The 72,089-nt window shown below is 41.6% G+C and overlaps 3 pseudogenes; 1 reads left to right on the top strand and 2 right to left on the bottom strand.

The window, feature by feature from the left end:
- Positions 1–53,937: 53,937 nt before the first annotated feature.
- Positions 53,938–54,057, bottom strand: LOC134967196 (5S ribosomal RNA; annotated as a pseudogene).
- Positions 54,058–58,967: 4,910 nt separating this feature from the next.
- On the bottom strand, positions 58,968–59,087 carry LOC134967195 (5S ribosomal RNA; annotated as a pseudogene).
- A 3,230-nt stretch (positions 59,088–62,317) lies between these two features.
- Positions 62,318–62,437, top strand: LOC134967194 (5S ribosomal RNA; annotated as a pseudogene).
- The last annotated feature ends 9,652 nt before the right edge of the window (positions 62,438–72,089 follow it).

Genomic DNA, 72,089 nt, shown 5'->3' with positions numbered 1-72,089 from the left:
TACCTCCTATTGCTGAGACCTCTGATCCACACCACTAGCTCCGCTGGATTCCACGCTGGGCCACAGTGGTCAGATGGTAGCGTGAGCTCCCTGAGTCCTCCTGGAGGCAAGGCCACCACTCCCTATCTGCACGATATGGAGTGCAGCGCTGGGAGCCATCTCAGTAAAAAAAAAGCCAGTATATATATTTTTTTAAAGGGGGGTTATTTTATAAAAATTCTCACTTGTTCAATAGACTATAGTTACATCTATCAAACTAGAGTGCCCCTTTCTGTCAGTTGTCTGATGATCATTCATGCTTAGAAATACAACCACCAATAAAGGCAACAAATGTATCTACCTCCTAAGTGTCAAAATACCTTGGGGGATATACAGTATTTGTTAACTGTTTTAATGAAGGGAGACCCTTGTATTTATTGTCACTCAATTAAATTAGAAAAACACGCATGGAGGGGTGGGGTTAAATTGTGTGATTTGCATAATTTAGCCCCACCCCTTCCAATCCATACTGCACCACAATTCCTGTGTTTCTCTCCCCATCCTTCCTACATCACTAGTAAGCTGGTAAGATGTGGGATATCTGCCTACTCTTCCAGGGGAGCAGGGCAGTACCCCAAAAAATCAGGAGTCTCTTGCAATTTCTTAGATAGTGGTCAAGCAAGAAGATACTGTAGATAGTCATTTTTATTTTTTATATACTGTATTTATAGTTACCAAGGTGAATGTAATGCTACGGTCACAGAATGTAGAGAATCATGTGAGAAAAAAGTTAAGATGTTGCATACGGTTAGTCTCCCAAGTACTGTAAAAAGTTTAGTCCGGATATTATAAGAATTAAACAATGTTATTTACACACTACAGTAGAAACATAAATATGTTGGCAGGAGAAGCAGAGCAGGTTTGACTGGTCTTTATAGCTGGCTGGAGAAAATATAGACATTTAAGCATGAAAACTCTGGTTGCAGCAATAAAAACAGGAAATGACTAGAGGCAAAACAGGTATTCCATTAATGTTTTGCAATATAGAGTTCTGTTGCCAATGGTTAGAATGGGAACTCATTTAAGGGTCTATTCATGAAGCAGTGAAGAGTGTGCAAAAGTGAGCTAGTGGAGAAGTTGCCCATACTAACCAATCAGCTGCAATGTATAATTTTATAGAATGCATTTTATAAATGTTACCTCAACACCGATTGGTTGCCATGGGCAAATTCTCCACTAGCTCACTTATCCACACTTTTCATTGCTTCTTGAATAGACCCCATAATTACTACTGGGGCATAGGTAGTACTTGACATCTACTCCTCACTGCTACAAGAGGTATGATTTAGGTCCTCCAGCACCTGCCACTACTGCGGTAAAGTAAATGTTGTTTACACAGCTTACCCAGCTAAAGTATTATCCTGTTAATGATTTAAAAAAATAATTTTTGTAAGAAAAAGTTTTCATAGATAATCATTTAAGCATACACTCAGATACTAAGTGCTATAGTACTATTACCCAGACTCACTTAATTTATGCACACTTACTGTATCAAGTGTTTACTGAAGTGTTCTTCTAATGAAATTATAGTCAAAATAGTAGATTGCAGATTTATACATGCACTTAGTGAATAAAACTAACAGCCGGCACACTCTCAGCAAATTAATTTATACAATGGACTACTTTTGTTTGTTTTCTTTTTTACTTTTTATTTATTTTATACTTTATGTCTTAATTAAAGTTAAATTAATTTATTAAATATGTGAAAGCATATTTAATAAACAGTAAAAAAAATTATTTTTTATATCTATGTAACATTTGCAAAATTCTTACTATACATATCTATACATGTATTGATATGTTTGTAGATTTAAAGCGAACATGAAGATTCCAGTGTCAAATCTCACCTTAGTTGATGAAGATTTTTACTTTCAGTAAGTTTTTTTTATATATATATATATATATATATTTAATTATTTTTATTCCTAGAAATATACATAGATATGATTTATCAAAAGTGTTTAAATAAAAGAGAGCACTAGATAAGACAAGAAAGTAAGGTACCAACCTAATATTCTAAATAATAAGGATGGCAGATAATAATGATATTGATTAAAGTGCATGATACAAACATGTATTAAAAAGTAACTTAATCCATCTATTCCAGATGACTTCCAAAAATTGTGTTTAAGGTTTTAATTAATTGTTTTACACTAAAGAATTCTGTTGATTTTCTATGCATTAAATAAAAACTAAACATGTTAAAATTATAATTAAAATTAATAAAGGCAGCTTATCCTGTGAGATTCTTGCTAGCAATGGATCTATAAAAGGAATATGAAAAAACAGGAAAGGAAGGTGTTCAGTGTATAATAAATTGGCACTCATTGGTTTAAATAATGCCAATTTTAAGTAATTTTATACACAAGAAAATAGGCTTATCTGGCAATCATATAATTTAAACTTGGTATCTCCAACTAGTCTGCAACTATAGCCCAACAATGAGTACACCAAAAAGACCATAGTATAACATTCTAAGACTTAATGGATGGTATTCAAATGATATGTCATGCCCAATCTTCTTTCTAGAGTGATCCCCGTTATCACACATATCATGCCCATAGTAATCAGGTTTAACTGCATAAAGGGTTGGGAGCCCTTGCTATCCCGGGGGTAGCGAACTGAAATTATTATACCACGCCCATCAGCAGAAACCCGAACGGGTGTGGGAGGGAGTGAAAAGAATTAAATACCACCCAATGAATATAACATAGGTTTATACATTCATACATGTAAGTGGAGAGATCCCAATTCTGCAGTGCAGTTGGACTAGTTTGAAAGATCTCATTTTCTCAGGATAGAGATCTATATGTCTTATGTTTATTGTCTATTTTATAAAAATATTTATTTTGTAATAAAGGTATGTAGTTGCTCTGTTTGCAATCATGTGCATGCTATCACTTCTTTAAAAAAATTCTGTTGGGTCTCAATAGTCAGTGATGCTGAGTGGTCCAGTGCTAATCATAATCAGCATTGGACTGGCATTCTCTAGTCAAGAGGTCCCAAATGGGTTTTTTTAGAACCCCCCTCCCAATACACACACACACACACACACACACACACACACACATATACACACACACACACATACTTATGACAGGCAGGACTGATTAGTTAATGTAAGATGGTGACAGACTTTGTACATCGTTGCACTGCCCTACTTGTCAGGATCTCCACAAGGGCACAACACAAAGTCAAACCATATGATAAATCATGGCGCTTGGATCTGACCACCACATCCACAATTTGGCAACCTGCAGGCTGCACAATAAACTGCAGTTTACTGTGCCCCATCTTTTGAAGACTTAATGGAGTAAATTTATTGTGGCTTTGAGAACCAACAGATTTACTTGTCACTCATAAAATAATGAATTTTTTTAAATTGCTGGTGTTTAAATCTGCACTTCAAACCACTACAAAATTGGCACGTTTTTGTAGCTCATGGTCATATAATCACATGATGCGTGAGTTATCTTATCTGAAATAATGTGACATAAATAACATTTAGAATATTATGAAAACCTTCCTTCTGTTCAACTGGATTTTTTTCAAAATACAGTACAGTAACTGTAGTGTTCATCCCTGACCTTTGCAAGCTATGAAACACTAAAGGTCATTTACAGTACACATCAAAAAATTGAAAACTACAGGACAGTAGTTTTGCAAAGGAGCACATTTTTTTTAAAATATTGATTTTTCTGTAATCAAATCTGTTACAGTAGTGCTATGAGCTCAACCTGAAAAAAATATATAATAATGTATAGAACACATTATTTAATACACTTACAAAAAAATTGTTAGTGTGAAAGATCAAATGCCCGTCTGTCAAGTCTAATCCAACATATTGACAAATTAGTGACCTTTTATGAATATAGTAGTTCTTTGAAAGGAAAAAGTCCCCATATACGAATTTTTAATTATTGTACATACAGAAACAAACTTACAGTACAATCTATTTCCTAATGTAATATATATATATATATATATATATATATATATATATTAAACACCTGAATGCAAATAATGTTTTCAAATATTTATGGCTTTAAGAAATTAAATCTTTGTAAAGAAAGCTGTAGCATTACTTAAACTTCACATCACTGGTTGTTTTCACTATCAATCTCTGGTATTTACTATCCCTTATTAGTTTAGTAACCCCAAAATTTCCACAAATAAACTACAACATCTTAGGCAAAGTCACAAAGAAAAAAACTATTTGGCCAATCTGGACATACCGTAGGAAGTCTGACCAATACACATTACTTATGGGGAAATAACTTATTGATTAAGGGGTCAAAATCCATTATCTAATACTGTAGGTGTTATGGGGTAAATTATTTGATAAATATATTATGGAAATAAATTGTAGTATGACTATATTAAAAATAAAATATTATTTTAAGGGGAAAAATTATTTAATAATTATATCATGTGGAGATAATAATTATTTCATGTTGTGGACACCATTTGGTAACACTATATTTAACTTAACTGTTTTCTATATTTAGAAATTTCATGTCACTGGTCCTCGATTTTTTTTTTCCAAATAATACAGACAGAAGAAAATGTTATTAAATGTAGTTACCACCACTTCATCCTCATAAAATATAAAATAAAAGGAACACCCATGTTGGCTACCATCTGCTCCATGTACAATATTATGGTGATAAGAAGAGATTCTAGCCCATAGTTCATGGTGTGCAAGTACTGAATTATGTGTCAGTATGTGTCAGATATGATAGAGGGCCATCACAAGAAACCCGAGCTCAGCTTTAATTAAATTAGTAAATGTGTGTGTTTGTGTTTATTGAATAGCATAATTTATGGTGTACTATTGTGTTGCATGATTCTGGATTATACCTCTGGAGATATCCAACATATTTATTAACATTTACTTATATAGCTTATTTCAGTGCTCTTAATTATTTCAGTTAGTTTATTATATATATATATATATATATATATATATATATCTACAGTGCATCTGGAAAGTATTCACAGCTCTTCACTTTTTCCACATTTTGTTATGTTACAGCCTTATTCCACAATGGAAAACATTTTTCCCTCAAAATTCTACACACAATACCCCATAACAACAACGTAAACATTTTTTTTTTTAAGATTTTGCTAATTTATTAAGAATAAAAAACGAAGAAATCACATGTACATAAGTATTTACAGCCTTTGCCAAGAAGCTCAAAATTGAGCTCAGGTACATCCTGTTTCCACAGATCATCCTTGAGATGTTCCTACAGCTTAATTGGAGTCCACCTGTGGTAAATTCAGTTGATTGGACATGATTTGGAAAAGCACACACCTGTCAATATAATGTCCCACACTTGACAGTGCATGTCTGAGCACAAACCAAGCATGAAGTCAAAGGAATTGTCTTAAGACCTCCGAGACAGCATTGTCTTGAGGCACAAGTGTGGGGAAGGGTACAGTAAAATATCTGCTGCTTTGAAGGTACCAATGAGCACAGTGGCATCCATCATCCATAAATGGAAGAAGTTTGGAACCACCAGGACTCTTCCTAAACCTGGCCGGCCATCTAAACTGAGCACTCGGGGCAGAAGGGCCCTAGTCAGGGAGGTGACCAAGAACCGATGGTCACTCTCTCAGAGCTACAGCATTCCTCTGTGGAGAGAGGAGAACCTTCCAGAAGGACAACCATCTCTGCAGCAATCCACCAATCAGGCCTGTATGGTAGAGTGGCCAGATGGAGTTTGCCAAAATGCACCTGAAGGACTCTCAGACCATGAGAAACAAAATTCTCTCATCTGATGAGACAAGGATTGAACTATTTGGCGTGAATGCCAGGAGTCATGGTCGGAGGAAACCAGGCACCGCTCATCACCAGGCCAATACCATCCCTACAGTGAAGCATGGTGGTGGCAGCATCATGCTGTGGGGATGTTTTTCAGCGGCATGAACTGGGAAACTAGTCAGGATAGAGGGAAATATAAATGCAGCAATGTACAGAGACATCCTGGATGAAAACTAACTGGGGCGATGTTTTATCTTTCAGCAGGACAACGACCCTAAGCACACATCCAAGATATCAAAGGAGTTGCTTCAGAACAATTCTGTGAATGTCTTTGAGTGGCCCAGCCAGAGCCCAGACTTGAATCCGATTGAACATCTCTGGAGAGATCTGAAAATGGCTGTGCACTGATGCTTCCCATCCAACTTGATGGAGCTTGAGGGTGCTGCAAAGAGGAATGGGTGAAACTGGCCAAAGGTAGGTGTGCCAAGCTTGTGGCATCTTATTCAAAAAGACTTTAGGCTGTAATTGCTGCCAAAGTTGCATCAACAAAGTATTGATCAAAGGCTGTGAATACTTATGTACAAGTGATTTCTTAGTTTTTTATTTTTAATAAATTAGCAAAAATTGTAAAAAAAAAATTCACTTTGTCATTATGGGGTATTGTGTGTAGAATTTTGAGGAAAAAATTAATTTATTCCAGTTTGGAATACGGGTGTAACATAACAAAATGTGGAAAAAGTGAAGCGCTGTGAATACTTTCTGGATGCACGTATATATGGGTTGGGTATGGTACGCCGGCTGTGCTGGGATCCCGGCGGTCAGCATACAGACACTGGGATCCTTGCAGCAGAATGCCATCGGAGAAGCGATCGCAACAACGCCCCTTGCGGGCTTGCTGCGCTCGCCATGCAGCGGGCTTGGTTGCTTGCTGCACTCACCACAGGTTCTATTCCCACGCTATGGGTGTCGAGGATACCAAAAATGGTAATAGTCCCTGTGGGTCGGCATTCTGACTGATGGCATTTTGAGCATTTGGGATTCCGGCACTGGCATGCTGACTGCCGGGATCACGAGCGCTGGCATATGAACTACATCCCATATATTTATATATATGTATGAATATATATATATATATACTCACACACATAGGTGGTTCAATAATTAAGGTAACAAGATCTCTCATTGTGTACATTTATTCAACTTGGTGTTTATTCAACTTCAGTGTCCAGAGCTTGAAGCCAGGATATGGCGATTTGCTGAACTTCACCATTTTCACCATGGGTTCGTTCCAAATCGCCTTTCACAGAGGTGCTTCAATGGCCAAAAGAGATGGAAATCACTCGGTGCCAGGTCAGAACTGTAGGGAGGATGGTCCAGTACCACCCAATGGAGGATTGCTGGTCATCTTAAACATCTGTCACGCCAGTATCAAAAGCAATGCACCAAACCCAACCTGTTTCGTGACATGACATTATCACTGTACACCTCGAAAAGTTGGCAATTAATTGCAACAGAAATTTGATCACACTATGCACCTCAATGTGTGACCATGTTTCCTGCCAGCCCAGCCATCTTACACCTGATGTTAGGACAGTATGACTGATATGAGGTACAGTCTAATGGCTGTGAGAGGAACCAGTGGTCTACCTGCTCTGGCCTGGCAGGAAATAAGAATGAAATGGAGAACATTACATAAATGAGGGGTCTTGTTACTGTACTTATTGAACTATATATATATACATATACATATACATATGTATATATATATATATATATATATATATATAAAACAAAGTCCTGGCACTCCTAGGGACAATGAGTGAAATGCTGGGGTGCCCTCCTGATGACAATGTGTCACAATGTAGCAAGCGGATGACAGTGGCACTTACCAGACTTGTTCAAATCAGACTTTTTAAACTGCCACAAAAGAGTTGTAAACATTACTACAGGGCACATTGCACTTTACTGGAAGTTCTATGTTCTTAACCTGTATTTTCTTTTTCAGCATTGGCTATATACTGTATACACTTACATATAACAAGCGCTCTATATGTATATATATATATATATATATATATATATTTAATGTTAGTTTAAATTTATGGAGCTTCTGAAATTATAGAGCAGTACTTTTTTCCTTTATTAAATTTCCCTAAAACTGTGTCAGTTTATTGAATCATTGGGCTGACATGTTTCGGGGGTACACCCCATCCTCAGGGCCAAACAACAATACCCCCGAAACATGTCGGCCTAATGGTTCAATAAACTGACACAATTTTAAGGAAATTTTAACAAGTCTGGTGAGTGCTGCCATCATACGCTGGCTATATATATATATATATATATATATATATATATATATACACTGTATATATAAATATATATATCTCTCTCCCAGATGCAGCAAAAAAACCACTGAAAGTGTACAAGAGACAACAGGTGCAACCCAGGAAGTAGTTTTAAACAGGTACAAAGTCACAGATTTAGCACAATGGATCTTGGCATAAGAAAAAGCTGCAGCCGCTGCATCATAGCACTTCCTGCACAGAAACAGACTCAGTCACATACAGATGTACACTAGGCTTGAAACCTGTCTCATGGGACTGTTATAGAAGTGTTGTGGAAGTATCAGGGAAAGAGCAACTGTGGGGTAGATGTATTGAGCTCGGTGAAGTGATAAAGTGATAAAGTGGATAACGCAGCAGCCAGTCAGCTCATAACTGTCATTTTTCAAACCCAGCCTGTAACATGGCAGTAAGGATGTGATTGGCTGGTCCTTTATCACCTTCCACTTTATCACTTCACCGAGCTTAATAAATCTGCCCCTGTGTTTTCAGAAGCACAGACGCAGCCATAGGAGACCAGTCAGATGGTGTAACTGCACCTGCCATAGGGCTAGTGGAGGTGTCATTGGAGCAAGAGATGCTGCACCAGTGGTGGCCTGTAAAGAATCACTGCCATTATTACAGCCTACAGAGATGGAAAAAGTGGGTGTCTCAGCCCTTTCACATTCAGGCGCAGGCTACTACAACAGGGGAAGAGCTAATACTATCATCTGCATATGATTACAGCTAGAAATCCAGTAAACTAATTTCCCTGTCTGCGAAGGAAAAATAGATCTGCAATATATCTTTTTTTGGCCGTAGAAATGTGCATGAATAAAGCTGTACTATGATGGGCAAAATAATATAAATAATAAAATGCAAATAATGGAAAATAAACATTTATGAGCTATTTTGCCTTCATAATACTTTTAATTTTAAACACAGAAGATAAGTAATAATATCCCTGTTTGTACTCTAATCTGCTTTCAGGAAGACATCCGCTGTGCACTATAATCTCTCGGACAATCAGACTATATCGCATAATGACTACAGTTATATCCAAATGCATCCAATACTGAAAATCCTTTTCTACATTATAATTTTCCTCTTCGGAATTGTTGGGAACGGTTTGGTTATCTGGATCGCTGGATTTAAGATAAAGACAGTCAGTGCTGTGTGGTTCCTTAATCTGGCCATAGCTGACTTCATATGTTGTGTCTCTATCCCATTTACATTTTTACTGTCTCACTCTATTGTTCTATGGTTTATGACCATGTGCACTAGTGTCTATTTTTTAACCGCCATGAGTATTGACCGCTGTGTCTCCATAATGTGGCCATTTTGGTCCAAAACCTATAGAACACCCAAATGTGTCTGCAACATTTCAGCAATAGTTTGGGTGGTGAGTATCATCTTAAGTTCTACTCATATAATTATTGGCTATGGAATATTTTATTATCATGAGGAAATGAACATCACCAGATTTGTCACCTTGTTTGTTGTCCCTTTTTCTGTCATTGTAATGTGTTATTGTGTCATTTGTTTTAAACTTAGAAAAGTGAAAATACCAAAGAGGAAACAGCGACCCTATAAGATTATTACTGCCGTCATTGTGTGTTTCCTCATCTGTACATTTCCATTTCACCTTTTACCATTACTGATAATAGACAATAATTTTATGTATTACTTAATATTTTACATTTCTTTGTGGCTGATTTACTTCAACAGTTGCATCAATCCCATCCTCTATGTCCTTATAGGGCAAAACATTAAAGACATTTTCATACATTCAATACCATCCAGACTGGAAAGAGCTTTAAATGAATGATTTAACCAGAATTGCGGGGAGAACATAACACTGCATTTCTTTAATTAAAGATACATCATTATGCTGTACAAGTTTTGATTTATATATGCGCTGCCGAGCTTTATAAATGTAAGTTGTTACGTGTTATTAATTGTAGAAATATCTGCATTTATTTAAAGAACACACATAAGATTGCTCCTGCTTCTGAAATTGGAGATACTATACAAGAATTTGGCCTACTTGCAATTATATTAGCATAGTAGTCAGAAGTATAAGTAATTGGGTACATAATCCAAATTATGCAAAACATCAGTGTCTAGTAATGTTTAAAAAAATCAATAACAATCACTCTCTTCCAGAACATATTTTGAGTCTTCTTATTAGTACCAAATAGTATTCATTCTCCAAATTCAACAATGATAAGAACAGTGTAAATATGCACATATGGAGAAAAAACAATGCATAGGGCTATTATTTACTAAGGTACAGGTATTTTAGAAGTAGAGGTGTTGCCCAGATTCTACTTAGAATTTATATAGCTGCTTCTAGAGATAATAGATAGAATCTGATTAGTTGCTATGGGCAACATCTCAACTTAAAAAAAACCACGCTTTAGTAAATACAGTATAACCCATAGGGTAATGTGTGCTTAAAAACTTGCACCCCAAAAAGTGCCCAAAGGGAATGGGGTGATAAAGAAACTGAGGTATAAAAACATAAAAAAACAATAATGGGGATACCACCCCTTAAAGACATCCACTTGTTAGATGTAATCTTATAAAAGTCTATGAAAAAAATATGAAAAAGCATCGTGGTCGAACCCTGTACCTTTAATAATTAAAGAAATAACATTTTGTAGCCCACTTCCCCTAAATAAGTAATCAGCCCTTGACCTCTGAGCCCAGTCTGATATTGGAAAATAGGGGGACGGGGGGGGACGGTGAGGGGTTCCCCCTAATTTCCAACAACTAGCACTGGGCTGATTCCAAGGCTATCACCTACACTCCTGTAGGGTTAGATGGTTAGTGGAAACAGTTTATATTGTTCTTTAAAGGTGACCTGTAGGTTGAATAAAGCTTGTCTCGGCATGCTGGCACTTGTGGAACAACAAATGTCAACTTGCTTGAACATTTTTTAAATGACCCATGCCACAGTTTTGCCCATAGGGCAGCTGTGGAGACCCACCAATGCTCAACCTATGGCTACTGCTGAACTCTGCATTAATGCCTGATGGGGACTGGAATCTCCAGAATTCCTCCAAATCAGACCATGTCGCCATATCCTAAACCTTCCCCAGAACCCGCACCTCCTACCCCGGTTCCTCCCACCTGTATCTGAGTTATAAGGGCAGGCTCATAGGTAGAAGGTGCTGCAGGTCTGGGGTACAATAGTGATAATACAGTGAAGAGTCCCTTGGTCATGTGTGTCCACTGCCAGAGCTGACCCTTGGGGTTTGAAGCACCCCCTAGTTGTGTGGGCACTGGGAGGGCAGGGATCTGTTCTTCAGTTTTCTTCTTGTGACTCTAATGTTGCATTGCGGCACCAAAATGAACAAAATAGGTGACATCATTCCATCTGATTGGCCCTGCACACTGCATACATGGACATAATACATTTTTACTCCCCGTGCCGCCTAAACCTAATTCCCCCCCTATAACCTAACCTCCCTAATTCCTTCCACCCACCCCCCCCCACCCCCATCCCGTGACTACCCTGTCACCCTGTCAGTCGGGCTAGCAGTAGCTCATTTGGGACCCTATTGGGGGTCGGGATTCCGCCGTCGGGATTTCGATGCCCGGGACCCTGACCAGATCCCGTTTCTTCCCTCTACTTGTAAATCACATGGAAGTGAAGAAATACTACCAGCCAAAGATACAGTATAATATATACAATGGATTACTCGGTTGTGGATTCTTATACTTTAATAATTACTAACAACACTTGCTAAAATAGTTGTCTTACTTCAAGCATAGTGACTTTGGACATGATAACTTGTTTCTGTGTGTGCCAAGGAATATTAAAACTGCAATACTGTTTATTCTGGCAGGCAATATGTGTCTGTAAAACGCTGTAATGTGATGGGTAAAATAATATGCAAAATGTAAATAATTGAAAATAAACGTTTGCCAGCATAACACTTTTAACTGTAATTTAAACACAGAATATCAGTAATAATGTCCCTATTTATGCTCCAAGATGCTTTCAGGAAGACATCCGCTGTGCACTATAATCTATTGCATAATCAGACGTTCTCTAATTGGACTGTATCGAATACTGCCTACAATTATATCGACACAATTCCAATGCTGACAATCATTCTCTACAGTATCATTTTTGTTTTTGGAATAGTGGGGAACGGATTAGTGATCTGGATCGGTGGTTTCAGGATAAAAACAGTCAGAGCTGTGTGGTTTCTTAATCTGCCATAGCTGACTTCATATGTTGTGCCTCTATCCCAGTTAACATTTTAGACTCGCACAGTCGCACTATATTTGTAATTTAGTCATCACTGTTCTATGGTATATAAATATGTGCACTAGTGTCTATTTTTTAACCGCCATGAGCATTGACCGCTGTGTCTCCATAATGTGGCCATTTTGGTCCAAAACCTATAGAACACCCAAATTTGTCTGCAGTATTTCAGCAATAGTTTGGGTGGTGAGTTACGTGAGTATCATCTTAAATTCCCCTCATATAATTATTAACTATGGAATATTTTATTATCATGAGGAAATGAAAATCGCCAGATTTGTCACCTTGTTTGTTGTCCCTTTTTTTGTAATTCTAATGTGTTATTGTGTTATCTGTTTTAAACTTAGAAAAGTGAAAATACCAAAGAGGAAACAGCGACCCTTTAAGATTATCACTGCTGTCATTGTGTGTTTCCTCATCTGTACATTTCCATTTCCCCTTTTACCATTACTGATAATAGACAATTATTTTATAGATAACTTGGTAATTAATATTTCTATGTGGCTGATTTACCTGAACAGCTGCATCAATCCCATCCTCTATGTCCTTATAGGGCCAAACGTTAAAGCAGGGCCGTTTTTACAGGCGTGCGAGCCGTGCCTTTGCACGGGGCGCCTGCCGCGGATCCTGCTTGCAGCTGCTGGCAGCTGCTGCCTTCACACCCCTGCCTCCCCCCGCCCCTCCGTTTTACTCCGCTCGCTGGGCGGAGTTATGCATTCTGACGCGTTTGCGCCGTGACGTCATGACGTTTTGACGTCATGACGTCACACGCCGGGGTTTGACTATATAATGTTAGACGCGGAGGAGGAGCGGGTTGGCGCTATTTTGTAAGTGACAAGTGCGTCACTTAGGGTCAGAACGGCTCAGGCGACTGAAAGAGCGGAGAACGAGAACCGGCGGCCCTGCGGAAGAGGATTCAGACTCACTGCAGCTGGAGGCAGGTTTTCGAAGGCTGCGTGCGGCGGGCCACGGGCTGCGGCAGTGTTAGGGGGGAAGGAGGAGGACTGTGACAGACAGGCCGCAGCACTCACACAGTGACCCACCGACCGGACTGCGCAGTGAGTATTCTGCAGCCAGCTGTCTCTCAGTCACAATCAGACTGCTGGCTTGCTGTGGCACTTTTCTGGATGTAGGTTAAATGTAGGCTATGGATGGGAGCCTGCAATCCCCCTCCCCTCCTTGCTTGTGTGTGTGTGGGGGCGTGAAATCGCAGGCTCCCATCTATAGCCTACATCCTATAATTCAACTTATTTTTAAATGGTGCCATTTCAAATGAGGACTCTTTCCTGCCGTATTGTGGAAAATGGGGACTCTTGCCTGCCGCAATGTGTAAAATGGGGACACTTGCCTGCCATACTGTGGAAAATGGGGACTCTTGTCTGCCGTACTGTGCAAAATGGGGACCCTTGCCTGCCATACTGTGGAAAATGGGGACTCTTGCCTGCCGTAATGTGGAAAATGGGGACTCTTGACTGCCGTAATGTGGAAAATGGGGACTCTTGCCTGCCGTAATGTGGAAAATGAGGACTCTTGACTGCCGTAATGTGGAAAATGGGGATTTAATGTATCAAGTGCATTGCGGTGTATGACGTAATATATTTTTTTAATTTTTTTCCTGTGCTCGCCGTGATCTGTCTGTGCAAGGTCAAAAACTGGGTTGTAAGGTAGTCTTTTCAGATGAGGCCACGCCCATTTTACAGATACCACGCCCATTTTATTGAGGCAATGCCCCCTTTTCCGGGAGCGGGTAAACCTTCGGCGCGCGCATACCTTTTACTTTTTATATCTATTGGGGGGAAGGGTGGCGCGCATTTTTAAATCTCGCACTGGGAGCCAAATTGACTAGAAACAGCCCTGCGTTAAAGATATTTTAAAGTGTTCAATACCATCCCGACTCGAAAGGGCTTTAAATTATTGATTTGACCAGACATGTAGGGAGAAAACAAGAGGGTTTAAAAAAAATAAAAATGAATTGAAGTATTATATGCATACATATGAAATTGTTCAGATAAAACAAGTAAATAATTTACATGACAAGCAAATTGTCAAGCAGTACAAGAGTTAGGTAAACAAAAAGAAATACAAGACAAATGTACTGATTTACAATCTGATTATGTTTCTCCAGTATACATTAATATCTTTATTTATATATTAACAGTTTCTTATATAGCGTAGTCTATTTCATTGCGCTTTACAAATGGAACAACAGTAATAAAACAAAACTAGGTAATAACAGACAGACATAGAGGTAGGAAGGCCCTGCTCACAATCTATAGGGAAATAGGCATTGATACAGAAGGAGAGGTGCTATCTCTTGCATAATTGTCTGGCCAGATTGCAAAGGTTCTTAATGGGCTGTATGATATGGTCACACAGCAATGATGACATGGGGTCAGGAGAATGTGAAAGTGAAGAAAGACAAAATATGTGAGGATATGTGTGGGCTGTACAGTATGGATATATTTAGATATGGAGTCATTGAGGTTATGTGGGTGAACGATTGGACTGGCCCACAGGGGTCCAGAGGTAACCACTGGTGAGCCCCACTGCTTGAGGGCCCTCTGCCTCCTCTAGGGATCAGCTTTTAGACTGTGCACTTGAATTATACACATTTTACATTATACTGTACAAGTTCACAGGACTATGGCATATTCACTAGAGTGCTTTGCTGTTATTAATCCGGTACATTTTCATGCATGCACTACCAGTATTTACTATATACCAGGGATGGGGAACCTTCACCCCTCCAGCTGTTGTTGAACTATACATCCCAGCATGCCCTGCAACAGTTTTTGCATGGCCAAATAGCAGAAATGTAGCAAGGCATGCTGGTATGTGTAGTTAAACAAAAAGCCATTTGTTTCCCCCAGCACCCTGAATCATAACCGTAACCAGATATAAATTCCACATGATAACAGAATTCAGAGATCTTCGTTACACATATTTGCGCAAATGTGTGAATAAGCCCCAAAGCCGCATCAAGGCATCTCTGTATATTTGGGGTCCCTAGCGCTATATCTAGGTGCATGGTGTGGCACCCCAAAACACCAGCATAAGCCAGAAAGCCAAGCGTAGCATACCAGTGAAAAAACTATAGTGTTAATAAATTAGTATTTAGGAAGCCGAAGCTATAGAGAAAGTGATACAAAATGAAATGCAATTAAAATAGAGAAATAGTGTTAAGAAATTAATAAGTGAAAAGTGTTAATAGAATGTAAAGGTATGCCAGACTAAGGCCATACAGCTCAGCCAGTCCAGAGGCACCACACCTCACACCTCCATTACCCCAATCTGGGTCTAAGATTAAACCAGCAAGGAGCCACATGATAATGGCTCCTTACTACAATATGTCTAAGCTAAGAGCTACCTACCTTGGAGCAACCCCATAATGCTCCCTGTGGCATGTCAGGGCCTGCACCTCCTCCTAATGCAGGAACCTCTCTGCCTCTCGCAACATACACATATATTGGTAGATGCTCAATTAGCTTAGTGATATCAATCAGGTGCTCGAAAGGGAGGGGTATTTCTAAGCAAGAAAAAAAGCCATTTGTTTCCCCCAGCACCCTGAATCATAACCGTAACCAGATATAAATTCCACATGATAACAGAATTCAGAGATCTTCGTTACACATATTTGCGCAAATGTGTGACTAAGCCCCAAAGCCGCATCAAGGCGTCTCTGTATATTTGGGGTCCCTAGCGCTATATCTAGGTGCATCGTGTGGCACCCCAAAACACCAGCATAAGCCAGAAAGCCAAGCGTAGCATACCAGTGAAAAAACTATAGTGTTAATAAATTAGTATTTAGGAAGCCGAAGCTATAGAGAAAGTGATACAAAATGAAATGCAATTAAAATAGAGAAATAGTGTTAAAAAATTAATAAGTGGGGGGGCGTGGTTAGACTGCTGAGGAGGAAAGACGTGCAGCCTGAGAGCTCCTGCATGGGGCTTTATTAAAAACTTATTATCTATAACTTAGACCTACCCAGCCTCCCACAAATTACCCTCCTACTGCTGTGGGACCATTTGAGTTACCCTGGGGAGACACCGCGGAATCGGGGAGTGCTTTTAAGCGCTCCCGCGGGTTGCGGCCTTCCCCCCGGACCGAAGCCGGGGACTGGAGTGGTTGGAGATCCGGAAATAGACCTAGACAGCTGCACAGCCCACGGACACCCTCCCGAAAACATTGAGGCCACTGGTGAAGCCGGCCAGACTCCCAACTGACCCTACGTGCGCCCGGAGAGGAGACACTGTCGGGTCCTGGATTGCCGGAGGCCGAACGCCGTAACGGTGACGCGCGCCAGTTACGGGGACACGGAGAACACAGACCAGCCGACGACGGCACAGGGCACCTGACCTGCCGCGCTCCTTGGCGGTACCTCACCATCCAGCGAGGGAGATACCCGTGACGGAGCTCTGACGGACTGGTGGAGAAGCCTGTGGCCGAGAGGTAAGAGGTGCCTCCCCTGGCCTCCCGAGACACGCGGCCCGCATCCCCGCACAGTCCCCACCCTGGTTCTCCCTGAGGCTCTCTGCCATACGTACCTCGACCTCCCTGTCCCCGTGAAAGGGTGTTAGTGAGGGGGAGCCGTGATACTGGAAAAAGGCTTGGGCCTGCTTGGTGGGCCGCAGCCCTTCCGCTCCACAAAAGCAGGGGACAGAATTTAAAATACACTCCCGGACGGGAAGGAGAATTATATATCAGCTAGGCACATACGTCTGTGCCTTTCTCTGTGTCCCTCTGTTTCCTTCTTCGCTCCCCTTACCACCTGGACCCTAGGGTGCAGCCGCAATAAGTGAGGGCAGTTCAAGTGAAACCTCATACTCCCGGGACCGGGAGACGGCAACACAGACACCAGTGACCCCCACCCTCATCCACCGGCTGGTTCTTAAAGGTGGACGGTGTTGGTGGGACCCCCTAGCCAGGGATATGTGAGTCCCAAAAACGGAATAGGGCCGACAGGGTGCCACATGCTGCCACTCGGCCGATTTCGGTGCTCTCAGGCCTCCGTCTGACGTATACTATGATATAATAGGACCGAACCGCGCAAGGGGAACAGCGGGTTGAGCTTCCACCTGGGATATGTCGTAATGCTCTCCTCCCTGAGGCTCTACTCTGTTCTCTTCACCTGGACAAATGACAAGACGGCGTCGCTTTGGTAAAGCATCAAAAGTTAGATCGACTACCACACAAGCCGCAGCCTTTCATACTCTATTTGGCACTCCCGTCACTGACCATAGCACCACCACCGCAGTCATTGATCACTTGCCGCCAATCATCATGGAAGATCCCGGGTCCTCTCCCTCTCCAAAGCATCGCCAAATTGGATCTGCTAGTAAAGACTCTGCCGACATGGCGGCAGTCCTCACACAACTACGCTCTCTCCCGACTCGCCAAGACATCCAACAAGATTTATCCAACATGGAAAAAAGAATTCATGACTCCCTACAAGCGAGTCTTTCCACTATCCAAACTGATCTCACACAAGTAGCAAACAGAGTAATGGATCTGGAAGATCACAGAGATGAAACGGACTCTAAGCTCGCAGACCTCCACGATCTTGTATCCCGATACTCCCATACCACCACTGAAATGAGACGTAGACTAGATGATATAGATAACAGAGGGAGGCGGAACAACCTGAGGGTCAAAGGTCTACCCGAGGACGTGCTACCCCAGGGTCTGGCTGCGGCATTGACTGCAATATTTAACGACTTGTTAGGTGCTGACCCCAGCTCTCAAATTGTGTTCGATAGAGCACATCGGGCACTACGACCAAGGGGAGCGCCTACAGAGCGGCCTAGAGATGTCATCTGCCGGCTACATTACTTTCAGGTGAAAGAGACTATCCTACAGAAGTCCAGACAAGCCTCGAATATAGCCTTCAATGGCCACCCCATCCAGATCTTCCAGGATCTTTCCTGGATGACTTTACAGCAGAGGCGTCTACTCCACCCCCTCACCGAAGCTCTTCGGAAGAAGGATATCAGATTTCGCTGGGGCTTCCCTCTAAGCGTCCAGGTCACCCGCGACGGGAACCGACATGTCTTGGAGGACTATGATGGTGTTCCAGCATTCTGCAAGGCATTGGGCCTACCGTTGATCTCATTGCCAAACTGGACAGACCCTCTGCAGCTTCCCACTACGGCACTTCCCCGCAGAGAGCCTTGGAAAAAAGTAGACGCCCCAAGACGACGCAACCGGGCTGGCAGATCTAATGAAACATTTGAGGCCTCATGAGGGGTCTGATACCCTAAATTGTGATATCCTTTTTATGATGCCTAATTGAAAGCTCACAATAATCTTTGTTTCCCTTTTTTTTACTTTTTCTTAATATTCGATAGGTTGTTTTAAAAAAAAAAAAAAAAAAAAATTTGAGTTCCAATTACATTGAGAGTGCTCACCACTCCCGTACTATTATAAGTTGATAATGTTGCTAATTGGAAGATGCTTCCTGTGGGCCGGGATGGATTGGGTGGTGAGGTGAAGGGGGGCGGTCGATTGCTTACCCCCCCCCTCCTCCCATCTCTTTCCTGACCATGATGTATCCCTCTCAAACATCTTTTATTTGACTATATAATATTGTTGAACCCGCTGTTACCCCTTGGACCCCCTTCTCTGCTGTATACTTCTTAGACCATGGGATGCTTAATCTATACCCATGGCTATCAATGCAGAGACTACCACTACCTGTGGTTATGTAAGTCTATGTTTCTTTTCTGGTTTCTCCTTTTCTTTTTCTATGTTCATGTACCTATGTCTCCCTTTCTCTCCTCATGTGTTGACCCGACCACCTCCCCTTTCCTATGCCACACCCAATTTCAGGCCACATACGACCCAGCACTGGGCCAGAACCAGAGCCCCGACATATCGTTAAGTCAATTGATCCCTATGCTTTTTCTATATGGCTAGCCTAAAAATTGTTTCCCACAATGTGAAAGGTTTAAATATCCCAGAAAAAAGATCAGGCTTGCTGCATACCTTGCATACTGACGGTGCGGAGGTTATTTTCTTACAAGAGACGCATTTTAAACGAGGGGCCTCCCCTGGTCTTCGCTCCCGGTACTTTCCCAATGGTTATTTTAATGATTATACTGGGGCGAAGGCTAGGGGTGTTGCTATCCTTTTTGACAAACATCTTAGACTACTAGACGTCTCCGAAATGTTGATAGGGGATGGGAGAGGGATCCTGGTTAGAGCTACTATAGCACATCAGACATTTACCTTTGTAAACCTCTACCTTCCTAACCGAGGTCAAACTCGGTTTCTCAAAGAATCGCAAGAACTGATCGAGCAAAATCTGATGGGCACTTTGGTAGTGGGAGGAGACCTTAATTGGGTCCTTGATTCGCGTATGGATTCCTCCTCTGGGTCCCCACGGAACACGCTTAAGGAATCCAGGCGATTTAGAGCTGTTCTACATGACTTCCAACTAGTTGATACCTGGCGTCTTTTACATCCTTCAGATAAGGATTATACGTTTTATTCACCCCCACATAATACGTACTCCCGAATAGACTATCTCTGCGTGAGCCATGCACATCTAGACCTGTTGATTGATGCGACCATCGGCCAAATTACAATTTCGGATCATGCCCCAATTGCGCTCACACTCTCTCTCCGCCACCCTCCTCCTAAACACTGGCGCTGGCGATTTAATGAACAACTCCTCCGAGACCCTGCTTGTAGAACCCACATTGAGAAAGCAATAGATGACTACATCGCTCTGAACGCAACTGGCGATGTATCCCCGGTTGTACTATGGGAAGCACATAAATGTGTGATCAGAGGCCATTGCATACAATTAGGCTCACGTCTGAAAAAACAGAAGGTTGAATGTAGAAATGCCCTACTAGAAAAAATAAAAATACTGGAACTGGCCCACAAGTCTACGCTGGCGTCAGATACCTATGCCGAACTCCAAACAGCGAGACAAGCTCTTAAAACTCTGCTTAGTGACGGTACTCGCAGGGCATTCCGCAAATGCAGACATAAATATCATAGATGGGGCAACAAACCCGGTAAACTCTTGGCACGGGCTCTTAGAGCTCAGAGGTCTTTAACGTACATATCTAAGCTCACAGACGCTGACGGGATATCTCGGGCCTCTGATACAGAGATAGCGGGGATCTTCCACAATTATTACTCAGCCTTATACAATTTGACCTCCACACGGACATCTACTACACGTAAAGATCACATACGCAACATACAAACTTTCTTAGACGAAATCACTTTTCCGACTCTCCCGACAGACATAGCGCAGACCCTAGACGACCCTTTTACTGGAGAAGAGCTGCTTGCTGCCCTAAAGTCATCTCCTAACGGTAAAAGCCCAGGACCGGATGGCTTTCCAGTCACGTATTACAAAGCATTCCAGGAGAAACTTAGCCCCCTTCTCCTTCAGGCCTGCAATGCCATTTCATCAACGGCTCCCTTATCAGGTCAAGCCTTAAATGCCCATATTACTGTTATCCCAAAAGAATCTAAAGACCCGACACTACCTTCCAACTATAGACCGATATCATTATTAAACGTAGATATTAAATTATTCGCAAAACTTATGGCTAATCGCCTTAAACCATTACTCCCAGATATACTACACCCTGATCAAGTCGGCTTTGTTATGGGCAGAGAAGCTAGGGACAATACTATTAGAGTTATTGATCTGGTATCACATGCGCAGACGACTGATACTCCCACTATGCTCCTTTCCACAGACGCAGAAAAGGCCTTTGATCGGGTGGATTGGGATTTTATGGAGGCAGTTCTCCGACGCTTGGGTCTGGGAGATGTTTTCCTGCAGAGAATTCTTTCATTATACAAAACCCCGTCGGCCCGGGTTAGGGTGAATGGCGTTCTTTCTGAACCCATAACAATATCCAATGGCACACGCCAAGGATGCCCGCTGTCACCTTTAATCTTTGTTCTATGCATGGAGGCTCTGGCCCGGGCAATTAGATTCAACCCTAATATCACGGGCCTGCGAGTAGGCAAAAACGAGCATCGTCTGGCCCTCTTTGCAGATGACCTATTGGCAATCATAACAAATCCTTTGATTTCCCTACCCAACCTTATGACGGAATTTATACGATTTGGAGACATGTCAAATTTTAAAATTAACTATTCAAAATCCATGGCAATGAATATCACGCTCTCACCCGCTGCAGTATCCTCCTTATCACAATCATTCCAATTCGCATGGCAAAAATCCCATATTACATATTTAGGAATTAAAATCCCATCGACACTCGCTACTATAACTAGTATTAATCACACTCCCCTGTTGCGCAAACTGCGACAGGAGATGAGACACTGGCTCACGCAGAGATTCTCATGGCTAGGCCGTATAAATTAGGTAAAGATGAACATTCTTCCCAGGCTGCTGTACCTCTTCCAAACCATCCCTCTGAAACTTCCCCCACAATTCTTAGCCGAAGCACACAAGGCAATAAGCCATTTCATTTGGGGCGGCCGGAAGCCTAGGTTCAAGCACAGTCATCTATCTAGACTGAAAACACAAGGCGGACAACAATTACCTATGATTTCCACATATTACCATGCCGCGCTACTACATAGAATTGTAGATTGGTCTCGCCCTGCCTCCCAGAAGAAGCAGTGGGTCGACCTGGAAATCTGTTCCACTAATCTAAACCTACAGGTAACACCTTGGTCCCCTAAGTTTAGTCGCTCACCACATCCTACCGTGGGGCCCACATTGGCTCTATGGCGGACACTTCGTTACAAAATGGGACTCATGTCTAAACAAACGTCCGTTATGCCTATATTTGACAACCCATTATTCCCCCCGGGCAGGTCCAATGAGATTGCTTTCAGATGGGGGGGGGCGGGTGTGACCAGGGTGACTCACCTGATTGCACATGGCAAACTCAAACCGTTCGCTGAAATACAGAAAATGGGAGCTATACCCTCCAAAGATTATTGGTTTTACCTTCAGGCGAGACATTTTATTACATCACAGCGAAAAGCGACAGACCTTTATGAGGCTCTCACTCCCTTTGAATCCATGTGCAGTCAGGAGATAGCCCCCTCACATGTGATGTCAGGCATCTATAAGATTCTTCGACAGAGTTCCTTTCCTACGGTCCCCTCATTTTGTGACGCCTGGGATAGGGATCTGAAACATCGGGGAATCAGGATCCAATGGGACACACATTGTAGGGTCATGGCACAGTGCTCCACTAGTTTGGACGTTGTGGAAACACAATACAAACTACTGACTAGATGGTATAGATGCCCGTCTCTCCTACATAAAATTTACCCCTCGGTCTCTCCCCTATGTTGGAGATGCAATAAGGAAACTGGTACACTGATCCACATATGGTGGGACTGTTCGTTAATTATCCCGTTTTGGAACACAATTACGGACCTATCAACAAAGATTCTGGGAGACCAGGTCCCATTGGGCCCGGACTTCTGGCTGTTATCACACTCAGATATACCCCCTTCCCGTTACAAGAAATCCCTTCTCAAGCATTTAAATAATGCGGCAAGAGCTATACTCCCGGTGCATTGGAAATCCACTAACCCGCCGACAGTATGGGAGTGGTTCCAGCGCATTGACTTCTATATGTACATGGAAGATGTTTACTCTGCCGCCTTAGACAAATATTCAGATTATGTGGCAACCTGGTTCCTTTGGACTGATTTTAAGACCACTAAGACCTATGCTGACTATGGACCTTGAAATACACACTGAAAATGGAAGCCCATGGGGCTTTTTCTTTCCCTTCCTCCCTTCTTTCCCTTGTCTCCCCCCCTCTTCTTGTCTGTTTTTGATGGCTCTTGCGACCTCACACCTTGTCCATATATTATGTTACTATGCAATACTACACCGAGGTTGTTCTCTATTCCAGAGTATGTAATTTGTTATGAATGTAGCACGACTTAAGATAATACATGTGAATTTGTTAATCTCTCTTTTTGCAAACCATTTACTGAGATTTTGTATATTAACAGCTGATAAGCTATGAGACTGCTGCATACGATTTATTTTTGATATATGTGTTGACATATTTGGAAAAATTGTTTTATATTACAAAATGAAAAATAAAGAATTTAAAAAAAAAAAAAAATTAATAAGTGAAAAGTGTTAATAGAATGTAAAGGTATGCCAGACTAAGGCCATCCAGCTCAGCCAGTCCAGAGGCACCACACCTCACACCTCCATTACCCCAATCTGGGTCTAAGATTAACCAGCAAGGAGCCACATGATAATGGCTCCTTACTACAATATGTCTAAGCTAAGAGCTACCTACCTTGGAGCAACCCCATAATGCTCCCTGTGGCATGTCAGGGCCTGCACCTCCTCCTAATGCAGGAACCTCTCTGCCTCTCACAATATACACATATATTGGTAGATGCTCAATTAGCTTAGTGATATCATTCAGGTGCTCGAAAGGGAGGGGTATTTCTAAGCAAGAAAAAAAGCCATTTGTTTCCCCCAGCACCCTGAATCATAACCGTAACTAGATATAAATTCCACATGATAACAGAATTCAGAGATCTTCGTTACACATATTTGCGCAAATGTGTGAATAAGCCCCAAAGCCGCATCAAGGCATCTCTGTATATTTGGGGTCCCTAGCGCTATATCTAGGTGCATAGTGTGGCACCCCAAAACACCAGCATAAGTCAGAAAGCACAGCGTAGCATACCAGTGAAAAAACTATAGTGTTAATAAATTAGTATTTAGGAAGCCGAAGCTATAGAGAAAGTGATACAAAATGAAATGCAATTAAAATAGAGAAATAGTGTTAAGAAATTAATAAGTGAAAAGTGTTAATAGAATGTAAAGGTATGCCACACTAAGGCCATCCAGCTCAGCCAGTCCAGAGGCACCACACCTCACACCTCCATTACCCCAATCTGGGTCTAGGATTAACCAGCAAGGAGCCACGTGATAATGGCTCCTTACTACAATATGTCTGAGCTAAGAGCTACCTACCTTGGAGCAACCCCATAATGCTCCCTGTGGCATGTCAGGGCCTGCACCTCCTCCTAATGCAGGAACCTCTCTGCCTCTCACAATATACACATATATTGGTAGATGCTCAATTAGCTTAGTGATATCATTCAGGTGCTCGAAAGGGAGGAGTATTTCTAAGCAAGAAAAAAATCCATTTGTTTCCCCCAGCACCCTGAATCATAACCGTAACTAGATATAAATTCCACATGATAACAGAATTCAGAGATCTTCGTTACACATATTTGCGCAAATGTGTGAATAAGCCCCAAAGCCGCATCAAGGCATCTCTGTATATTTGGGGTCCCTAGCGCTATATCTAGGTGCATGGTGTGGCACCCAAAACACCAGCATAAGTCAGAAAGCACAGCGTAGCATACCAGTGAAAAAACTATAGTGTTAATAAATTAGTATTTAGGAAGCCGAAGCTATAGAGAAAGTGATACAAAATGAAATGCAATTAAAATAGAGAAATAGTGTTAAGAAATTAATAAGTGAAAAGTGTTAATAGAATGTAAAGGTATGCCACACTAAGGCCATCCAGCTCAGCCAGTCCAGAGGCACCACACCTCACACCTCCATTACCCCAATCTGGGTCTAAGATTAACCAGCAAGGAGCCACATGATAATGGCTCCTTACTACAATATGTCTAAGCTAAGAGCTACCTACCTTGGAGCAACCCCATAATGCTCCCTGTGGCATGTCAGGGCCTGCACCTCCTCCTAATGCAGGAACCTCTCTGCCTCTCACAATATACACATATATTGGTAGATGCTCAATTAGCTTAGTGATATCATTCAGGTGCTCGAAAGGGAGGGGTATTTCTAAGCAAGAAAAAAATCCATTTGTTTCCCCCAGCACCCTGAATCATAACCGTAACTAGATATAAATTCCACATGATAACAGAATTCAGAGATCTTCGTTACACATATTTGCGCAAATGTGTGAATAAGCCCCAAAGCCGCATCAAGGCATCTCTGTATATTTGGGGTCCCTAGCGCTATATCTAGGTGCATGGTGTGGCACCCAAAACACCAGCATAAGTCAGAAAGCACAGCGTAGCATACCAGTGAAAAAACTATAGTGTTAATAAATTAGTATTTAGGAAGCCGAAGCTATAGAGAAAGTGATACAAAATGAAATGCAATTAAAATAGAGAAATAGTGTTAAGAAATTAATAAGTGAAAAGTGTTAATAGAATGTAAAGGTATGCCACACTAAGGCCATCCAGCTCAGCCAGTCCAGAGGCACCACACCTCACACCTCCATTACCCCAATCTGGGTCTAAGATTAACCAGCAAGGAGCCACATGATAATGGCTCCTTACTACAATATGTCTAAGCTAAGAGCTACCTACCTTGGAGCAACCCCATAATGCTCCCTGTGGCATGTCAGGGCCTGCACCTCCTCCTAATGCAGGAACCTCTCTGCCTCTCACAATATACACATATATTGGTAGATGCTCAATTAGCTTAGTGATATCATTCAGGTGCTCGAAAGGGAGGGGTATTTCTAAGCAAGAAAAAAAGCCATTTGTTTCCCCCAGCACCCTGAATCATAACCGTAACTAGATATAAATTCCACATGATAACAGAATTCAGAGATCTTCGTTACACATATTTGCGCAAATGTGTGAATAAGCCCCAAAGCCACATGAAGGCATCTCTGTATATTTGCGGTCCCTAGCGCTATATCTAGGTGCATGGTACGGCACCCCAAAACACCAGCATAAGTCAGAAAGCACAGCGTAGCATACCAGTGAAAAAACTATAGTGTTAATAAATTAGTATTTAGGAAGCCGAAGCTATAGAGAAAGTGATACAAAATGAAATGCAATTAAAATAGAGAAATAGTGTTAAGAAATTAATAAGTGAAAAGTGTTAATAGAATGTAAAGGTATGCCACACTAAGGCCATCCAGCTCAGCCAGTCCAGAGTATGTGTAGTACAACAACAGCTGGGGGCTGAAGGTTCCCCATCCCTACTACATACAGATAGATCCACGCTAATCGTTGCTCCATCTGCGACCGAAGGTGCCCGGTGAGGCTGACTCCCGGGCGCGAATGGGACATGCGTGGTCGTATACGCGCACGCGCTTCCCTGTTCAAAGTGAATGGGTGCCCCCGCTGTGATGTAGCTGCGTGGCTTCATCTGTATATATATATATATATATGGATAAGGGGGAGTTATTGCGCCACTTGTGTTTGACAATTATTTAAAAATAGGAAATAACAAATACATAAAAAGTGAAGTTTAAAATAGACACTCCCTAAAAATTCATAAGGGTGTCAGCTGACCCCCAAACAGGGATGGTAGTTCCCTGCGATATAAGAGAATTTATAAAAAAGGGGGGTAAGGGGGAATATAGCGACCAACGGTGTCTTTATAAACTCACAATGAAGGTAAAAGATATAAATACAATTTATTCACATAAAACAAAGTTTTCACATAAGATTTTGCACATAAAAATATCTTAATAACAGGTCTCTTTAAAAAATGGGATAAAAACAATTAACACAATTCTAAGTATATTACCAGTTAAAAATAGATAAGAAGATTATAACTTAACTGGGTATAAGGTCACTGCCAGGTTGACCAACGCGTTTCGTCATTCAGACTTCTGGAAAAAGTCGTCTGAATACCGGAAGTGTGGTGGAAAAGCCGCCAGCGCATTTGTAAATGACTTTTTCCAGATCTCTCTTGCTCCAAAGTTACTTTTAAAGCATATATTATACATTCTACGGTTATATAGCATCTGTTCATATTATAGAAGACCACAAACTATAAGATTATAGTCTGTATTGCAACACCATGTGCAAACAACAGGAAGTGATGTCATAATTACCACTAGATCACCACTGGTATAAATAGAAGCTTGGTCCCATTCTATTAACACCCCTTGATGAAGTCTGTATGACGAAACGCGTTGGTCAACCTGGCAGTGACCTTATACCCAGTTAAGTTATAATCTTCTTATCTATTTTTAACTGGTAATATACTTAGAATTGTGTTAATTGTTTTTATCCCATTTTTTAAAGAGACCTGTTATTAAGATATTTTTATGTGCAAAATCTTATGTGAAAACTTTGTTTTATGTGAATAAATTGTATTTATATCTTTTACCTTCATTGTGAGTTTTTAAAGACACCGTTGGTCGCTATATTCCCCCTTCCCCCCCTTTTATAAATATATATATATATATATATATATATATATACATACATACATACAGTCCATCCGGAAAGTATTCACAGTGCTTCACTTTTTCTACATTTTGCTATATTACAGCCTTATTCCAAAAGGTATCCGGTTGATAGATAGACAGTGTCTAGTTAGACAGTCAATAGATAGACAATATATGTTAGACAGACATTAGGTCAACAGGGTTAAAAGGTCGACATGAAAATGGTCGACATAAAAAAGAGACACTTTTTTTTATTTAACATGTTTTTGGACTATTTCATACCTTCTCTATCCATGTCGCCATAGAGTTGGTTATAAACATGGCGGCGAGCGAAGTGAGCCTTGCAAGGGTATGGCTTTCTACAATTGGGGGTTCCAGATGACAAAACTATCCACACAAACCACAAAAATCTAAAAAAACATAGTGTCTACCTTTTTTGTGTCGACCATTTACATGTCAACCTTTTGACCCTGTTGACCTAATGTCTGTCTAACATATGGTGCCTATCTATTGACTGTCTAACTAGATACTGTCTATCTTTTATACCACACCCATTCCAAAATGGATTAAATTAGTTTGTTTCCTCAAAATTCTACAGACAATACTCCATAATGACAACGTGAAAAAAGATTTTTTGAGATTTTTGCAAAATTATTAAACATAAAAAACTAAGAAATCACATTTACATAAGTATTCACAGCCTTTGCTCAATACTTTGTTAATGCACCTTTGACATATATATATAAAGGGGTCCATATTTAGTGTAAGGCATTCATAATGTTATTGCAATTAACCAACAATATCTTCAACTTATTTAACTATCTTAACAATTAATATAACCACCAGACTGCTTTGGTTGAAGGTCATAACTTGGATTTAATAAGGTATGACCCTGAGATTTTCATTTTACTTAATTTTTGGGGAGCAAAGGAGGACGCTACAATCACACCGCACCAGGCAAATGAGTCTGAACTAATATTGGAGGGTGACTGATATGTCCCCACCCCCTCCCCTGTGACAAAATGTAAGCTGAGCTGTGAAGGCCCACAATCCGTTATAACAGATAGTTTGAGCGTGTCCACAGAGACACATTTTACAGGGTATTTGCTCCACAATGGTTTCTTACACCTTACGAGGCCGCTGGTTTGTATCACTTTCCCGCCCAGCAGCATCTTATAAACCAAGAGTTAGTAAGAACAGAACAAAGAATGGAAAAAAATAAACAGGAAGGTAGGAAAAGGCAAACATAATTCCATAACATGGCTAGTGGGCCAGGGCTGAAACTAGGATTTTCATCACCTGGGCCAAGGCGGTAGTTTACCGGGCCCCCACTTCCCCGCAAAAATAATAAAAATAAACGAATAATTATATATATCATTTTATATATATATATATATATATATATATACAAGGGAGGGTAGGGGTAATAGTGACTAACAGTGTCTACACTTAAAGGATATATATATGAAGAAGGATGCAATACGTATTTCTTTTTTTTTTAAAGGGGGGGATATTTATTATAAAACAGACAATTTAACAGCAATAAAAAAGAAAAAGGGTTGGATGGAATAAAAAAAAGGGTGGATTTGATCGATTAAAACATAAATTCAAGCTGATTAAAAAATAAAAACATATCTGGAACAACAAAAATATACAAATATATTTCTGATAAGAGAGGGGAGCCACACTTCCTGTTTCGACGTGGAACGGCCTGTAGCTTCATATTGATTGGATGGTTTGCATTGTCAGTCATCGCGGCGGACATCTTTGTGAAGCCACATCCAATCAATATGAAGCTACAGGCCGTTCCACGTCGAAACAGGAAGTGTGGCTCCCCTAACAGAAAAGCACAAGCAGGAAGTGGGGCAGCTTAGCGCCTATACAGAGACGCGAATCACGGAAGCGGGGCACCGTGCGCATGCGCAGTGCACAGACTCGGACACAGGAAGCGGGGCGGAAGTGAGGCAAAAAGCGCCCCTGGACTTATTTTACACTGTACTGCAAGCTATGACGCTCGTTTTTGCACTATACTTATCTTATGGTAACCTTATATTGTATATCTACCCCTGGCAATAGTCTTTTCCGAATTTTCACAATGCTATATTTAACTGTATTTTCAAGTAGCCTTGAACAGGAAGTGATGTCATAATTACACTGCTAATTATCCTGGCTATAAATAGAATTACTGTTCAGTAGCCCTCTACCCCTTGATGAAGTCAGATGGACGAAACGCGTTGGGCATACCTTAATTGACCTTCCATTTTTAAGATAAGCACCTTTCTCTTATCAGAAATATATTTGTATATTTTTGTTGTTCCAGATATGTTTTTATTTTTTAATCAGCTTGAATTTATGTTTTAATCGATCAAATCCACCCTTTTTTTTATTCCATCCAACCCTTTTTTCTTTTTTATTGCTGTTAAATTGTCTGTTTTATAATAAATATCCCCCCATTTAAAAAAAAAAAGAAATACGTATTGCATCCTTCTTCATATATATATCCTTTAAGTGTAGACACTGTTAGTCGCTATTACCCCTACCCTCCCTTGTATACTTTTAACTAACAGGCAGCTTATCACTGCCTATTTTTTGGGGTCAGCTGACACCTTTTACTCCTAAAGGAGTGTCTACACCCCTGGTTATTTTATTTTATATATCTCTAAATTTTATAGTCGGCCTATACACCTATACTTGTGGCGCCATACTCCCACCACTCTATATATATATATATATATATATATATATATAGTACTCCAAAATAAACGGCACTGGAGGCAATAGATACAAAATGCAAGTGTATTGTAAAGCAGCAACAGCTGTTTCAGGGCAGCAGCCCTTTCCTCAAGCAAAAATACAACACCACCAAATATTGGACAAACATACATAAAACACTTACCCCACTTAAATACCCACCGAAGTGCTCCCCGCCATCACCTCTCCGCACGTCCCTGCTTCCGGAATGAAGCCGCCGGTTCACTTCCGGTAAGCGCGTCACTGGTTACCATGGTGAGCCGATGTTTGTGGCTCACCTCATCACCGCTGCGTCTCACAGGCGGCCGGCTCAGCTTTCTCCGTAGCCTGGGAACCAATGAACAGAGGGGGAAGACGTAAATTTATGCACCTCAGTCTGTGAATAACATAACACATAACGGATGCTGTACATAGGAATCACAAAGTAGCGACTAAAAACACAGAGCAGAACATGAAAATAGCATGAAATGCAACCATCTATACACCAGGTCACAAGTAACAAATCCATTGGGATCCCTGCTTGTAATTTCAGGCAGGGGAACCAAACTTCAAATAGATGAAAGATAAACAAAAATCCCAATGTTAATGGATCCTGTGATGATGGAGCTAAACTGTATATAAGTTCCAGCTCACCAATACTATCTCGGATATGCAAAAAGAATGAATGACAGGCACGAAGTGCCTAGCCAAATGCATTCCAATTAATCTTGTCGTTCAGGCCGCGAGGCAAAAACGTATCTAATTTTAAAATCCAACGGGTCTCCTTTTCTAGTAAGATCCTAGCTCTATCCCCTCCCCTCATAGATAATGGTACGTGTTCAATACCAAATTATTTGAGGGAACTAAGAGAGTGGCCCGCATTTTTAAAATGCCGGGCCACTGGCTGGTCCACAGGCTTGCCCTCCAGGATCAATTTGATGGCAGAGCGGTGTGCTGCCATCCGTTCACTAAATTTACGTGTAGTTTGCCCAATGTAGAATAAACCACATGGGCAAACAATGGCATACACCACAAAAGTGGTGCTACAAGTGATTACCTGTCTAATTGTAAACTTAAGATTCTTGTGGGGGTGTTGAAATTCTTTACAAACTACCATATGATTGCATGTTGCACACTTCGGGCAACGATAACACCCCGGAGCTTTCCTTTGAATATTAGCTACAGGTAAACCACCCATCCCAGTAATGTCAGTTTTAACAATTTTATCACGTAAATTGGCTCCTCGCCTGAATGCAGCAATGGGTTTGATATTTTTAAAGGATGGTAAATCCGGGTCCGATGTCACTATGGGCCATAAAGCTTTAGAAGCCCTGCGAATAATCGGACTAGCCGTTGAAAAATCAGTGGCCCAAGGGAGAATATTACTGGAATCTTTTTTAGTTGGGTGTAACAACTGATCCCTAGACATCCGTAGCACTTGTTGTTTTTGTGACTGCAAAACTGAATCCTCATATCCCCTCTGTAAAAATTTAAGAATCATATTGTCAAGGAGGGCGGGGAGCCTTTCACTGTCACTTGTGATGCGAGCTACCCACATCATTTGGGACAGGGACACTCCCTTTTTCAACGGCTTGGGATGATGACTGGAGGCCATCAATAATGTATTTCTGTCGGTGGGTTTAGAGAAAATTTCAGTAGAAATACACCCATCCAAGAGTACAATCTTAACATCTAGAAAATTAGCTTCCTCACAATTATACGTGAATTTGATAGGGGATGGAAGGGCATTTATTTCTGACATTAATCCCTGGAAGGCCTCTTTCCCACCCCCCCATAACAGGAACACATCATCAATATATCTAGTATATAAAATGATGTTTTCAGCCACAGCTGGATTGGTGAAAAACATCTTATGTTCCTGAGAAAACATATAGATGTTAGCATACAAGGGTGCTACCGATGATCCCATCGCGCACCCTCGCAGCTGCAAGTTGAACTCACCATCAAACAGAAAATAGTTTCTGCTTAAGGTGAGCTCTAACAAGGTCAAGAACAAACTGTGGTTGAATACTGATGGAAGCAAATTATCCTCCAAGAAATCCCGCATTGCACACATCCCCTCCTGAATAGATGTGCCTTCGATCTAATGGTCCTGGTGATCAAGGAGGCCAATAGGGAACTACAGCTCACACGACAGAAGATTGCAACCTTTGAAAGGGAGAATATGAAGGTGTTTGAATCTGACAAATCCCAAGATTGGGTCCACAAATTGGAGACCCAGTGTGATCAATATAGGCGGGATCTCCTTAAGTTCAAACGCAATAAAAAGATGACTGTGGATCAGGACTATGACGACAATAAAGTTTACAGGTGGCTGGCAGGCGTTGATGGCTTGGATAAACCGAGAGCAACACAGAGACGCAGACCGTGGCAGAGGTCGAAACAAGGTCCCAGGAGTGCCAAGTCTAGTAGTGACAGTGATTTTGCCTTTTCAGAATCAGAGGAAGCCTCTGGCAGTGTCCCTTTAGGACAAGCCACGAAAGAAGGCACTGGCAGGTCCGACACACTCCCACCCGCAGGGGTGGCCAGAACAAAAGGGGTCCGAAAAGCCGCCCAGAACAAGAACTACACTTAATATTTAATTTGTCTCATAGAACTATCACGCCTACAGAAACTCAAGTCCTGAGCCGTGGACTTAGTTTTGTACCAACTAATGCGCATGATCCATTCAATTGGTCGCGAGACCAGCATCAATTTACCAGAAAGCTTAGGCTTAAAGAAGTCTTCCAAAATTCTCCCCAACAAACAGCGGCTCCTTCTGTGTTCGATACATTTCTACAACAGGCCTCCAGATCCAAGTTTGATCCAGTTTCCTCTAACTCCTCCATTAGAACCTTCAGCAGGCTTATAGAAGACTCGGTCAGCAGATTTGTGGCTGCTCCAGACAAAATCAGATTAAACATGTCTTCTAGTGAGAGAGAAGCCTTAAAGAATCTTCAAACGTACCAGGACATTGTGATCCGGCCCGCCGATAAGGGCGGGGCCATTGTCATCATGGATCTTGAGTATTATAGGGAGGAAGCTCTGAGCCAGTTAGCTGATCAGGAGGTATATCGTAAGCTCTCTAAAAATCCTACATTGGAATACCAACAGGAACTGTTCACCATACTGGATGAAGCCAAAACACAGGGCTTATTGCCCGATAAAGTGCATAAAGTGTTATGTGTCCAGTTCCCAAAGAGCCCTATACTGTATACCATCCCGAAGCTTCATAAACATCAATCTAAACCGCCTGGGAGACCGATCATCTCCGCCAGAGACTCTCTATTTCAACCTGTGTCCCGGCTTCTGGACAGCATCTTACAGCCGCTACTATTAGAACAAGGAACATTCTTAAAGGACACTAACTCTTTCATTTTGAAATTACAGGAGCTTGAGGCAGTTCCTCCAGGCACATCGATGTGCTGCCTGGATGTTTGCAGCTTATACACATCCATCCCACATCAGGAGGGGATGTGTGCAATGCGGGATTTCTTGGAGGATAATTTGCTTCCATCAGTATTCAACCACAGTTTTATTCTTGACCTTGTTAGAGCTCACCTTAAGCAGAAACTATTTTCTGTTTGATGGTGAGTTCTACTTGCAGCTGCGAGGGTGCGCGATGGGATCATCGGTAGCACCCTCATATGCTAACATCTATATGTTTTCTCAGGAACATAAGATGTTTTTCACCAATCCAGCTGTGGCTGAAAACATCATTTTATATACTAGATATATTGATGATGTGTTCCTGTTATGGGGGGGTGGGAAAGAGGCCTTCCAGGGATTAATGTCAGAAATAAATGCCCTTCCATCCCCTATCAAATTCACGTATACTTGTGAGGAGAGGGAAGCTAATTTTCTAGATGTTAAGATTGTACTCTTGGATGGGTGTATTTCTACTGAAATTTTCTCTAAACCCACCGACAGAAATACATTATTGATGGCCTCCAGTCATCATCCCTAGCCGTTGAAAAAGGGAGTGTCCCTGTCCCAAATGATGCGGGTAGCTCGCATCACAAGTGACAGTGAAAGGATCCCCGCCTTCCTTGACAATATGATTCTTAAATTTTTACAGAGGGGATATGAGGATTCAGTATTGCAGTCACAAAAACAACAAGTGCTACGGATGTCTAGGGATCAGTTGTTACACCCAACTAAAAAAGATTCCAGTAATATTCTCCCTTGGGCCACTGATTTTTCAACGGCTAGTCCGATTATTCGCAGGGCTTCTAAAGCTTTATGGTCCATAGTGACATCGGACCCGGATTTACCATCCTTTAAAAATATCAAACCCATTGCAGCATTCAGGCGAGGAGCCAATTTACGTGATAAAATTGTTAAAACTGACATTACTGGGATGGGTGGTTTACCTGTAGCTAATATTCAAAGGAAAGCTCTGGGGTGTTATCGTTGCCCGAAGTGTGCAACATGCAATCATATGGTAGTTTGTAAAGAATTTCAACACAAGAATCTTAAGTTTACAATTAGACAGGTAATCACTTGTAGCACCACTTTTCTGGTGTAGGCCATTGTTTGCCCATGTGGTTTATTCTACATTGGGCAAACTACACGTAAATTTAGTGAACGGATGGCAGCACACCCCTCTGCCATCAAATTGATCCTGGAGGGCAAGCCTGTGGACCAGCCAGTGGCCCGGCATTTTAAAAATGCGGGCCACTCTCTTAGTTCCCTCAAATATTTTGGTATTGAACACGTACCATTATCTATGAGGGGAGGGGATAGAGCTAGGATCTTACTAGAAAAGGAGACCCGTTGGATTTTAAAATTAGATACGTTTTTGCCTCGCGGCCTGAACGACAAGATTAATTGGAATGCATTTGGCTAGGCACTTCGTGCCTGTCATTCATTCTTTTTGCATATCCGAGATAGTATTGGTGAGCTGGAACTTATATACAGTTTAGCTCCATCATCACAGGATCCATTAACATTGGGATTTTTGTTTATCTTTCATCTATTTGAAGTTTGGTTCCCCTGCCTGAAATTACAAGCAGGGATCCCAATGGATTTGTTACGTGTGACCTGGTGTATAGATGGTTGCATTTCATGCTATTTTCATGTTCTGCTCTGTGTTTTTAGTCGCTACTTTGTGATTCCTATGTACAGCATCCGTTATTTGTTATGCTATTCACAGACTGAGGTGCATAAATTTACGTCTTCCCCCTCTGTTCATTGGTTCCCAGGCTACGGAGAAAGCTGAGCCGGCCGCCTGTGAGACGCAGCGGAGATGAGGTGAGCCGCAAACATCGGCTCACCATGGTAACCAGTGACGCGCTTACCGGAAGTGAACTGGCGGCTTCATTCCGGAAGCAGGGACGTGCGGAGAGGTGATGGCAGGGAGCACTTCGGTGGGTATTTAAGTGGGGTAAGTGTTTTATGTATGTTTGTCCAATATTTGGTGGTGTTGTATTTTTGCTTGAGGAAAGGGCTGCTGCCCTGAAACAGCTGTTGCTGCTTTACAATACACCTGCATTTTGTATCTATTGCCTCCAGTGCCGTTTATTTTGGAGTACTGCATTTTGATATTGTTAACGCTGCACGGAGGCTAGCTGTGGCCATTTAACTAACAGAGTGCCGACTGTATTGCAAGTAGTATATATATATATATATAGAGAGAGAGAGAGAGCGAGAGAGAGAGAGAGAGAGAGCAAGAGAGAGAGAGATGAGTAGACACCAGCAGGCACATGAATGAATATATACACTGCTCAAAAAAATAAATGGAACACTACAGCAACACAATGTAACTCCAAGTCAATCACACTTCTCTGAATCAAACTGTCCACTTAGGAAGCAACACTAATTGACAATCAATTTCACATGCTGTTGTGCAAATGGAATAGACAACAGGTGGGAATTATAGGCAATTAGCAAGACACCCCCAATAAAGGAGCTGTTCTGCAGGTGGTGACCACAGACCACTTCTCAGCTCCTATGCTTTCTGGCTGATGTTTTGGTCACTTTTGGAAGCTGGCGGTGCTTTCACTCTAATGGCAGCATGAGATGGAGTCTAAAACCCACACAAGTGGCTCAGGTAGTGCAGCTCATCCAGGATGGCACATCAATGCGTGCTGTGGTAAGAAGGTTTGCTGTGTCTGTCAGCGTAGTGTCCAGAGCATGGAGGCGCTACCAGGCGACAGGCCAGTACATCAGGAGATGTGGAGGAGGCTGTAGGAGGGCAACAACCCTGCAGCAAGACCGCCTTTGCGCAAGGAGGAACAGGAGGAGCACTGCCAGAGTCCTGCAAAATGACCTCCTGCAAGCCACAAATGTGCATGTGTCTACTCAAATGATCAGAAACAGATTCCATGAGGGTGGTATGAGGGCCCGACATCCACAGGTGGGGGTTGTGCTTACAGCCCAACAGCATGCAGGACGTTTGGCATTTGCCAGAGAACACCGAGATTGGCAAACTCGCCACTGGCGCCCTGTGCTCTTCACAGGTGAAAGCAGGTTCTCACTGAGCACATGTGACAGACGTGACAGAGTCTGGAGACGCCAAGGAGAACGTTCTGCTGCCTGCAACATCCTCCAGCATGACCGGTTTGGCAGTGGGTCAGTAATAGTGTGGGGTGGCACAGCCCTCCATGTGCTCGCCAGAGGTAGACTGACTGCCATTAGGTACCGAGATGAGATCCTCAGACCCCTTGTGAGACCATATGGTGGTGCGGTTGGCCCTGGGTTCCTCCTAATGCAAGACAATGCTAGACCTCATGTGGCTGGAGTGTGTCAGCAGTTCCTGCAAGACGAAGGCATTGATGCTATGGACTGGCCTGCCCTTTCCCCAGACCTGAATCCAATTGAGCACATCTGGGACATCATGTCTCGCTCCATCCACCAACAGACTGTCCAGGAGTTGGCGGATGCTTTAGTCCAGGTCTGGGAGGAGATCCCTCAGGAGACCATCTGCCACCTCATCAGGAGCATGCCCAGGCATTGTAGGGAGGTCGTACAGGAACGTGGAGGCCACAAACACTACTGAGCCTCATTTTGACTTGTTTTAAGGACATTACATCAAAGTTGGATCAACCTGTAGTGTGTTTTTCCACTTTAATTTTGAGTGTGACTCCAAATCCAGACCTCCATGGGTTAATAAATTTGATGTCAATTGATAATTTTTGTGTGATTTTGTTGTCAGCACATTCAACTATGTAAAGAACAAAGTATTTAATAAGAATATTTCATTCATTCAGATCTAGGATGTGTTATTTTAGTGTTCCCTTTATTTTTTGGAGCAGTGTATATATATTTGGTTCACCCTGTATATGGGATGCAGTTATCTGACTGCCGGTCACAATACCGACACCCGTAAATGCTGAATAGCCTGCCACTCGGCATGCCGACAAACAGGGACTATTTCCACTTGTGGGTGTCCACCACACCCATAGAGTGGGAGTAGAACCTGTGGCGAGCGCAGTGAGTCATCGAGCCCGATGCATAGCGAGCCCACAAGGTGCTTCTTTGCAATCGCCCCTGCCGGCTATTGGTATTGTGACCGGTGGTCTCTCAACCACCGGTCATCCGAACCCAACCCATATCCCGTGGAAGACAGACATGGGGGGAACCAGACGGAAAAGTGAAGCACCGCAGCTTATGTAACCAGAAATAGGGACAGTTTAGACAGCCTGTGCCATATGAGCCACACACCGCTGGTAATTACTATGATTGGAACCCCAGGAGTTTTCACCAATTACAGACTTCTTCATTACACCGCACACTTCTAAAAGAGTGTAAACATTGCTGTCTTTTAAATTGATTTTTTTCATCACAGGTATCACGCTATTATACTTTAATTTTAAGCGCTTCTTTATTCACCAGTATACTGTAGGTATATTATTTAACGGCGCTGCTATGCACACTTACAGCTAGCGCAAAGTATTACACATTTACACATATTATATATATATATATATATATATATATATATACACACACATATACTATATATACATATATTGTAAAGCCTCCAGACCACCCTCCCCCCTCACAATGGCCACTTGCCTCAGCCCAAAGTGGGGACACGATTTACTTGTTGCTGGCTCTGTCTTCTTCCAGCTTCCCTTTCGGAGGTCCTGGCAAGCAGTCAGGCAGCCGGGCAGGAGAGTGTACAGAGTCCCTGCCGGGCTAGAGGTTAGAGGTAGTCTCCGGCGGTCGCTCATACAGAGGGAGCCAGAGGGAGATGGAGACATTGCAGCAGCGATGGGACTGTGACGTGATGGTCCCATACGCGGCTGCAGGAGGTGATCATGGTGGGCAGGAGCAACTGGGTGAGGGAGCTGGAAAGAGTTCTCCGCTCCCTCTTCAAGTCCGGCACCCGGGGCACGTGACCCCTTGGCGCCCCAACCCCCCCCCCTAGTTACGTCCATGGGCAGGCTCGCCCCCAGTCTTATGAAGCAAGATATAGTCACTCCTAGAAGCTCCCTTATAGGCCAATCCTGCCCACTCACAAAAATTCCCCAAGCCTAATCTACCTAGCAACAGTTGAAAAAATTCCAAATCAATTACAAAAGGACACTTATATAGCCTTGTGCCTAAACGGCTCTCGCCTTATTGTATCTGTAATACTAAAATGAAAAAAATAACAAAGAAATAGAGAAAACATGCACACTCTCTCTCATGACGTATAAATAGTCAGTTACATAATCCAAATTACATTTTAAAAAACACAAAACGTAGGCGTCTAGCAATGTTCCAAAAAATCAATAACACTCATTCTCTTCCCAAAAATATTTCAAGTCTTCTGATATGTTCCAAATAGTGGGCCTAATTCAGGTTGAATTTTTACGATCGGCATGTGGGCGCAGGTTGAATTTTTACTATCGGCATGTGGGCGCATGCGCAGTGCCCGTCCTGTGCATGCGCCCGCACTTTCTGTGGTGGTGCACAGCAAATGCATTCGCCTCTGCCTCTCAATCAGTCAGAGGAGGTTGCGGGGCAGGGGGGGGGCGGACCACGCTCTGTTTCCAGGGTGGAGACGTAGAGTTGCGGGTGGGCGGTGCGACGCAAATGGGGGGAAGAGGCGGCCGAGCGGGGGCTTGTCAAGGGCATGATCACAGCAGCTGCGTGACACAACACACACGTGGCGGCGAGACTCCTGCTGCCGCAGCTAAGCTGCGCCGGCAGAAGCCATCCTCTGTTTCTGCTAACAAGCAAAAATTGCGATATGATCGCAATTTCTGCTTGTTCAAGGGGGAAGGGGAGGCGGCGGTCAGCATGCTGGGCGGTCTTGCCCAGCGATGGGCAGCCCCCAGCATGCTTACTGAATTTAGGCCCAGTATTCTTTCTCCAAATTCAGCAATGATAAGAAAAGTGTAAATATTCACATATTGAGAAAAAACTAAACAACATCACAGTGTAACGTGTGTTTAACAATATGCACCACAAAAATTGCCTGAAAAGAAAGGCTATATGATAAAAGATTCAATAAACAATAATAAGGAAGCTATACCTTTAAAATAGCCCCTTTTTAGATGTAATCTTATACAATTCTAGCAAATAAACCACATGAAGTGCAGAGACGACAGCAACATTGAGGAACCTTGTTCTTTGGCTAATTTAAAAAATAAAACATTGCCCTCCCCCCATCAGTAACTAGTGCCTGACCTCTGAGTCCTGTCTGGTTTTAGAAAACAGGGGTTAAAAACAACATGAGGTTCCCCCTAATTACTAATAAGAAGCCCCTGGCTGATCCCAGGACTATTCCAAGCACCCCTGGTGGCGGTGGGTGCAGAGATAAAGGAAAAAGTTAAAAGTTAATAACACGTTGTCTACAGGTCCCAGCATAACTGTCCCGGCATGCTCTCACTTGTGTAATGAAAAGTGCCAATATGCCAGGACATAAGTGGACACAGTTTGTGGCACCATTTTTTTAATGAGCCACGCCACCATTGTACCATATGGCAGCAGTGGAAACCCACCACTGCTGAACATACAGCTACTGAACTCTGCAGTAATGGCTGACAGGAACTGGATTCTCCAGTATCCAGGCCTGTCACCATGCCCTCATCCTCCATCTGATCCTGCCGCAACAACGGATGGTGCTGTTTTCCCTTTGGATCAGCCCCCACTGCCATGCCTTAGACCTCCTCTGGAACCTGCGCCTCCTGCCCTGGTCACCCCTTCTCACCTGTATCTGAGATCTAGGGGTAATCAGCAGGACCTGGGGTATCAGGACATAGGCATCCATAGGGGTCTGAGGATGGGGCAACTGGAGTGAGTGTGGTGTGCCACAAATCTGGATTCCAATAGTCATAATACCCCCTGAAGCACTGACCCCTGGAGTATGGAGCTCCTGCTAGCTGTATAGGCACTGCAAGGGGGAGGAATCTATTCTCCAGTTTTCTTCTTGCATCTCCCATGTTGCATTGCAGCACAACAATTAATAAATTCAGTGATGTCATCCCACCTGACTGGCCCCACACACTGTGTACATGGACATAATACATTTTAGTTTGGGTCACCCACATCCAGCTACAAAACACCCCCCCTCCCAATCATTTTGTATAACATACTGTACATAGGGCTAATTACTCTTGGAATCACAGAACAACATTTAAGCGAGGAGAGGTCAGCCATATTTGTGCACTCAGGTGAAGCCACTCTGATTACAGACCTTTAGATAGCTACTTGAGTCGACAGGAAATATGAAATTCCCTATCTTTAAAATAGTGTATAGCTTACCAAATTAAAAAAATTAACTTCCTTCTTAAACCTTAACCCCCAAAATCCCTAAACTGGAACAAAAAAGTTAACAAACGAACCTCCTAGTCTTAACTCATCCATGACCCTGTGTTATACTGTAACTTCCAAAAAAATCCATCAAAGCAACTCAAAACTGACACTAAGAAAGTTCATTATTATTATTTTTATGTGTAGCCCCCCCCCCCCCCCCCCCGGAGAAAAATCTGTAATGTCTTCAATAATAGTCAAAGTTGGGATGGGGGGAGCTGCAAGGGCCACTAGGCTGCAGGACTAATAAGTAAATCTTAATCCTAATATTTGGAATAGAGAGCACTTACCTCTTCAAATATAATTTCCGTGAAAGGTAATTTATTCCTCACAAATGCGTCTTGTGGCCAAGTACATGTCAACGTTTTGATACCAGAAGACTCTTTCTCGAGACAGGCTTTTCAGTCCCGTGCATAAAACCCTGTTAGTAATTTACAGTAGTAGTAATAATGCATCATACTTATCAATTTCAAATACAGGAATGGAGCACAGAAGCATCGGTGTGTCCAGTGCAGGATTAAGGTCCACATGGGCCTGGGGCTGAAAATGATCAAGGGCCTATTGTGAGAAGTTGAGGAGGTGTGGCTAATGCTGTGTAGGTGTGGCCAGTGATATATGGGCGTGTACACTTCCTACACTATAAGCCCAATTGTCTCCCAAAATACATAACAGTAGAAAAACAGCTTCACTTTGTGAGAAAAATAAAAATATAATTTTAATTCCTATCATTTATGTCAACCAGTAGCGGCTCTTGCCATGGGCAAGCAGGATTTTTCCGCAGGGCGCCGCTGTCCTGGGGAGCCCACCACCGTGGCAAAAGCCGCTACTGTGCAGTATGAAAGGTCCTCTCCACAAAGGGAAACTAGACACTGTAGCATCTAGTTTACCTTCACGGAGAGGACCTTTTCCCACTACTGGTGCCTGCTGTGCGGTGTGCCTGACGTCATCGCACACCGCACAGCATTGTGGGAGAGGCTGCAGACATTCGTGCGGTGCTATGGCAGAGATGTCATGACGTCTCTCCCATAGATCCGAGGAGCCGCGACGGCGGCAGGAGATGGAGGGCAGCAGTGGTCGGGAAGCAGGAGTGTGGCTGGTGAGTATTTTTTTATTTTTGGAAAGCGGAACTACTAGGGGCACAGCTACTGGTGGGCACAGTACTGGGGGCAAAACTAATGGGGGCGCAGTACTGGGTGCAAAACTAATGGGGGCAAAACTGCTGGAGGCACAACTACTGGTGGCACAGCTACAGGGGGCACAGCTACTGGGGGCACAACTCTACAGGGGACACAAATCTACAGAGGGCAAAACTGTGACCACGCCCCTTCCCTATAAAGACATGCCCCTATTTTTTGGTGTGCACTAACCCTATTTGGCCAGAAGGGGTGGGGGGCGCCAAAGGAAACTTTCACCCTGGGTGCCACAAGGTCTAGTACCAGCCCTGATGGCAACCATGTGACCAGCTGGCCAGTTAATCATCTTCATGCTGTCATGATGATGGACCTATTTCTACCTGGGGGCCTGTAGCTGTAGCTCTCTCCGCCACATTGTTAATCTGGCTCTGGGTGTATCCACTTCGAAACAGCTGTCGGGCAGGCATGAGAGCTAAAATGCTAATCCTTACCTGTACTTTAAATTGATACATATGATGTATTATTACTACCACTAAGAGGAGGGCTTTTCGATGCTACAATAAATCTATTGGATTGTCAATATTATGGTGGTGTATTGGTCTCCTGCTGTATGCCTTTGTTGGATACTTCAAGGTGTGTTCTATATATACTGTACATATCAAATATAATTTGTGATGAATGGAATTTTTCAAATAAATTAAATTCCTTTCCCTAAAGTTATGGAAGAGCCTTTATATATCTAGGGTCTATATACCACACAGAGCAAGACACCTGGAGGCCCAGCCAGGTGTGGTCGCAAAGCTGCTATTGTACGCAAATGGGTCAATATTTTCTTACTACGCATGTGAATGAACCACAGTAAGTGACAGGAAGACAGTGTATGGGGGAGGGAACAGGAGTGGTCAGGTAAACACAGGCATGTCATGTCTATTCAGTTGGTATTTTCTGGGAGTGCATAAATTAGCAGTTGTTATCTTACTTGCTACTGTCACAATGTAGGAGCCGTCACTGCAGTCCCGGAAGTCTGTATCTCTTGGACCTCCGGAGTGACGAAAAAGGTGTCGGGCCGATTGTCCGCGCCCCAACCCACGAGGTCACACCCTTACTGAATCACACTTCTTAATTATTTGACAAAATATAGAGCCCATGGTAAGCCAATCAACACGCCCCCTCCCCTTTTGCATTGTAACAGCCAACTACATACATTGACTTATTTATGTTCCCATGCCACGGGGGCTTTCCTTTCTCCTTTCTTTTCTCCGTTCCTGTTTTTCTTTTCATCTTTCTTTTTCTTCTATCACACTGGAGTTTTCTCTCTAACAGTGTTATTCTTTAAAAATGGATGACGTGTTAGATTGTTTTCGTATGGACATGATGTCTAATTTGGTTTTCATTTATATTCTAGAGGTTTGGCTTATCTTTTTCCTGTTGTTCATGGTACTCAATAAAGTATGTTAAAAAGAAAAGAAAATGAAATGAAATTAAAAATGAATTATGATTTTTTTAAAATATATAATACTAATAGTAATATATAATATATAATATATATATATATATATATATATATATAAATATATATATATATAAAATAGTAATAGTGGATTAAAGGAGAGGACAAGTAAGTCTGTGGTTGTGGATTCTTATTCTTTAATGTCACACAGAAAAAAAGAGGAAATGCAGGCGCACACTCTATACACTTACCCTTTAATATTTACTCTCAACACTTACTAAAACAGGGGGCTTACATCAAGCATAGTGACTGTGGACTTGGTAATTGGTTTCCCTGTGTGCCAAAGAAAATATAAAACTGCAGTATTGTTTATTCTGGCAGGGAAATGTGTCTGACAAATTGCTGTGTTGGGTAATGTAGTATGCACAATGCAATTAATGGAACATAAACATTTTTGAGTTATTTTGCTAACATAATATTTTTAATTTTAATTTAAACTCAGAAAATAATTAATTGTAATTTAAACTCTTTATGCTTTCAGAAAGACATCCACTGCGCACTATATTCTCTTGGACAATCAGACGTTCTCTAATTGGACAGTATCGCATAACGACTACAGTTATTTCAACATAATGTTAATACTGTCAATAATTTTCTACAGTATCATTTTTGTTTTGGGAATTGTTGGGAATGGTTTGGTTATCTGGATCGCTGGATTCAAGATAAAGACAGTCAGTGCTGTATGGTTCCTTAACCTGGCTGTAGCTGACTTCATATGTTGTGTCTCTATCCCATTTAAAATATTTGCGTCTCACTATATTTGTGATTTATTCATCACTGTTCTATGGTTTATGACCATGTGCACTAGTGCCTATTTTTTAACCGCCATGAGTATTGACCGCTGTGTCTCCATAATGTGGCCATTTTGGTCCAAAACCTATAGAAAACCCAGATGTGTCTGCAACACTTCAGCAATAGTTTGGGTGGTAAGTATCATCTTAAACTTTCCTCATATAAATATTACCTATGGTTATTATTATTATCATAAGGAAACAATCATCATCAGATTTGTCATCCGTATTTATTGTCCCTTTTTCTGTCATTCTTATGTGTTATTGTGTAATTTGTTTTAAAGTTAGAAAAGTTAGAATACCAAGGAGGAAACAGCGACCCTATAAGATTATCACTGCCGTCATTGTGTGTTTCCTCATCTGTACATTTCCATTCCACATTTTTCCATTAGTTGTCAAAGGACCTTATTTCGTATCTGACATAATATTTTATATTTCTGTAGGGCTGATTTACTTTAACAGTTGCATCAATCCCATCCTCTATGTCTTGATAGGCCAAAATGTTAAAGAGATTTTAAAGCATTCAATATCGTCCAGACTGGAAAGAGCTTTAAATGAATGAACTAACCATGCTTGTAGAGAAAATGACACTGGTTTTAATTAAAGATCCAACATTATGTTGTTTACGTTTTGATTTATATATATGCTGATTAGCTTTAGAAATGTACAGTAAGGGGTAAATTTACTAAGGTGGGAGATTTTTAGAACTGGTGATGTTGCCCATGGCAACCAATCAGATTCTACTTACCATTTATCTAGCTGCTTCTAGCAGATAATATATATAATCTGATTGGTTGCTATGGGCAACATCACTAGTTCTAAAAATCTCCCACCTTAGTAAATTTCCCCCTAAGTTGTTACATGTTATTAACATAAAATAAAATCTTTAAAATATTTGTAAAATATTTATGCACAGAACACACATAAACTTCCTCCTTCTTCTGAAAGAGGAGATTCAAGAATTTGACCTACTTGGAAGTATAAGCTGTGTGATACATAGGGTGAGATTCAACTCTCTGTTTGGATGGCGCCCAAACAGAGCTATTCAATTATAGCTCCATTCGGACGTGATGGCTGCAGGAGCCAGCATTTCAACTCACACCACCTAGGAGTGGCAAGCTAAATGTGCAAAAAGTGACCATTTGAGCGCCCAAACTGGACTTTTCATGATCATGTCCAGCACTGTGGTCAGATTTAGCCACTTAGCGTGGCTAAACCCAACATCTATAGCTGTGATTAGCGCGATCATCGGACTCAATTGAATATTGCCCCTGCGATCTCCTGTTACTTTAGACGGGAGATTGGGCACGATAATCGAATTGCACCCATAATCCAAATTCAAATTAGCACAACAGTCATGCCAATTTATATAATTTGGTCTGTATGTTGCATTGTGTAATACATACCTCCCCAAACGGTATCATTATTAAAAGCAACCTCTTAAAATATGTTCTGCTGATCTGAGGGTATACTAGCAATTTAATACTTGTTTATTACTTGTGAAACTGAAAAGCTATATTAATTAATATTTTCTATAAATGAGAAACGCAAATGTATGACAAGTCAGTGGGCACCTATTAGACTATAAATACTTTAGTCAGCTGCAGGAGGAGTCAGTATAAGCCACTAGCTATAAAAAGAGGAAGAGAGAGACAATAAATGGCTTAGACCAAAGTTGAAGAGTCAAATTGTTGAAGTCAGGAGCACTGTTGGGACTTGGTTGAGGAGGAGCTGGTGATTTTAACAAAGGGACCAACTTAGCTTTCCTACCTGAGTGGAAAGTGTGTTACCTTGTCACTTCTGGAAACAACAGTGGCAGGACCAGCAGTGCTGTCAAGGCTATGGAGTTTGCAGTGGGGAATCTGAAGCATACATCATCCAGAGAGGTTGTTTCCATGTGTGGCAGAGCAGCATAGATGGAAGCAGCTGTGGAGAAGGCAAGCACAGTCCCTAATCACTAACCAGTGACTTACTGTAGGACAGGAGGAAGTGAGTTCAGCTCAGCAATGAGAACAGCAGGAGTCCTGAAATAACCAACATACACCTAAGCCAGCACCAACCCCCTGTATTCCTTCCCTAAGGTCAGTATAACACTAACAGCACAGGTAGCAGAGGTTAGAGCAGTCAACCTTAAATTTTAGGACAGAAGATGATAGCTCCTTATACTTAAGGATAGATTGAGTATTTTAGTGGTGACTTTCACCACAATAAAGAAATATTCATAGCAACAGATTACTACCTGTTGGCTTGATTTCCAGACTTTGCAACTGTATAGCTCTTATTTATATTGGTACAGTCATCCATGGAAACGGCTACACTTATTCAATTGAGTAATACCTCACCGCTGGAAAGAGATTTAACACCTATATTGAATTGCAGTAGTAATTCCCCTAATCCAATTAAATATAAAACTAACCACAATTGGAACCATCTGCAAGACCTACTAGTAGCAAGTGAGCTATGTGCACCACCAAGGTTAACCCACATTTATACAGTACATTGAGAGACATATTAAGGGGACATTTTTATAATAAAGACATTAAGATATACAGAATTGTACTTGTTGAAGTCTGTACTAAGCATATTAGTTTAAAACGTTGTGTCATTTATTACTGTAATAGTATCTTAAACTCTGTTCAAAGCAAACTAATTCTGGCCATAGAGTTATTGGAAAGTTTAATGATAGAATTGAATTCATTTAGTTTTGTAAGACAGTTAATTTGAGTTATGTATTTGAAACATACTAAAGTATATATTGCCTAATTACCAGTTTCACATGCAAGGAGACAAAAATGATAATAATTTTTGGAATTGAAGTGTCCCTAAAAAATAAATATAAAATTTGTGTATTTAAATTTTTGTGTTTCATTTGTGTGAGTTATTCTAAACGTATTACTTTTCAAAGTTGTAATAGTCTTCTTAAGAGCCTAACCAAAGTTGAAATATATTGGATTTAATTAGTTGGAACAAAAAAGCAGACAACAGGGATAGCCTAAGAAAGCTGAAAGGGTTATCCTGCACTGGATATCAAACATCTTATTAAATATTTTTATTTTTGTATATCAATAACCAGCTACAATCAGTATCAAAGATAATCATACCAAATTCATGAACGGGCTGGAGGTGCTCCTGGAATTATGAGAAAACTCATGATCAGAACTATTGTGAGGACTAGCCTCAAAGAAAATTCCTTTTTTGGAGCACTCTTTTGAAATAATAAATAAATAATATATAATATGATATATTGTGAATTAATGATTAAATATTAAAACTTAACTTTTATTTCTATACCAATCTAAAATAGAGAGGAGAGAAGAATGTTCACACACATTGCATGTCAGACACTATCATAAGTATCATATGAGTTCAATGAACATCCCCTTCTCCCAATGTAAGTTCCCAAAATAAACAATTAATTTCTAATAATCAATAATTAATGATCGTTATTAATAAACCATCAATTTTTAACAAATCATTACGTTAATATTGATGTACAATCTCGGCATATAACATCATGGTGTTCGTACTCATGTACAATCTCAGCATATGGCTATTGTATCATTAGGGCTAATTATCCTAATACAGACGCGCTCATCTTGTAGATGTGTGTACATTACACCACTTATTAAGAAGTGAACAAGCGTGGATATACTACTAGTTATAATCCACTCCTAGGTTATTCATTGCATGAGAGCCGTTAAATCCACTGGCTCTACAGACTTCCCAAACACACATTAAGTATGAAATGAAAAACCACATGTCAAATAATTGCACATAAACCGTTTTTAGAATTCCATAATTGCAAATTTGGTTTCCAATCACTATTCACTCCTTTTGTTCACACAAAGACCATCCATTCCACTGGCTCAACAGTATTCCTAACCATATGCTCAGTATAATCAAGCCTATTGACAATTTATAAACTGTTGTACATAGGATATCTTACTGTAATTACAGGCATTAACTATATATTGACACTTGTCTAACTAATAAAGATTTAAATATATACATATACATAGATGCCTATAGTTATTTTTTTCTTTTCTCTTTTTTTTCTTTTTTTGCCTCAATGAAGTTGGACAACAGAGTACACTCGTCCTGACAATCTGACAAAGGCACTTAACCCTATGATCTATATTACATTACACTAGAACATTTCAACGACCCATTAGGTTGTACATTATCATCAGATCACAATTGTTTATAACCTTATCCACTTGGATGTGATCTGATGATAATGTACAACCTAATGGGTCGTTGAAATGTTCTAGTGTAATGTAATATAGATCATAGGGTTAAGTGCCTTTGTCAGATTGTCAGGACGAGTGTACTCTGTTGTCCAACTTCATTGAGGCAAAAAAAGAAAAAAAAGAGAAAAGAAAAAAATAACTATAGGCATCTATGTATATGTATATATTTAAATCTTTATTAGTTAGACAAGTGTCAATATATAGTTAATGCCTGTAATTACAGTAAGATATCCTATGTACAACAGTTTATAAATTGTCAATAGGCTTGATTATACTGAGCATATGGTTAGGAATACTGTTGAGCCAGTGGAATGGATGGTCTTTGTGTGAACAAAAGGAGTGAATAGTGATTGGAAACCAAATTTGCAATTATGGAATTCTAAAAACGGTTTATGTGCAATTATTTGACATGTGGTTTTTCATTTCATACTTAATGTGTGTTTGGGAAGTCTGTAGAGCCAGTGGATTTAACGGCTCTCATGCAATGAATAACCTAGGAGTGGATTATAACTAGTAGTATATCCACGCTTGTTCACTTCTTAATAAGTGGTGTAATGTACACACATCTACAAGATGAGCGCGTCTGTATTAGGATAATTAGCCCTAATGATACAATAGCCATATGCTGAGATTGTACATGAGTACGAACACCATGATGTTATATGCCGAGATTGTACATCAATATTAACGTAATGATTTGTTAAAAATTGATGGTTTATTAATAACGATCATTAATTATTGATTATTAGAAATTAATTGTTTATTTTGGGAACTTACATTGGGAGAAGGGGATGTTCATTGAACTCATATGATACTTATGATAGTGTCTGACATGCAATGTGTGTGAACATTCTTCTCTCCTCTCTATTTTAGATTGGTATAGAAATAAAAGTTAAGTTTTAATATTTAATCATTAATTCACAATATATCATATTATATATTATTTATTTATTATTTCAAAAGAGTGCTCCAAAAAAGGAATTTTCTTTGAGGCTAGTCCTCACAATAGTTCTGAACAGGGATAGCCTAAAAGAAAATATACTTAATTGTGTAGATAAATAAGTAAAGAGAAATTATCCACTTGGATCATTTCTTGAACCTTCCTGGCCGCGGCGATTGGAATTTCCAACACCACTTGGATAACTCCAGCTTTTTCCTGGGGAGTGGCCCTGTCCCCTAATGCACCCAGCCAATCAAATAGTATGGCAGTGATCACCACCATTACTTTGTGGCATCTAAAGTACGTAGTTCCTGCATGAATCTGTTGGAATCCCAGTTGTTTCTCTTCATCCCCTTATTCATCTCCTTCTTTATGATGAGCCTTCTCCAATTCCATTAATCGGGTCATGAACATCTCCCAGATCTTTTATTCATCATAGGCTACTGTATACCATGCATTCAGCACAACCCCTGCATGTGTTGTTTCTGTAGAATATCTTTTTCTACCATCTATCCCAATTCTGGTTCACTCCTCATCCTTCAGTTAGAATCCACATAGGTTCCCTTAAGGAGACTGGTACTGGCCAACTATTGCCTCTCATCAGAACAGAGCTTGGCCATATTGGATTTGCACCCCTCTGCTCCACCCACTCATTGGGTTTTTGTGATTCCACTGTTCTGTCACCAAGTGTGAGGACACCGGGTATTGGAACCCTAGTTCACCAAGTGTGCCTGGATCCTTAGGTTTGGCAATCACACAGGTAAGGAAAAGAAACATTTCTAGCAACAACATTTATTTCACAAAATGCACATACAAGTGTAATACAATAGTCTACATAACCACTACACACTGTGAAAAAAATAACACGATTGACATCCCCCTTAACATCCCCTGCAAAGTTCCCAATCCTCAGAGGCAATTACTGCAGATCTGCCCAGTTGCACAAAGGGGTGTTTTTCCAATGACACTGTGTACTGCTACTTTAGGCCTTCTTGAAGGCTGGCTCCTTCTGGAATTCAATGGGTTTAAATCCAGAGGTACTGCAGCTGTATCCAGTCCATGGCTTATCAAGTCCTCACCAGCTGATTTCTCACAGGATTTAATCAGAACTGGGACAGATCATCCTCTCACTTCCATTCCAGCCAGTACATAGAATGACTCACTCTAAATGAATACCTCCACTCTCTACACTCCTTCCTCCCACCTGCTGTCTGGGGTATGTGGAGCCTGTCCATTGGTTGGGATTAATATAACTGATTATGTCAGATGGGCAGGTCAAACTTTTACACTGTGGCAGTGGATTGCTTATGTTCACTTCCAGGGGGAGATCTTCCTCCCGCCCTGGTAACTGCTGGGAATTGGCCTGACTGCCGGGCACCATTTAAGAATCTGCAGTGCCTCTGGCTAAATTCCACTAAATCAAACAAAAGGATCACTCTGTGGATACAATAACATACGTGTTGCATGAACTAGGAAACAGAGTTAGTGAGTCTAACTCCCCAATTTAATCATGGAAACACTAACCCTGCTGTGCTATAATCATTACTCTCTGACATATTGGAAAACAAAGTACACATAGAAATTCACTACTCTTCTGATTTGCAATTAGAAGGTGCAACATATGTCCCATTAAAAGTTGGAGTATCTTCTTTTTCTTTTTTCTTTTGCACAGCAAGGAATGCTCAGAAAATTGCACCCTTTGCTACCTTGAATGAGCTGTCATTTATACGGGTTGGGTTTGATATGCCTGCAGTCAGGATGCCAGAGGTCAGAATACCGATCGTGGCATCCATTGTGAGAATCCTAACAGAGGCAAAGTAAGTATACTTGCCATTGCTCAATGTCCCCATAAACCTAACCCTTCCTTCCTGCAGCCTAAACCTTACCCTTACTAACAACTGCAGCCTAACACTAACCCTGTTCGATGGCCCAGCACTTGACCGGGATCCTGGTGGCTGTGATTCTTGCACCGGTATTGTGATCCTAGACGGCGTTCCGAGCAGTGTTGGGATTCTGGCATCAGTATTTCGACTGCCTGGATCTCGACTACAAGGATCCTCGACCAGATCCCATTTATACACAGCTATGCAAATCTAGGCTCACTGCTGCAACTACCTTTACTCAGTAGCTCCCAACCCCCAATCTGCTTCTCTGCAAATTCTTTTATCTTATTGCACTTCAAAGCAGGGCCATAACTAGGTGTGTGTGTAGGGGGCACCACACATAGCACTGCAGGGTAGGGGGCACTGTCGGCAGCACTTTTCAATTATCTGTTTTTATTACTTTCACTTGCAGCTTCCCCCCTTTTTGAAGCCCAGCATCTCCATACCGCCGCTGTCTCCTACCTTACCCCTTCTGTCGCTAATATCTATACAACATTCATGAACTCAACTTGAGATTTCTTTGATATTCAGTCACACTGTATTTTATTACATTTCAAGATGCTGACATAGCTGGGATTCGAACCCATTGCCTATGGCATTGCAGTCAGACAATCTATTTATTGATCTATCTGCCCTTGCATAGAAAGCTAGAGAATTCAAAGCTTAGGTGAAAAAAATTATCAGCATTGAGGCTGAGCAGATCTATGTAGTGTGTCGCTGTAAGAGATTGGATGTGTGGCTACACACTACATAGATCTGCTCAATTGCAATGCTGATTATATTTTTTTTACAAAGTACCAGTAGCTTCATATAGTTCTCATAGTTTTTATGCAGGATCAAATAGATCAATGAGTAGGGTGTTAGATTAGAATTCAACCGGTTGTAGGTTTGAATCCTGGGTATGGCAGTATAAAGAAATGCATTATTTAATAAAGGGTATTGTAACTGAATAACAACAGGCCTATATATATGTAAAAAGCCAGGAAATTGGGTGCGAGCGACCAATGGTGTCTATATTAAAGGAACATAAAAAGGATTGTATATAAAAAAACACGTATTTATTTTTGCACGATAAAAAAGAGGGGGAGGGTAATACACTGTGGTTTTATAAAAAATTCATAAAACACAATAATTAATATAAAATGGAGTAAAAAGTAGAAGGAATAAAAGAAGGTACAAGGTGCATATCAATTGGTAGTATATGTATAAAAATGCTTATCTTAGGTACAGGAGGTAGGTCTGAGAAAGATCATGGAGTGCCCAACGCGTTTTGTCCTTCAGGACTTCATCAAGGGTGGTGTGGTACTGAGACAGAGCTCCTATTTATACCACTATCAATTAGACTGTGTATGACATCACTTCCTCCCAAAGTGATGTTGAGGGAAAACCACATATTCTGTGTGTTTTTCAAATTTATACAAATTATATGTAGGTAATGGGTATCTTCAGAACAGAGCTAGTTATAAACATCAATTTAAAAAACGAGCAGTTTAGTGAGTGTTATCTATTAATTGTTTATATGAGTACTGGCATCCCGGACTTCCGCCCCACTTCCTGTAGTGTGACGGGTTCTTTTGCGCATGCGTCAATTCCCGAGATCACGTTCGGGTGACGGATGTCTCTTCAATAGTCCTTCTGCGCTTGCGCCGACTCCCGCGCAGTGTCTTGTCCCGGAAGTCGTCGTACACTTCACCGGATGTCACGTTGCATACAGGAACCCGGAAGCGCGATGCATCGTGAACCGCACTCTGGAATCGGAAATCTCTGTGCGTCACTTCCTGTGGGAACTTAATTCAGCGAATGGTCTCCGGAAGCTTATCTTGGAACGCACGTGGAACGCAAACATTGTTTCTGATATCATTGATAATGGGTCCCAATGGCGGATTATTTCTTCTTTGAATATACAGTCTGTGGCTTCTTCATTTAAGCTGTGTATTAATATGGAGCTTGTCCAGAAAACATATGGAGGAAATAAAAAATATATATGAATTACCAGAGTTTTGTGATGGACTTCATTCGAACCAATTATATATTCATTTTAGTGTTAGATAATTAATTTTATTAAAATAAATGAAATATGCATATTGATTTCATTTTAGTGTTATATAATTAATTTAAAAAATAAAAATAAATAAATAATGCATATTGCTTATTAGGTTATAAATTATTAAAAGTGCCTGTGCTAATTCAGTTATATTTTAAATTAGTGCAAAAGTGTATAAATACATTAGTGTGTCTTATGAGTAGTGCGTAGGATAATATCCATACATAATAAAGGAAGGTGAAAAACCAAAAACGTTTAAGGTTTATATAAGTGAAGATTTAGAATAACAGCTGTTTTACTGGTTTAGGAACTTTTCACGTGCATGCGTTGTCTCTACAGCACCTAGTCTTCTCTGGAGGTCACCCTCCCCGATACTAGCCAGGCCCATAAAAATGCTTAGCTTCCACGATCGGACGAGGGTGGGCGTTCCATTTTGGTATGGCTGTAGTCTCCTTAGCACCAGTTCACCAGAAGTTTTTTACAACTGTAAAATAGTCTAGAAATAAGAAGAGAGCGCCATTCCCAAACACCACAGTGTTTATTATAAGGGAGAAGGGGGGGGGGGGGGGAAGAGGGAGATAATATCAAAAAGGTACTTAAAGAAAAGGAGAAATTTCGTAGCTTTCGTTAAATCCAGCCGGATGCATCGTCCTCAATTGAAATATCCAAAACATCTCCCTTCTGGATAGCAGGTTTGCCAGATCGCCACTTCTTTCGCCAAGTGTGACATGTTCTATGGCTTTGTATGTTAAGGCCTCAGGATTGGAATTGTGGTGTAGCAGGAAATGTTTAGAAACTGCATGTGCTTCCACCTTATTTTTGATGTTTCGGACGTGCTCTTGAATCCTTAGTTTTAACTGTCTCTTTGTCTTCCCAATATATTTTTTACCACAGTCACATTCCAAAAGGTAGATCACAGAGGTTGAGTTGCAGTTCATGTATTCTTTTATCTTGAATTCTTTCATATCACCTGTTGCAGAAAAAGTCTTTCGATTTGGATGTACATATTTGCAGGTATTGCAGTGTCCACACTTATAGCTACCTACACACCTGATGAGAGGTTCTTTCTTGTTATTTATGGGTCTCAGCATGCTCGGTGCCACTAAGTCCTTGAGATTTTTCGACTTCTTAAAAATGATTTCAGGTTGTGGTGGTAATATGTCTTTTAAAACAGGGTCCATTAAAAGAATGTTCCAGTGAGTTTTCATTGATTGTCGGATGATTTTCTCATGTCTGCTGTAAGTCGTGATAAAGGCAGTAGAGTCTTTTTTCTTTTCCCTTTTCTTGTATGTTAGGAGGTCATTTCTCACCAAAGTTCTTGTTTTGTTGACCGCCTTGTCAAGAATGTTCGTGGGATATTTCTTATCCAGGAATCTGTTTCTGTATTTCTCCAATTGGTTGTTGCATTCCTCTATTTCGCTACAATTCCTTCTGATTCTGTGGAACTGTGAATAGGGGATATTATTTTTCCACTGTTTTAAGTGATTACTCCTGTAATCCAAGTAGCTATTGGTATCCACCGGTTTGATGTAGTTCCTCGTGATGATGCTATTTCCTTTCCCCACCAGGATGAGATCCAAAAATTCAATTTGTTCCTTGTCAGTTTTTGAAGTAAATGTGAGATTCAATTCATTGTGTGCCAGGTATTCAATAAAAAAATTGTTAAAATCTTCTATTGTGCCGTCCCAGATCATCAGGATATCATCTATGTATCGCTTGTAAAACACAATAAAATTCTTAAAAGGGTGGTCGTTGTAGATGTATGTTTCCTCCCATTTTCCCATAAATAAATTAGCAAAACTTGGTGCGAAAATAGTTCCCATAGCGGTTCCGCAGCTTTGTAAATAAAAATTGTCTAAAAATTTAAAATAATTATTGGTTAAAATGAAGAACATGATATCACAGATAAATTGTCTGTGGGAATCAGTCATTGAAGGATCATTGTCCAGATATTCTTTGCATGCTGCTACACCCTTTGTATGTTCGATACATGTATAAAGTGCTTGCACATCGATTGTGACCCATAAATATGTTGATTTCCATTCGATGTCTTTGACTGAATTAATTACTGCGGTTGTGTCCTTGAGATATGATGGTAGTTGGGTTACATATTTCCTGAGGAAAACATCTGCATATTCAGAAAGATTTGAAGTAAGAGAATCTATACCGGCCACTATTGGTCTGCCTGGTGGGTTTATGATTGATTTGTGAATTTTTGGTAAGAAGTAAAATATCGGGGTAACGGGGTAGGACTGCATTAAAAACTGGTATTCCTCCTTTGTTAAAATGCTGGTACGTAGTCCATTTAAAAGTAGTGATCGAAGATCTTCCAGATAATCTTCTTTTGGATCTTTTTGTAATATTTTGTACGATTTAGTGTCGCCCAATAGTCTCTTGGCTTCTGTTACATATTTTTCTCGATCCATGATCACTAAACCCCCCCCTTTATCAGCTTGTTTGATAATGATTTCAGTATTCTTTTGTAGTTTCTTTAAGGCTTCTCGTTCTTTATTGGAGAGGTTTTTTTCCTGGATAGGTTCTACTTCTGTATCACATAGATCCTTTTTCACTAGGTCGTAGAAAATGCTTAAATGGCTCCCCTTGGATTCCAACGGGTAGTACTTCGATGGTGGTTTTAGCCCTGATTTTGATTGAGTAGTTGTGTTGTCATAATTTCTAAGAATGGCGTCTTCTTTCTTTAGGAAGTGTCGTTTCAATGTTAATTTTCGTACGAACTTGTTAAGGTCTATAAAAGTTTCAAATTTATTCATGCCGCTGGTTGGGGCAAAGGATAGGCCTTTATTTAGCAAGGAAATTTCCGGTTGTGAGAGAGTATGTTGTGAAAGGTTGAAGATGTCCTTAGTTAATGGTTTTGATGTAGAAATGTCCGCTTTTTGAGTTCTCTTCCTCCTGCCGCCCCGCCTTCCTCGTCTTCTATAAACCGTCTTTTTAGGGGGGAGGCATGTCTGATATCTTCCTTTATCTGGTTCTTCATGTTGTCCTTTTGTCTTGTGCCTGTGCTTGGGGATAAAAAATCATTGTCACTCTGGGATCCCCTTCTTTGTAATATTGAAAACCTGTTTTTGGTTGTGGTTCCAAATTTTGAGTCATTAGGGGTGTCTTGATTTTTGTTCCTAGATCGGTCATTGGGTATCGTTTTCCAGTACTGTTTGGTAGCTTTGTTCTGATAAGAACCTGGAGCTCTAAATCTGCTCCAATTCTTGATCTTCCCTTGCTCATAGTCTTCTTTATCCCGTAAGAATTTCTTTTCTTTCCCTTTAATTACTTCCTCCTCTATTCGTTCCATTTTCTTACTTAATACTTTTCCATTGATAATGCAGTCCTCCTTATCTTTAAATTTGTCAATTTCTGCTTCCTTCTCTTTAATGGATGATTCTAGCTCCATCAGTATATTCTTTTTCTCCATAATTAATAATTTCATGAGGTCAATGGAGCAGGTGTGTAGGATAGCATCCCATTTTTCCATGAATTCAGTATTATTACTTCCAAAAGTAGGTTGTTTAGTTACCCTCAATCCTCTAGGGATTCTGGCTACTGAAATGTAATGTTCTAAACCTTTGACATCCCACCAAGCTTTCACCTCTTTTGTGAGAAGTCTCTCAATCCCCCAAAAAAGGTCATCTAGGTCACATGGGGGGGTGGGTGTGTCCACGGTTTTATTTTCATTAAATATTCTCTGACATAGGTCATTTCTTTTTGTAGTGCGTTCGTTGTTCCTAAACATGTTTGTGAGGAGAAACTCCCACCAGGCAGCTAATTTTTAGAAATACCGAGAAAGATTTGTAAACAACAAGAAAAAATAGCGCCACTTGTGGTAGGTTGGCCCTCACTGCAAATGTAGAATGTATGTCCAAATTTTACACTCCCTTGGTACAAAGGGTGTCAGCTGGCCCCCAAAAATAAAAACAGCAGTGGTAAATTGCTGTAAAAAATGTTGTAAAAAGCCAGGAAATTGGGTGCGAGCGACCAATGGTGTCTATATTAAAGGAACATAAAAAGGATTGTATATAAAAAAACACGTATTTATTTTTGCACGATAAAAAAGAGGGGGAGGGTAATACACTGTGGTTTTATAAAAAATTCATAAAACACAATAATTAATATAAAATGGAGTAAAAAGTAGAAGGAATAAAAGAAGGTACAAGGTGCATATCAATTGGTAGTATATGTATAAAAATGCTTATCTTAGGTACAGGAGGTAGGTCTGAGAAAGATCATGGAGTGCCCAACGCGTTTCGTCCTTCAGGACTTCATCAAGGGTGGTGTGGTACTGAGACAGAGCTCCTATTTATACCACTATCAATTAGACTGTGTATGACATCACTTCCTCCCAAAGTGATGTTGAGGGAAAACCACATATTCTGTGTGTTTTTCAAATTTATACAAATTATATGTAGGTAATGGGTATCTTCAGAACAGAGCTAGTTATAAACATCAATTTAAAAAACGAGCAGTTTAGTGAGTGTTATCTATTAATTGTTTATATGAGTACTGGCATCCCGGACTTCCGCCCCACTTCCTGTAGTGTGACGGGTTCTTTTGCGCATGCGTCAATTCCCGAGATCACGTTCGGGTGACGGATGTCTCTTCAATAGTCCTTCTGCGCTTGCGCCGACTCCCGCGCAGTGTCTTGTCCCGGAAGTCGTCGTACACTTCACCGGATGTCACGTTGCATACAGGAACCCGGAAGCGCGATGCATCGTGAACCGCACTCTGGAATCGGAAATCTCTGTGCGTCACTTCCTGTGGGAACTTAATTCAGCGAATGGTCTCCGGAAGCTTATCTTGGAACGCACGTGGAACGCAAACATTGTTTCTGATATCATTGATAATGGGTCCCAATGGCGGATTATTTCTTCTTTGAATATACAGTCTGTGGCTTCTTCATTTAAGCTGTGTATTAATATGGAGCTTGTCCAGAAAACATATGGAGGAAATAAAAAATATATATGAATTACCAGAGTTTTGTGATGGACTTCATTCGAACCAATTATATATTCATTTTAGTGTTAGATAATTAATTTTATTAAAATAAATGAAATATGCATATTGATTTCATTTTAGTGTTATATAATTAATTTAAAAAATAAAAATAAATAAATAATGCATATTGCTTATTAGGTTATAAATTATTAAAAGTGCCTGTGCTAATTCAGTTATATTTTAAATTAGTGCAAAAGTGTATAAATACATTAGTGTGTCTTATGAGTAGTGCGTAGGATAATATCCATACATAATAAAGGAAGGTGAAAAACCAAAAACGTTTAAGGTTTATATAAGTGAAGATTTAGAATAACAGCTGTTTTACTGGTTTAGGAACTTTTCACGTGCATGCGTTGTCTCTACAGCACCTAGTCTTCTCTGGAGGTCACCCTCCCCGATACTAGCCAGGCCCATAAAAATGCTTAGCTTCCACGATCGGACGAGGGTGGGCGTTCCATTTTGGTATGGCTGTAGTCTCCTTAGCACCAGTTCACCAGAAGTTTTTTACAACTGTAAAATAGTCTAGAAATAAGAAGAGAGCGCCATTCCCAAACACCACAGTGTTTATTATAAGGGAGAAGGGGGGGGGGGGGGGGGGGGAAGAGGGAGATAATATCAAAAAGGTACTTAAAGAAAAGGAGAAATTTCGTAGCTTTCGTTAAATCCAGCCGGATGCATCGTCCTCAATTGAAATATCCAAAACATCTCCCTTCTGGATAGCAGGTTTGCCAGATCGCCACTTCTTTCGCCAAGTGTGACATGTTCTATGGCTTTGTATGTTAAGGCCTCAGGATTGGAATTGTGGTGTAGCAGGAAATGTTTAGAAACTGCATGTGCTTCCACCTTATTTTTGATGTTTCGGACGTGCTCTTGAATCCTTAGTTTTAACTGTCTCTTTGTCTTCCCAATATATTTTTTACCACAGTCACATTCCAAAAGGTAGATCACAGAGGTTGAGTTGCAGTTCATGTATTCTTTTATCTTGAATTCTTTCATATCACCTGTTGCAGAAAAAGTCTTTCGATTTGGATGTACATATTTGCAGGTATTGCAGTGTCCACACTTATAGCTACCTACACACCTGATGAGAGGTTCTTTCTTGTTATTTATGGGTCTCAGCATGCTCGGTGCCACTAAGTCCTTGAGATTTTTCGACTTCTTAAAAATGATTTCAGGTTGTGGTGGTAATATGTCTTTTAAAACAGGGTCCATTAAAAGAATGTTCCAGTGAGTTTTCATTGATTGTCGGATGATTTTCTCATGTCTGCTGTAAGTCGTGATAAAGGCAGTAGAGTCTTTTTTCTTTTCCCTTTTCTTGTATGTTAGGAGGTCATTTCTCACCAAAGTTCTTGTTTTGTTGACCGCCTTGTCAAGAATGTTCGTGGGATATTTCTTATCCAGGAATCTGTTTCTGTATTTCTCCAATTGGTTGTTGCATTCCTCTATTTCGCTACAATTCCTTCTGATTCTGTGGAACTGTGAATAGGGGATATTATTTTTCCACTGTTTTAAGTGATTACTCCTGTAATCCAAGTAGCTATTGGTATCCACCGGTTTGATGTAGTTCCTCGTGATGATGCTATTTCCTTTCCCCACCAGGATGAGATCCAAAAATTCAATTTGTTCCTTGTCAGTTTTTGAAGTAAATGTGAGATTCAATTCATTGTGTGCCAGGTATTCAATAAAAAAATTGTTAAAATCTTCTATTGTGCCGTCCCAGATCATCAGGATATCATCTATGTATCGCTTGTAAAACACAATAAAATTCTTAAAAGGGTGGTCGTTGTAGATGTATGTTTCCTCCCATTTTCCCATAAATAAATTAGCAAAACTTGGTGCGAAAATAGTTCCCATAGCGGTTCCGCAGCTTTGTAAATAAAAATTGTCTAAAAATTTAAAATAATTATGGGTTAAAATGAAGAACATGATATCACAGATAAATTGTCTGTGGGAATCAGTCATTGAAGGATCATTGTCCAGATATTCTTTGCATGCTGCTACACCCTTTGTATGTTCGATACATGTATAAAGTGCTTGCACATCGATTGTGACCCATAAATATGTTGATTTCCATTCGATGTCTTTGACTGAATTAATTACTGCGGTTGTGTCCTTGAGATATGATGGTAGTTGGGTTACATATTTCCTGAGGAAAACATCTGCATATTCAGAAAGATTTGAAGTAAGAGAATCTATACCGGCCACTATTGGTCTGCCTGGTGGGTTTATGATTGATTTGTGAATTTTTGGTAAGAAGTAAAATATCGGGGTAACGGGGTAGGACTGCATTAAAAACTGGTATTCCTCCTTTGTTAAAATGCTGGTACGTAGTCCATTTAAAAGTAGTGATCGAAGTGCTAATTTATTTATGGGAAAATGGGAGGAAACATACATCTACAACGACCACCCTTTTAAGAATTTTATTGTGTTTTACAAGCGATACATAGATGATATCCTGATGATCTGGGACGGCACAATAGAAGATTTTAACAATTTTTTTATTGAATACCTGGCACACAATGAATTGAATCTCACATTTACTTCAAAAACTGACAAGGAACAAATTGAATTTTTGGATCTCATCCTGGTGGGGAAAGGAAATAGCATCATCACGAGGAACTACATCAAACCGGTGGATACCAATAGCTACTTGGATTACAGGAGTAATCACTTAAAACAGTGGAAAAATAATATCCCCTATTCACAGTTCCACAGAATCAGAAGGAATTGTAGCGAAATAGAGGAATGCAACAACCAATTGGAGAAATACAGAAACAGATTCCTGGATAAGAAATATCCCACGAACATTCTTGACAAGGCGGTCAACAAAACAAGAACTTTGGTGAGAAATGACCTCCTAACATACAAGAAAAGGGAAAAGAAAAAAGACTCTACTGCCTTTATCACGACTTACAGCAGACATGAGAAAATCATCCGACAATCAATGAAAACTCACTGGAACATTCTTTTAATGGACCCTGTTTTAAAAGACATATTACCACCACAACCTGAAATCATTTTTAAGAAGTCGAAAAATCTCAAGGACTTAGTGGCACCGAGCATGCTGAGACCCATAAATAACAAGAAAGAACCTCTCATCAGGTGTGTAGGTAGCTATAAGTGTGGACACTGCAATACCTGCAAATATGTACATCCAAATCGAAAGACTTTTTCTGCAACAGGTGATATGAAAGAATTCAAGATAAAAGAATACATGAACTGCAACTCAACCTCTGTGATCTACCTTTTGGAATGTGACTGTGGTAAAAAATATATTGGGAAGACAAAGAGACAGTTAAAACTAAGGATTCAAGAGCACGTCCGAAACATCAAAAATAAGGTGGAAGCACATGCAGTTTCTAAACATTTCCTGCTACACCACAATTCCAATCCTGAGGCCTTAACATACAAAGCCATAGAACATGTCACACTTGGCGAAAGAAGTGGCGATCTGGCAAACCTGCTATCCAGAAGGGAGATGTTTTGGATATTTCAATTGAGGACGATGCATCCGGCTGGATTTAACGAAAGCTACGAAATTTCTCCTTTTCTTTAAGTACCTTTTTGATATTATCTCCCTCTTCCCCCCCCCCCCCCCCCCCTTCTCCCTTATAATAAACACTGTGGTGTTTGGGAATGGCGCTCTCTTCTTATTTCTAGACTATTTTACAGTTGTAAAAAACTTCTGGTGAACTGGTGCTAAGGAGACTACAGCCATACCAAAATGGAACGCCCACCCTCGTCCGATCGTGGAAGCTAAGCATTTTTATGGGCCTGGCTAGTATCGGGGAGGGTGACCTCCAGAGAAGACTAGGTGCTGTAGAGACAACGCATGCACGTGAAAAGTTCCTAAACCAGTAAAACAGCTGTTATTCTAAATCTTCACTTATATAAACCTTAAACGTTTTTGGTTTTTCACCTTCCTTTATTATGTATGGATATTATCCTACGCACTACTCATAAGACACACTAATGTATTTATACACTTTTGCACTAATTTAAAATATAACTGAATTAGCACAGGCACTTTTAATAATTTATAACCTAATAAGCAATATGCATTATTTATTTATTTTTATTTTTTAAATTAATTATATAACACTAAAATGAAATCAATATGCATATTTCATTTATTTTAATAAAATTAATTATCTAACACTAAAATGAATATATAATTGGTTCGAATGAAGTCCATCACAAAACTCTGGTAATTCATATATATTTTTTATTTCCTCCATATGTTTTCTGGACAAGCTCCATATTAATACACAGCTTAAATGAAGAAGCCACAGACTGTATATTCAAAGAAGAAATAATCCGCCATTGGGACCCATTATCAATGATATCAGAAACAATGTTTGCGTTCCACGTGCGTTCCAAGATAAGCTTCCGGAGACCATTCGCTGAATTAAGTTCCCACAGGAAGTGACGCACAGAGATTTCCGATTCCAGAGTGCGGTTCACGATGCATCGCGCTTCCGGGTTCCTGTATGCAACGTGACATCCGGTGAAGTGTACGACGACTTCCGGGACAAGACACTGCGCGGGAGTCGGCGCAAGCGCAGAAGGACTATTGAAGAGACATCCGTCACCCGAACGTGATCTCGGGAATTGACGCATGCGCAAAAGAACCCGTCACACTACAGGAAGTGGGGCGGAAGTCCGGGATGCCAGTACTCATATAAACAATTAATAGATAACACTCACTAAACTGCTCGTTTTTTAAATTGATGTTTATAACTAGCTCTGTTCTGAAGATACCCATTACCTACATATAATTTGTATAAATTTGAAAAACACACAGAATATGTGGTTTTCCCTCAACATCACTTTGGGAGGAAGTGATGTCATACACAGTCTAATTGATAGTGGTATAAATAGGAGCTCTGTCTCAGTACCACACCACCCTTGATGAAGTCCTGAAGGACGAAACGCGTTGGGCACTCCATGATCTTTCTCAGACCTACCTCCTGTACCTAAGATAAGCATTTTTATACATATACTACCAATTGATATGCACCTTGTACCTTCTTTTATTCCTTCTACTTTTTACTCCATTTTATATTAATTATTGTGTTTTATGAATTTTTTATAAAACCACAGTGTATTACCCTCCCCCTCTTTTTTATCGTGCAAAAATAAATACGTGTTTTTTTATATACAATCCTTTTTATGTTCCTTTAATATAGACACCATTGGTCGCTCGCACCCAATTTCCTGGCTTTTTACAACATTTTTTACAGCAATTTACCACTGCTGTTTTTATTTTTGGGGGCCAGCTGACACCCTTTGTACCAAGGGAGTGTAAAATTTGGACATACATTCTACATTTGCAGTGAGGGCCAACCTACCACAAGTGGCGCTATTTTTTCTTGTTGTTTACAAATCTTTCTCGGTATTTCTAAAAATTAGCTGCCTGGTGGGAGTTTCTCCTCACAAACATGTTTAGGAACAACGAACGCACTACAAAAAGAAATGACCTATGTCAGAGAATATTTAATGAAAATAAAACCGTGGACACACCCACCCCCCCATGTGACCTAGATGACCTTTTTTGGGGGATTGAGAGACTTCTCACAAAAGAGGTGAAAGCTTGGTGGGATGTCAAAGGTTTAGAACATTACATTTCAGTAGCCAGAATCCCTAGAGGATTGAGGGTAACTAAACAACCTACTTTTGGAAGTAATAATACTGAATTCATGGAAAAATGGGATGCTATCCTACACACCTGCTCCATTGACCTCATGAAATTATTAATTATGGAGAAAAAGAATATACTGATGGAGCTAGAATCATCCATTAAAGAGAAGGAAGCAGAAATTGACAAATTTAAAGATAAGGAGGACTGCATTATCAATGGAAAAGTATTAAGTAAGAAAATGGAACGAATAGAGGAGGAAGTAATTAAAGGGAAAGAAAAGAAATTCTTACGGGATAAAGAAGACTATGAGCAAGGGAAGATCAAGAATTGGAGCAGATTTAGAGCTCCAGGTTCTTATCAGAACAAAGCTACCAAACAGTACTGGAAAACGATACCCAATGACCGATCTAGGAACAAAAATCAAGACACCCCTAATGACTCAAAATTTGGAACCACAACCAAAAACAGGTTTTCAATATTACAAAGAAGGGGATCCCAGAGTGACAATGATTTTTTATCCCCAAGCACAGGCACAAGACAAAAGGACAACATGAAGAACCAGATAAAGGAAGATATCAGACATGCCTCCCCCCTAAAAAGACGGTTTATAGAAGACGAGGAAGGCGGGGCGGCAGGAGGAAGAGAACTCAAAAAGCGGACATTTCTACATCAAAACCATTAACTAAGGACATCTTCAACCTTTCACAACATACTCTCTCACAACCGGAAATTTCCTTGCTAAATAAAGGCCTATCCTTTGCCCCAACCAGCGGCATGAATAAATTTGAAACTTTTATAGACCTTAACAAGTTCGTACGAAAATTAACATTGAAACGACACTTCCTAAAGAAAGAAGACGCCATTCTTAGAAATTATGACAACACAACTACTCAATCAAAATCAGGGCTAAAACCACCATCGAAGTACTACCCGTTGGAATCCAAGGGGAGCCATTTAAGCATTTTCTACGACCTAGTGAAAAAGGATCTATGTGATACAGAAGTAGAACCTATCCAGGAAAAAAACCTCTCCAATAAAGAACGAGAAGCCTTAAAGAAACTACAAAAGAATACTGAAATCATTATCAAACAAGCTGATAAAGGGGGGGGTTTAGTGATCATGGATCGAGAAAAATATGTAACAGAAGCCAAGAGACTATTGGGCGACACTAAATCGTACAAAATATTACAAAAAGATCCAAAAGAAGATTATCTGGAAGATCTTCGATCACTACTTTTAAATGGACTACGTACCAGCATTTTAACAAAGGAGGAATACCAGTTTTTAATGCAGTCCTACCCCGTTACCCCGATATTTTACTTCTTACCAAAAATTCACAAATCAATCATAAACCCACCAGGCAGACCAATAGTGGCCGGTATAGATTCTCTTACTTCAAATCTTTCTGAATATGCAGATGTTTTCCTCAGGAAATATGTAACCCAACTACCATCATATCTCAAGGACACAACCGCAGTAATTAATTCAGTCAAAGACATCGAATGGAAATCAACATATTTATGGGTCACAATCGATGTGCAAGCACTTTATACATGTATCGAACATACAAAGGGTGTAGCAGCATGCAAAGAATATCTGGACAATGATCCTTCAATGACTGATTCCCACAGACAATTTATCTGTGATATCATGTTCTTCATTTTAACCCATAATTATTTTAAATTTTTAGACAATTTTTATTTACAAAGCTGCGGAACCGCTATGGGAACTATTTTCGCACCAAGTTTTGCTAATTTATTTATGGGAAAATGGGAGGAAACATACATCTACAACGACCACCCTTTTAAGAATTTTATTGTGTTTTACAAGCGATACATAGATGATATCCTGATGATCTGGGACGGCACAATAGAAGATTTTAACAATTTTTTTATTGAATACCTGGCACACAATGAATTGAATCTCACATTTACTTCAAAAACTGACAAGGAACAAATTGAATTTTTGGATCTCATCCTGGTGGGGAAAGGAAATAGCATCATCACGAGGAACTACATCAAACCGGTGGATACCAATAGCTACTTGGATTACAGGAGTAATCACTTAAAACAGTGGAAAAATAATATCCCCTATTCACAGTTCCATAGAATCAGAAGGAATTGTAGCGAAATAGAGGAATGCAACAACCAATTGGAGAAATACAGAAACAGATTCCTGGATAAGAAATATCCCACGAACATTCTTGACAAGGCGGTCAACAAAACAAGAACTTTGGTGAGAAATGACCTCCTAACATACAAGAAAAGGGAAAAGAAAAAAGACTCTACTGCCTTTATCACGACTTACAGCAGACATGAGAAAATCATCCGACAATCAATGAAAACTCACTGGAACATTCTTTTAATGGACCCTGTTTTAAAAGACATATTACCACCACAACCTGAAATCATTTTTAAGAAGTCGAAAAATCTCAAGGACTTAGTGGCACCGAGCATGCTGAGACCCATAAATAACAAGAAAGAACCTCTCATCAGGTGTGTAGGTAGCTATAAGTGTGGACACTGCAATACCTGCAAATATGTACATCCAAATCGAAAGACTTTTTCTGCAACAGGTGATATGAAAGAATTCAAGATAAAAGAATACATGAACTGCAACTCAACCTCTGTGATCTACCTTTTGGAATGTGACTGTGGTAAAAAATATATTGGGAAGACAAAGAGACAGTTAAAACTAAGGATTCAAGAGCACGTCCGAAACATCAAAAATAAGGTGGAAGCACATGCAGTTTCTAAACATTTCCTGCTACACCACAATTCCAATCCTGAGGCCTTAACATACAAAGCCATAGAACATGTCACACTTGGCGAAAGAAGTGGCGATCTGGCAAACCTGCTATCCAGAAGGGAGATGTTTTGGATATTTCAATTGAGGACGATGCATCCGGCTGGATTTAACGAAAGCTACGAAATTTCTCCTTTTCTTTAAGTACCTTTTTGATATTATCTCCCTCTTCCCCCCCCCCCCCTTCTCCCTTATAATAAACACTGTGGTGTTTGGGAATGGCGCTCTCTTCTTATTTCTAGACTATTTTACAGTTGTAAAAAACTTCTGGTGAACTGGTGCTAAGGAGACAACAGCCATACCAAAATGGAACGCCCACCCTCGTCCGATCGTGGAAGCTAAGCATTTTTATGGGCCTGGCTAGTATCGGGGAGGGTGACCTCCAGAGAAGACTAGGTGCTGTAGAGACAACGCATGCACGTGAAAAGTTCCTAAACCAGTAAAACAGCTGTTATTCTAAATCTTCACTTATATAAACCTTAAACGTTTTTGGTTTTTCACCTTCCTTTATTATGTATGGATATTATCCTACGCACTACTCATAAGACACACTAATGTATTTATACACTTTTGCACTAATTTAAAATATAACTGAATTAGCACAGGCACTTTTAATAATTTATAACCTAATAAGCAATATGCATTATTTATTTATTTTTATTTTTTAAATTAATTATATAACACTAAAATGAAATCAATATGCATATTTCATTTATTTTAATAAAATTAATTATCTAACACTAAAATGAATATATAATTGGTTCGAATGAAGTCCATCACAAAACTCTGGTAATTCATATATATTTTTTATTTCCTCCATATGTTTTCTGGACAAGCTCCATATTAATACACAGCTTAAATGAAGAAGCCACAGACTGTATATTCAAAGAAGAAATAATCCGCCATTGGGACCCATTATCAATGATATCAGAAACAATGTTTGCGTTCCACGTGCGTTCCAAGATAAGCTTCCGGAGACCATTCGCTGAATTAAGTTCCCACAGGAAGTGACGCACAGAGATTTCCGATTCCAGAGTGCGGTTCACGATGCATCGCGCTTCCGGGTTCCTGTATGCAACGTGACATCCGGTGAAGTGTACGACGACTTCCGGGACAAGACACTGCGCGGGAGTCGGCGCAAGCGCAGAAGGACTATTGAAGAGACATCCGTCACCCGAACGTGATCTCGGGAATTGACGCATGCGCAAAAGAACCCGTCACACTACAGGAAGTGGGGCGGAAGTCCGGGATGCCAGTACTCATATAAACAATTAATAGATAACACTCACTAAACTGCTCGTTTTTTAAATTGATGTTTATAACTAGCTCTGTTCTGAAGATACCCATTACCTACATATAATTTGTATAAATTTGAAAAACACACAGAATATGTGGTTTTCCCTCAACATCACTTTGGGAGGAAGTGATGTCATACACAGTCTAATTGATAGTGGTATAAATAGGAGCTCTGTCTCAGTACCACACCACCCTTGATGAAGTCCTGAAGGACGAAACGCGTTGGGCACTCCATGATCTTTCTCAGACCTACCTCCTGTACCTAAGATAAGCATTTTTATACATATACTACCAATTGATATGCACCTTGTACCTTCTTTTATTCCTTCTACTTTTTACTCCATTTTATATTAATTATTGTGTTTTATGAATTTTTTATAAAACCACAGTGTATTACCCTCCCCCTCTTTTTTATCGTGCAAAAATAAATACGTGTTTTTTTATATACAATCCTTTTTATGTTCCTTTAATATAGACACCATTGGTCGCTCGCACCCAATTTCCTGGCTTTTTACAACATTTTTTACAGCAATTTACCACTGCTGTTTTTATTTTTGGGGGCCAGCTGACACCCTTTGTACCAAGGGAGTGTAAAATTTGGACATACATTCTACATTTGCAGTGAGGGCCAACCTACCACAAGTGGCGCTATTTTTTCTTGTTGTTTACAGGCCTATATATATATATATATATATATATATATTATAAGGGTACGGTCGTGCCCTTATATTAAGGCTGAATCGAACAAACGGAATTCTCCCATAGGGAACTTCTGAGATGGGGGCATGGTGTTTGAGGGGCTACACCTCAAAACTGATTGGACGTACCGAGCTGAAATTTGGCATGGACGTGTAGAATCGTCACCCGCTGGTGCATGCCAAATTTCAGGGCAAAATAATAAAAAATGAGGAATTGAGAGTAAGCTAAAATTCCAACTGTCAGTTTTTTTCTGCCACTCCCTCTGTGGCTTTTTGACATGGTTTTCCTATAGAGTGAATGAGGATTTTTTTGGGAAGGCATAACTCAGGATAGAGGACAAATTAAGACTTGGGGTTTGTTTTATTAGATAGAGTATGTCCCAGTGTAGTGCCTTTTGGGGTTGTGGTTTTTCAAAAAGTTATATTTTTTTTTTAATTAAGTAAAATATGCCCCATTTTAAAGATAGGGCTTTTCAATTTGTTGCGCCTGCGCAGTGGCCGCCAGCAGGGGGTGAACATAGATGAGCTTGTCAAGTTGTGCACGAGGAGAGCGCGGGAAGCAGTGTCTCGTGCATGACGAGGACAGCTGCAGGCGGCGGGAGGACGAGAAGGAGGGAGCCTCTACAAGACCCGGAGGAGATCGCGGGACGTGAGCGACGGAGGGAGCCTTACTGGAAGAGGAGAACGACGGAGCAGTCACACGGAGAGAGCCGGAGGAAGCCGGGTCCCCTTCAGGAGTGTCAGCGGGAGGAGATAGCCGCAGCTCGGAGGAAGCCGGGCCCACTTAACTCAGCGGGAGCGTCGGCAGGATGTATGCCATCCTTTCTTATTTTTCTTATACTTCTACCGCCCTGTTGTGTCCGCCCGCCCGGCCGCCCTGCTGTGTCCGCCCGGCCGCCCTGCTGTGTCCGTCCCCCGCCTGCCCGCCCGCCCTGCTGTGTCCGCCCGGCCTGCTGTGTCCGTCCTCCGATGCTGTGCCCGCCCGGCCGCCCGCCCTGCTGTGTCCGCCCTGCTGTGTCCGCCCGGCCTGCTGTGTCCATCCGGCCTGCTGTGTCCGTCCTGCCGTGTCCGTCCCCCGCCCTCCCTGCTGTCTACGCCCATCCCCCCCCGCCCTCCCTGCTGTCTACGCCCATCCCCCCCGCCCTCCCTGCTGTCTACGCCCATCCCCCCCCGCCCTCCCTGCTGTCTACGCCCATCCCCCCCGCCCTCCCTGCTGTCTACGCCCATCCCCCCCGCCCTCCCTGCTGTCTACGCCCATCCCCCCCGCCCTCCCTGCTGTCTACGCCCATCCCCCCCCGCCCTCCCTGCTGTCTACGCCCACCCCCCCCCGCCCTCCCTGCTGTCTACGCCCATCCCCCCCCGCCCTCCCTGCTGTCTACGCCCATCCCCCCCGCCCTCCCTGCTGTCTACGCCCATCCCCCCCCGCCCTCCCTGCTGTCTACGCCCATCCCCCCCGCCCTCCCTGCTGTCTACGCCCACCCCCCCCGCCCTCCCTGCTGTCTACGCCCATCCCCCCCGCCCTCCCTGCTGTCTACGCCCATCCCCCCCGCCCTCCCTGCTGTCTACGCCCATCCCCCCCCGCCCTCCCTGCTGTCTACGCCCATCCCCCCCCGCCCTCCCTGCTGTCTACGCCCATCCCCCCCGCCCTCCCTGCTGTCTACGCCCATCCCCCCCGCCCTCCCTGCTGTCTACGCCCATCCCCCCCCGCCCTCCCTGCTGTCTACGCCCATCCCCCCCCGCCCTCCCTGCTGTCTACGCCCATCCCCCCCGCCCTCCCTGCTGTCTACGCCCATCCCCCCCGCCCTCCCTGCTGTCTACGCCCATCCCCCCCCCGCCCTCCCTGCTGTCTACGCCCATCCCCCCGCCCTCCCTGCTGTCTACGCCCATCCCCCCCGCCCTCCCTGCTGTCTACGCCCATCCCCCCCGCCCTCCCTGCTGTCTACGCCCATCCCCCCCCCGCCCTCCCTGCTGTCTACGCCCATCCCCCCCCCCGCCCTCCCTGCTGTCTACGCCCATCCCCCCCCGCCCTCCCTGCTGTCTACGCCCATCCCCCCCGCCCTCCCTGCTGTCTACGCCCATCCCCCCCGCCCTCCCTGCTGTCTACGCCCATCCCCCCCGCCCTCCCTGCTGTCTACGCCCATCCCCCCCCGCCCTCCCTGCTGTCTACGCCCATCCCCCCCGCCCTCCCTGCTGTCTACGCCCATCCCCCCCGCCCTCCCTGCTGTCTACGCCCATCCCCCCCGCCCTCCCTGCTGTCTACGCCCATCCCCCCGCCCTCTCTGCTGTCTACGCCCATCCCCCCCGCCCTCCCTGCTGTCTACGCCCATCCCCCCCGCCCTCCCTGCTGTCTACGCCCATCCCCCCCCCGCCCTCCCTGCTGTCTACGCCCACCCCCCCCGCCCTCCCTGCTGTCTACGCCCATCCCCCCCGCCCTCCCTGCTGTCTACGCCCATCCCCCCCCGCCCTCCCTGCTGTCTACGCCCATCCCCCCCCGCCCTCCCTGCTGTCTACGCCCATCCCCCCCGCCCTCCCTGCTGTCTACGCCCATCCCCCCCGCCCTCCCTGCTGTCTACGCCCATCACCCCCCGCCCTCCCTGCTGTCTACGCCCATCCCCCCCCGCCCTCCCTGCTGTCTACGCCCATCCCCCCCGCCCTCCCTGCTGTCTACGCCCACCCCCCCGCCCCCCCTGCTGTCTACGCCCATCCCCCCCGCCCTCCCTGCTGTCTACGCCCATCCCCCCCGCCCTCCCTGCTGTCTACGCCCATCCCCCCCCGCCCTCCCTGCTGTCTACGCCCATCCCCCCCGCCCTCCCTGCTGTCTACGCCCATCCCCCCGCCCTCCCTGCTGTCTACGCCCACCCCCCCCGCCCTCCCTGCTGTCTACGCCCATCCCCCCCCGCCCTCCCTGCTGTCTACGCCCATCCCCCCCGCCCTCCCTGCTGTCTACGCCCATCCCCCCCACCCTCCCTGCTATCTACGCCCATCCCCCCGCCCTCCCTGCTGTCTACGCCCATCCCCCCCCGCCCTCCCTGCTGTCT

This window comes from Pseudophryne corroboree, chromosome 10 (genome assembly GCF_028390025.1).
Source record: "Pseudophryne corroboree isolate aPseCor3 chromosome 10, aPseCor3.hap2, whole genome shotgun sequence".
Taxonomy (NCBI): Eukaryota; Metazoa; Chordata; class Amphibia; order Anura; family Myobatrachidae; genus Pseudophryne; species Pseudophryne corroboree.
This window is presented reverse-complemented; position numbering and strand designations above follow the sequence as displayed.